This window comes from Bos javanicus, chromosome 11 (assembly GCF_032452875.1).
Source record: "Bos javanicus breed banteng chromosome 11, ARS-OSU_banteng_1.0, whole genome shotgun sequence".
In the NCBI taxonomy this organism is placed as follows: Eukaryota; Metazoa; Chordata; class Mammalia; order Artiodactyla; family Bovidae; genus Bos; species Bos javanicus.
Window position 1 is genome coordinate 2,136,810 of NC_083878.1, and position 68,840 is coordinate 2,205,649.

The window sequence follows — 68,840 nt, forward strand, 5'->3', positions numbered from 1 at the left end:
CATAGGGTTCTCCAGGCAAGAATACTAGAGTGGGGTGCCATTTCCTCCTCCAGGGTATCTTCCCCATTCTTAGATTATCCTAAATAATTGCCACTGCTCTAAATCTTACCAACTTCTGGGTATGCCATCCATTGGCAGATCACCATGATAAATATATATGAACAGTTCTAGTCTCACCAAATGACACTATGGAGAATTAAAGCCAGTGGCTTTTCCATTATCATCTACACGGACAAATATCTTAAACAAATCAACGTGTGACTTTGCTAGTGTCCCTCTCTCCCAGTCTTGAGAGGGACTATATCCTTAACCTGTGGAGTTTAACCCAACACTGGGTAGTTGGAATGAGAATTTATAAATAAAATTGCAATAAATTTTCATGGACAAATCCAACAAGCTACCCACAGAATGCAGAACAATACTAACCTATACTTGAATTTGAAAAATAATTACAGGAAGCAATATTGTATTTTTTTAAGAAAATATTTAATTGATAGTTTTCTAGAAGGAAAGATTTTTATCTAGTATGAAAATTTGTAGTCAGAGTACCAAGAAAACGTGGGCAATAGAAGTTGTTTTCCAAGTTAACAGATGATTCAGTTCAGTTCAGTCGCTCAGTCGTGTCAGACTCTTTGCTACCCCATGAATTGCAGCACGCCAGGCCTCCCTGTCCATCACCAACTCCCAGAGTTCACTCAGACTCATGTCCATCGAGTCAGTGATGCCATCCAGCCATCTCATCCTCTGTCATCCCCTTCTCCTCCTGCCCCCAATCCCTCCCAGCATCATAGTCTTTTCTAATGAGCCAACTCTTCGCATGAGGTGGCCAAAGTATTGGAGTTTCAGCTTTAGCATCATTCCTTCCAAAGAAATCCCAGGGCGGATCTTTAGAATGGACTGGTTGGATCTCCTTGCAGTCCAATGGACTCTCAAGAGTCTTCTCCAACACCACAGTTCAAAAGCATCACTTCTTCGGCACTCAGCTTTCTTCACAGTCCAACACTCTGGAAAAACCATAGCCTTGACTAGATGGAACTTTGTTGGCAAAGTAATGTATCTATTGGGTGCTCATTTCTGAGAGGAAGTATAAGAAATGAGCTGAAGCATCTGATAATCTGATTCAGGAGACAAGAAAATGGCAAGATAATAAACAACCAATGATTTAAATAGATTAAGACACTGATAAGAACTACTCCAAGTCGAGATATCTTTCACTTTCAAATATTATGGAGGACTTCCCTGGTAACACAGTGGATAGGAATCTGCCTGCCAGTACAGGGCACACAGGTTTGATCCCTGGTCCAAGAAGATTCCAGTTCAGTTGCTCAGCCGTGTCCAACTCTATGACCCCATGGACTGCAGCACGCCAGACCTCCCTGTCCATCACCAACTCCCAGAGTTTACTCAAACTCATGTCCATTGAGTCAGTGATGCCATCCAACCATCTCATCCTTTGTCATCCCCTTCTCCTTCTGCCTTCAATCTTTCCCAGCATCAAGGTCTTTTCAAATGACTCAGTTCTTCGCTCAGGTAGCCAAAGTATTGTAGTTTCAGCTTCAACATCAGTCCTTCCAATGAATATTCAGGACTGATTTCCTTTAGGATGGACTGGTGGATCTCCTTGCTATCCAAGGGACTCTCAAGAGTCTTCTGCAACACCACAGTTCAAAAGCATCAATTCTTCGGTGCTCAGCTTTCTTTATAGTCCAACTCAGCTTTGACTAGACAGACCTTTGTTGGCAAAGTAATGTCTCTGCTTTTTAATATGCTGCTAGGTTGGTCATAAATTTTCTTCCAAGGAATAAGCGTCTTTTAACTTCATGGCTGCAGTCACCATCTGCAGTGATTTTGGAGCCCCCAAAATAAAGTCTGACACTGTTTCCCCATCTATTTGCCGTGAAGTGATGGGACCAGATGCCATGATCTTAGTTTTCTGAATGTTGAGCTTTAAGCCAACTTTTTCACTCTCCTCTTTCACTTTCATCAAGAGGCTCTTTAGTTCTTCACTTTCTGCCATAAGGGTGGTGTCATCTGCATATCTGAGGTTATTGATATTTCTCCCTGCAATCTTGATTCCAGCTTGTGCTTCTTCCAGCCCAGCGTTTCTCATGATGTACTCTGCATGTAAGTTAAATAAGCAGGGTGACGATATACAGCCTTGACATACTCCTTTTCCTATTTGGAACCAGTCTGCTGTTCCATGTCCAGTTCTAACTGTTGCTTCCTGATCTGCATACAGATTTCTCAAGAGGCAGGTCAGGTGGTCTGGTATTCCCATCTCTTTCAGAACTTTCCACAGTTTATTGTGATCCACACAGTCAAAGGCTTTGGCATAGACAATAAAGCAGAAATAGATGTTTTTCTGGAACTCTTGATTTTTCAATTATTGAAACAGGAGATGGCAAGAGTGAACGTTGACATTTTAGGAATCAGTGAACTAAAATGGACTGGAATGGGTGAATTTAACTCAGATGACCATTATTTTCACTACTGTGGGCAAGAATCCCTTAGAAGAAATGGAGTAGTCCCCATAGTCAAGAAAAGAGTCCAAAATGCAGTACTTGGATGCATTCTCAAAAATGATAGAATGATATCTGTTCGTTTCCAAGGCAAACTATTCAATATCATGGTAATCCAAGTCTATGCCCCAACCAGTAATGCTGAAGAGGCTGAAGTTGAATGGTTCTATGAAGACCTACAAGACCTTCTAGAACTAACACCCAAAAAAGATGTCCATTTCATTATAGGGGACTGGAATGAGAAGATTCCACATGCCAACTAAGCCCGTGTGCCACAACTACTAAGCCCATGCTCTAGATTCAACAACTGTTGAGCCCAAGCGCTGTAACTACTGAAGCATGCATGCTCTAAGGTTTGAGAGCCACAACTAATGAGCCCCTGTGCTCCAACTACTAAAGCCTACACGCCCTAGAGCCCTCATAGCACAACTACTGAGCCTTCATGCTACTGCTCCTGAAGCCCATACCCCTAGACCCTGTGCTCCACAATAAGAAGCCACCACAGTGTGAAGCCCGTGCACCACAACTAGAGCGTAGCTCCCTCTATAGAACTAGAGAAAGCCTGTGTGCAGCAACGAAGATCCAGCACAATCAGAAATCAGTAATTAAAAATAATACTTATGGAAAAACAGATGCTTTTACAATTGCAATTGAGTAAGATCTGACTTCCCATCAGTATTCAAGAGATTTCTTCCCAGATGAGGGGACATTTGAATAGGGTTCTGACTGATCACCAGGCTTTAGATAGTGGAGAGGGTATGCCTGGCTGGTGGAACAGCTTAGGCAGAACAGCCCAGGCTGGAAAGTGTGGACGCATGTTTGAGGTATGGCAAGCAAGCTAGTTTGTCTGAAATGGAGGTTCTTATCAGGAACAGCAAGAGGTTAGGGCAGACTGAAGAGGGCATTGAATGTCAAACTGAGAGGTGAGCCTTTATCCTATAGGCAAAACAGAGGCTTTGGGGGCAGGACAGGGTGGCAGGATAGGTGCCCACTGATGAGAATGATTAACATGGCCAGAGATACATAAGAGAAAGGGACTATGTTAGGCAAAAACCAGCTACAAAGTTGCAGGCATCCAGGCATATAAAGTGACCTGAGTGAGGGTTAGAGAAGGACACTTGCGGGGGGAAAGGATATACATATGGGGCTTCCTTTGTGGCTCAGTTGGTGAAGAATCTGCCTGCAGTGCAGGAGACCTGGGTTCAATCCCTGGTTTGGGAACATCCCCTGAAGAAGGGAAAGGCTTACCCACTCCAGTATTCTGGCCTGGAGAATTCCATGGACTGTAGAGTCCATGGGGTCACAAAGAGTCAGACACGACTGAGCGACTTTCACTTCACTTGGCCCTTTGAAAGAAAACTTAACCTGTTACTAATGTAAAATATGTATGAGTTATCTGGAGTTGTTTCAGGGATTTTTGTGTGCTTTTGAAACACTATGTGACTGAAGCCTGTGCTATACTGATTACACTGATGAGGCTTTCCCCCAGTATAAATTCTCCCATGTATGGAGACTTCCCTGGTGGTCCAGTGGTTAAGACTTCACCTTCCAAAGCAGGGGGTGTGGGTTCAATTCCTGGTCAGGGATTTAAGATCCCACATGCCTCATGGCCAGAAAACCAAAACATAAAACAGAAACAATATTGTAACAAATTCAATAAAGACTTTAAAAATGGTTCATATCAAAAAAATTTTTTTAAATAATAAACTCTCTGATGTTGAATGTGTGACCCACTAACTAAAGCCTTTCCAAATCCATTATATTCACATAGTTTCTTACTGGTTTGAATTCTCTTGTGTTTGATAAGGGAGGAGGTATGATGAAAGCCCACCCCCTCTTAATAGAGCTTCGGTTTGGTGTGTCCTGTCTGATGTTGAGCAAAATGTGTCCTCTGACCAAAAATCTTCCCACATTCGTTGCACTCCTAGGATTGCTTTCTAATATATAATTCAGTATATCCTCTGAGGTTTAGTGGTGTGTGTTTTCCAGCTGAAAGCCTTCCTGCATTGGCTGAATTCGTAGGGTTTTTTTCCCAGCATGACTTTTCTGATGTTTAATAAGGGAGGCAGTGTGAGCAAAGGCTCTTCCACACTCATTACATTTGTAGGGTTTCTCTCCAGTATGGTGTCTATAATGCTGAGTGAGAGATGAACTCTGGCTGAAGGCTCTCCCACACCTATTACATTTGTAGGGTTTCTCTCCTGTATGAAATCTGTAGTGTACAATGAGAGAGGAACTCTGGCTGAAGGTTCTCCCACATTCTCTGCATTCATAGGGCTTTTCTCCAGTGTGAGTTCTCTGATGTTTAATAAGGGACGAAGTATGACCAAAGGCCCTTCCACATTCATTACATTTGTAGGGTTTCTCTCCTGTATGAAATCTATAATGTAGAACAAGAGAGGAACTCTGGCTGAAGGCTCTTCTGCATTCACTGCATTCATAGGGCTTCTCTCCAGTATGAGTTCTCTGATGTTTAATAAGGGATGAAATGTGACCAAAGGCTCTTCCACATTCACCACACTCATAGGGCTTTTCTCCAGTGTGACGTCTCTGATGGCGCTGAAGTTCTGACTGGAACTGGAACAACTTCCCACATTCATTGCATTTGCAAGATTTCTTCCCTGGTTGGGTTCTCTGAGAGTCACTTCTCCCTGAAATCTGTCTGAATTCTGTATCACAATTATAATATCCTTCTCCTGTGGGAACATGGTGTTGGTTAATAGGGACTGATCTTAAACCTGAACTGGTCCCAGATTCACTCCATTCATGACCTCTCTTAGGGGTGGGAGGAGATTTCTGAGTGAGTGACGTTTCTTTCAGATGTCTCTCCTGTTTTTTTGGATATATCTCTACCTGGTCATCCCAACCACAGGTTGCTTTCAGTTTGGAGGACCTGAATTCATCTCTAATGTGTTTCTCCACTGATGCTCTCTGAAATAATTCTTCTTTGGAAAGTCCCTGACTTAGCATAGGTTTCTTGGCTTGAGGCCTTCTCTCCCAGTCTGGAAAAAAAAAACAAAAAAGACAGGCTGGTATTACCTGTTCTATATGCCAAGAGGAAGTAAAGTCCTATGATAGACATAAGATAATTAACCTTTAAAATAATACCTAAAAGAGGTGTACAGTCTCTTCCAAGAATGGTGTGTGTCTGAAGAACATTTTGTAAGTGCCAAGAATAAGATAAGCAGGTAACTGGAGATTAGAAAAGCCTGAGAGAACAGTGTTGGGACTCCAGTACACAAGGTAAGGGCTTCCCTGGTGGCTCAGTGGTAAAGAATCAGCCTGCAGTAAAGGAGATGCAGATTCAATCCCTGGATAAGGAAGGTCCTCTGGGAAGGAAATGGCAACCCACTCCAGTATTCTTGCCTGGGAAAGTCCATGGACAGAGAGGGGGCCTTGAGGGCTATAGTCCATGGAGTTGCAGTTGGACACAACTTAGCTACTGAACAACAGTAACACAAGGTAAATCCAAAGACTGTAAAGATGAGAGGAGGGTAGGAAGATGCCCTCCACAAAATCTTCCCTCAACACCTCAGTCCACACCACACATTATCATGTACTATATACATAGTATAATATACATACTGTATACCTTTAACATCTATTACTGCATGTAACTGTGATGGCAGAATAATTATCCCCCAAGATGTCCAAGTCCATCTGAACATATTTATGTATTCAAATCCCAGGAACATATAAACATGTTACTTTACATGGCAGAAGAGACTCTGAAGATGTGATTAAGGGCACAGACCCTGAGGCTGGGAGATTATCATGAGTCATTCAGGTGGGCCCAGTCTAATCACATGAGTTCTCAAAATCAGAGACAGTTCCTGGCTGAGTCAGATGTGGTGTGAGAAAGATTCGACCCATCACTTCTGGCTCTGAAGGTGGAGGAAGGGACCCACGGGCCAAGAAATGTAGCAATCTTTAGAAGCTGGGAATGCTCCTCAGCTTATAGCCAGCAAGAAAACGAGAAACTCAGTCTGACCATTGTAAGGAATTGGTTCTGCCAACAACACAGATGAACAGGAAACAGACTGTCCCCTAGACACTCCAGAAAGGAACTGAGCCATGCTGATACCTTGATTTTAACAGTGTGAGACCCATACTTGATTCTGAGTTTTGAACTATGAGATAATAAACTTGTGTTGATTAAAGCCACTAAGTTTATGACAATTTGTTTCAGCAACAGTAGAAAGCTAATACAATAATAGTGACCCTTCTGAAGAGAAAAATGACTGGCAATGCCTAAGCAGGGCTCCCACAGGCCAGATTTTGAGCCAGTAGGTCTTGTGGGGATCCTGAGGATCTGAGTGTTTCACAAGCTCCCCTAGAGATTCTGAAACACACCATATTTGTAGAACACTGTAAACAGACAGATACTGATGGTGAGACTAGATCCAGAGGCCAGACCCTTGCCCTCATTCTGGAAGGAAATATGATCAAGAGAGTACCAATACAGAGATCAGCATCTTCCCTGTCTGTCCTCTTCTGGAGTACTGAGGCCCAGCCTGCGCTCTCAGGATTTGAGCCCTGCTTTGGGGAGCTTCAGCTCTGGCCTGAGGCTGATTCTGTTTCAAAGATGGACACAGACACAGACTGTCACCTCCTGCAGTATGCTTGAGCGGCGCATGGCAGGCAGGGGAGCTTTGTGTCTGGAATTCTGTCCCAAGGGGTGGAGCCTACCACCCCGACGTCTCAAGTCACCTAGGAATTCAAAGAGATGCCATCAAGAGCTGGTAAGAAGTGGTCTTTGTTCTTAGAACCACCTCTGTTGTAGTTCAACTTAATCAAGCCTGAAGTGTCCTCACCTTGATCTTCCTGATGTCATCCGTCAGGATGTCCTTGCTGGTAGCCCTTTAATTTCTGGGCTACTTAACTGTTCTGTTTGATCTGCTGATAACTCTTTATTATCCCTGCTGGTATAGGACTTAACAGCTGTTGGTCCTTAGACTCCATCTAACACTGACCATGTGACATCTAGTGATGACACATAGTCCCAAGGACCCTGAAGGGTAGGCAGAGATGGGCAGATGTTTATTTCTTATCTACATTACTCACAAGAAACAAAGGAAAGATAAACACTAGAGAAGAAAATGAACATCTTTTCATACCAGAAAACATTATGGAAGCCTACAAGTATTCAAAATACTGGAGTGGAGGGCTCTTGGCAAGCAACTTCACCTTTTCAAAGAAAAGGGCTCCTAGCAAGTGACCGCAACTTCTCAAAGAAGAGGCCCCTGACCAAGGGTTTAAAGGAACTTTCCAGTCACAGTTGGCCCTTATGATGTATACTGTTGTTTTAGCCTGACTCTCACCTGAGTGGACACCTGTTGAGATTTCTCTCTCTAAAATACAGGGCTCTTCCCCTTCCTCCAACTGGCAGATCATATATGGTTTGGACACTGGAAACCCTGGTGGTAGAGAAGGAAAAGGATCATGGTATGGGTATGTAAGAGGCCAAGGCTTGTGGACAGCCTGCAACTAAGCATGGTGAAGTCATAAAGCGTCTTACTCTGATCTCGCATACACCGGGACTTTCCTACAAGGAGAAAAAATACTGAATCTCCTGGCCCCCAAGAGAAAATAAATGTCTAATTCTGGAATTTCAGGGCAAAAGTCAGCCAACAGGCCCAGACACCCCTAGCTTTTAAACACCAAGGAACTAAAGATGGCCTGATGGGCAGGCTCTGGGCTTTGGAGGAGCTGAGCTCACCCAGGGAGGCCAGGTTCTTGAAATTCTCCAGCATCACCTCCCGGTACAGGTCCTTCTGAGTAGGGTCCAACTGCCCCCACTCCCACCAGGTGAATTCCACAGCCACATCCTCAAACGTCATCAGGTCCTGAAACACAGAAGACAATCTTGCACCCTCGGAGAGCACACTCATGGCCCTGGGAGAAGGGGAGACGGGTGTCTGAATAGAACCTTAGGGTGTACAAGAAGGGATTCCAAAAGTTCCTGGCTATCGCAATGCCAGGTTTTACCATCTGAAAAACATTTTAAGCTGCTCCAGGGACAGTGTCATCCTTACTACTCAGTATCCCACGCAATGCCCACAGATCTCAACATCAAACTGCTTAGGAATATAATCAGGGCCTCAGGAGAATCAAACCTTTAGAGACACTCCACTTATGTGGGAGAAATAAATACAATCCATTTCCTCAATTTTCAGAATGTCTCACAATTTAGTGACATTTAAATAGAATCAATTAAAAATAACAAACTGATTAAAATAAAAATAACAAACTAAAAAACAAAATAATAAAAAACAAAATAAAATAAAAATAACAAACTCTGCATTCTGAGTGTATCATAGTGTCAATAGTCTTCTAATTAAGTATTTTTGAAAGCTGTGGCCTAGGATTTCGATTATAATTCTTACTAAGGCCAAATACAATCATTTGGGGCTTAGAATAACTTATCCCATAACAGCTGCCAGCACACAGTTCAGTGAAAGTATGTCAAATGGACTGACAGTGAATTAGTAAGTCTTTTGTGAGTCTGATTAATATAAATCATCTCCCCAAAAAGCCTAATCATTTTTCAGTTCCTAAATGTGCAAAGTTGAGAGTGAGAACCCCAGATCTCAGTTCTTCACAAGGTACAACCATTCTGTGGGTCCCAGCCAGAACTATCCTGTCAGCCTCTATAATGACAATACTTTCAATTGACTTACATTGTACAATAAGCCATAAACTATGAACTAAAAAGCAAGTAAGTGAAGGTAGTATAAACTCCTTTTACTTTCTCCTCAAAATGTTTAAAAGTCAAATCCCATTTAGATACTGATTCCACAGAATAAGCCAAACTAACAATTTCATATTAAAGGCAGTCCAAAATAATCAAATGTGGAAAACTCACTACCTTAGTGAGCCAAATGATAGATTGTACTATTTGTGCAAAATATTCATTGGCCCTCCCTATAGAATTGATTTTCCTACCCCACTGACTCAGGTGTAGTCAAGTCATTCACTTTCACATTTGGAATGTGAAGCAAGTGACATGAGCTACTTATGAGCAAAAGCTTTCACAGTCAGCTTCTACAATTGCTGCTTTAAGAATGGCAAATGATCCCAGAGTGAAGATGTGGGGCAAAACCATAGCTTGCATGTAACGTGGACAAGAAATAAACTGTTGTTGGTGTAAGCGCCTCAGGATTTGCTGTTATCACAGTATAACTAGCCTCAACTGACTCATTAAAAAAGCTGGTCTCCAGGTGGAGTTCTGCCATAATACAAAAGCCTAAAATACGTGATAGTGGCTTCAGGGCCAGGCAGTAAGAAAACACTGGCAAGACGGCAACCCATGTAATTTAGTGGTGAACTGTGTGGTAAAACTTGATGCAATAACTTGAAAGAGGAACAATGCAAGCATGAGCTGGTGATGTGATGAGACAAGGAGGGAAATATAACATCAGTGGTAGGAGCTGGTTGTCACTGGCTACATTTGACAAAAGTATGACACACACATACAAAAATTAGTCTAAGAGTTTGCTGATTTGCAAAATAAAAATGTAAGGCAAAGAGAAAATGTCCAGAGGGACTTCCCTGGCTGTCCAGTGGTTAAGACTCTGGGCTTCCAATTCAGGGGAAGTGGGTTCAATCCCTGGTTGGGGAACTAAGATCCCACATGCCACATGGCATAGCAAAAAAAAAAAAATTTTTTTTTAATATTTTAAAAGAAGAAGAAAGTGTCCCAGAAATTCCAGGACTTGCAAGGTTGGAGATTTAATGAATTCTCATTTCCAACTGGTCAAAGACAAAATAGATATAGCTTTTGCATGACAAAAGATGATTAAAACCCAGCCTAATGGCAAGGACTAAGTCATGAGTGTGATTGTCAGACCTTTTGTTTCAGTTCAGTTATGGCTCCCAGTAAATCCTCTCAGTGGGACCAAATTGCTCAGAGTGACTAAAAGTAAGGTTTTGCCAAGCAAACCCCCAAAGCTCCACAATTCAGTCTAAAGAGAGGGGCATATTTCAATAACAACTGTGGGAAAAGCTATTGATACATGGAGCTAATGGAAGCAAATGCACAAAAAGCTGGTCAGGGTTTTGAGAGTCACACTGAAGGTGCAAGACTTGAAACAATCCTTGGGCCATCAAACTACTCAGGATAAAAAAGCTGCTTAGCCCTCAAAAAAAGTTTAATATCATCTTCATATGCAACCAAGGGAGATACTGCAAAAGGAAGGAACTTCTGGAGGGCAGAGCCAAGAGCCAAGGAGAACACTGGACTGGGAGCTACACCCAGACAACAGAACCAGGACACATAAAAGATCCTCCCCCCGCCAATCCCAAGGCCAGGGTCCTCAGTGTGTCACCACACTAATCCAGGAAGATAACACGTGCACAGGGGCCCAGTCTCACTGAGCAGAGGGCCCTGGGGCAAGGAGACCAGCAAAAGCCTTGATGGGCTCTGCCTCCTGCAGAGCAGGAATTGGGTCCAGTTCCCTTTGGCAAACAAGGGAAAAGGGGCAAAACAGAGAAAAGGAGGCAAAACAGGCATTTGAGAAAAACTTAAAGAGAACCCCAACTTACCTGAGGTCTGGCTTTCAGGAATAAACTGGCTGTTCCCTTTTCTCCTAGGCCTCTCTCTGGAGGAAGAGCAGGGTCCTGAGAAGGGAGAACTAGGAAGGTAAAAGGAGCCATAAGGAAGGCTAACCCTCATGAGATTTACAGCTCCCAGACTCCCCAAGTCAGTGTGTCACCCGCATGGTTTCCGGGGATAAGGCTGGACCTAAGGGAGCTGAGGGACAAGCTACAGGCTGCCTGTGCACACTGCTGCATGAGGCCCCCCCCGTGTCCATAGGCCACAGCAAGCTGTAGGTAGCTGGGGGGTGACCACAGTCTGGCCACTCCTTTGTAGTCACTGGACCTCCAATATGCAGGTCCTATATTAGGCCTTTTGAAAATATAAACATGGAGAAGTACTTCAAGGAACTTTAAATGTCACCTGAGGGTATAAGACAGGTTAACAAGACAAAATAAGGCCTAGGACAAGACCACATAAAGATATGGGACTTTGCGGAAGTCACACCTCTCCCCTTCTCCTTGGGAAGTAGTGCAGAGGCCAGGTCTTCCTGAGACGCTTTCTTGAGTGTTCTAAAGCATCATTAGGTCTCTAAAGCGTATTTTAAGAGCCCCTTTATTATAAGGTCAGGGCTTCCCAGGTGGTTCAGTGCTAAAGAATCCGCCTGCCAATGCAGGAGACTCGGGTTCAACCCCTGGGTCCAGAGAAGGAAATGGCAACGCACTACAATATTCTTGCCTGGGAAATCCCAAGGACAGACTCTGCCCCGCCAGTGGGACTCCCTGCCCTCATCCTATGGTCTTCCTTCTCCTCCTAGACCCAGACTGACTCCCCAGGAGGGTTCCGGCCCGCGGCACCCTCGAAAGCCAAACCTGAAACTCTGGAGTCCATAGCTGGGGCTAGTCCTTTCACTAGGTCCAAATCTTTGTCATTCGCGGCGGCCCTGCGATCCTCCCGGGGATCAGGGAGCGGGGAGCGAACCGGATGACACCGGGCATCCCCACTTCGTGCAGCCACGCCCAGCCGACCCGCAGGACCCACAGCAGGGCTGTCAAACCCAGACTGGCGTCCCAGCTGAGCGCAGTGCGGCTGCGGCTGTGACTGCGGGAGGCGATGCTCTTTCTCCTCTCGCACTCCCAGACGCCTCAGAAGCCCGGCCGCCGCCCTCCTTCTGGAGACCGAACTCTGGGACCCAGCTCCCACGGAGACCACTAGGAAATGGCCACAGCCACACCTGAGATCTCGGTGCCCCGCGCTCCTCCAGAATTGCTTCTGGAGAGCTCACAGGGAACCGATCGGCCCTGCAACTCTGCGCCCAGTACCAGGCCTCCTCAGCCCCTCGCAGGCGGGCAGACGGAGGGACACTTCGCACTCTGTCACTGGCTCAGGGCGCAACCCCCATGGCTGGCCTGCGCACCAGGTGTAGCTGAACCCACAAAGATCCAAGCAACACCCGGGTTCCAGCCCCGCCTCCCGAGACCCGTCCTGAGCCTGCGCGAGAGGAAGGCCACCTCGCCGGGGTCCCCAGAACAAGCGTCAGGGGCGGGTCTGTGGGGGGAGGTCGAACGAGCCGCGCCTGCGCACTGGCAGCTTGGGAACCTTCGGTCCTCTGCTCTGGCAATTGCAGGCTGGGCAAGTGCGCACCAGCTACCTGGACAGAGGTTTCACTCTGCACCGACCCCCCAGCCCCACCCCTCCGCCACGGGCTGGGAACTGGAAGCAATCCCCGTATTGGAAGTGCCTTTAGTAACTGGGCCCAAGAGCCGGGTTTGGGGCAGTTCAACAGAAGCCATTGGAGTTAAACAAACAACAACAAAAAAATCTTGGCCTAAACCCCGAGCCTGCCAAATAAGAATTTCTAGGAGGCTCTCCAGAAATGTGAATTTCTTATAAAGTGTCCAGGAGATCCTGACAGGCTGTTCCCTACCTCTCCGTCTTTCTCCCACTGCTCCCCGCCCGCCTCCCCGCAAGTTTACGTTCAGCGAAGGGTGAACTCAAAGAGAACTTTGGACACCTTCCTCCTCTAGAAGCGGGATCATTTCGGACCTAAAAGAAATAGAAAAATGATCTGGATATTAAAACGATGGTTCTCCCGAGGCACTTTTCGACCAGAGAGGAGACTTTTGAGGACTGAGAGGTTGGTGAAGGAGTTTTTAGGCTTAGAAAAGAAGATAAAGACCTCAAGGGCCCTTGCTGAACCACCTGACTTCCAGGAAGACAAAACTGAACTTTAAGTCCCACCCCGATACTCTGGGCAGATTGCATCATCCGGGGACCCTCCACCCCTGTTCATCCGCCTAAATCTTCCCGTATCGCTTCTGCAAAACCTCCCCTTAAATATGAAGCTTCCCTGATCCTGCACGCGCTCAGCCTGGTTGTTAGACCGACTGTCGCCCCTCCTTGCCTGAACCTGTCTCCGTTGAGGTCGTCTTCCTTTCTTCATTGCCTCTTCTCTAACTATACCTTACAGTTGAGACAAATAATTTATCAGGGCAAAAGGCCTTTTCTCCTTTCTTGCTCTTTTAATGTTTCACCCTTCTGCCAGCACTTCTGGTGACACAGATGGCCAAGATGGTTCAGCAAGTGCCCAGCAAGTAAGCCCTCCTTCTCTGGAGCCAGAGTGAGGAAAGAGGGGCAGGGCTGCCTGGGAACCATGGCTGGCACAGGAGTCTCTGTTCTCTTCTGTGCTCTGGAACCAAAAAAGGTGAGAGTATGAACACATGAAGAGTGTCATCTCATTGGTGGCTGACATAACCAGAAATTGAACTGCTTCAGATGTTACTGATTCTTTGCACTTTTATCCTCTAGCCTGTATCTTTGCTGGTCCTATACTCTCTGCCTAAGTTGCTTTTTTCTTAAAGAAAAGTAAAAAGGTAATTACTTTGGAAAACTCAGCAGTGGCCACAGGACTGGAAAAGGTCAGTTTTAATTCCAATCTCAAAGAAAGGCAATGCCAAAGAATGCTCAAACTACTGCACAATTGCACTCATCTCACACACTAGTAAAGTAATGCTCAAAATTCTCCAAGCCAGGCTTCAGCAATACATGAACCGTGAACTTGCAGATGTTCAAGCTGGTTTTAGAAAAGGCAGAGGAACCAGAGATCAAATCGCCAACATCCATTGGATCATCAAAAAAGCAAGAGTTCTGGAAAAACATCTATTTCTGCTTTATTGACTATGCCAAAGCCTTTGACTGTGTGGATCACAATAAACTGTGGAAAATTCTGAAAGAGATGGGAATACCAGACCACCTGACCCGCCTCTTGAGAAACCTATATGCAGGTCAGGAAGCAACAGTTAGAACTGGACATGGAACAGCAGACTGGTTCCAAATCGGAAAAGGAGTACATCCACGTAAAGGCTGTATATTGTCACCCTGCTTATTTAACTTACATGCAGAGTACATCATGAGAAACGCTGAGCTGGATGAAGCACAAGCTGGAATCAAGATTGCCAGGAGAAATATCAATAACCTCAGATATGCAGATGACACCACCCTTATGGCAGAAAGTGAAGAAGAACTAAAGAGCCTCTTGATGAAAGTGAAAGTGGAGAGTGAAAAAGTTGGCTTAAAGCTCAACATTCAGAAAACTAAGATTGTGGCATCCAGTCGCATCACTTCATGGCAAATAGATGGGGAAACAGTGGAAACAGTGGCTGACTTTATTTTTCTGGGCTCCAAAATCACTGGAGATGGTGATTGCAGCCATGAAATTAAAAGACACTTACTCCTTGGAAGGAAAGTTCCTAGATAGCATATTCAAAAGCAGAGATATTACTTTGTCAACAAAGGTCCATCTAGTCAAAGCTATGGTTTTTCCAGTGGTCATGTATGGATGTGAGATTTGGACTGTAAAGAAAGCTGAGCACCGAAGAATTGAGCTTTTGAACTGTGGTGTTGGAGAAGACTCTTGAGGGTCCCTTGGACTGCAAGGAGATCCAACCAGTCCATCCTAAAGGAGATCAGTCCTGGGTGTTCATTGGAAGGACTGATGTTGAAGCTGAAACTCCAATACTTTGGCCACCTGATGCAAAGAGCTGACTCATTTGAAAAGACCCTGATGCTGGGAAGGATTGAGGGCAGGAGGAGAAGGGAACGAGAGAGGATGAGATTGGATGAGGTTGGATGGCATCACCGACTTAATGGACATGGGTTTGGGTGGACTCTGGGAGTTGGTGATGGACAGGGAGGCCTGGCTTGCTGCGATTCATGGGATCGCAAAGAATCAGACATTAATGAGCAACTGAACTGAACTGAACTAATGTTAAGAAGGTAATTAGTCATCAAGTGTACCAGTTAGAGGAAGCCTTTTTCCAACTTTCCCAGCCATAATTTATTGCTTCTTCCATTCTACTCCCATAGTGTCTTGGACATGACATAATTGTAGCACACACTGCTCTGTGTTGTAATAATTTCACATTCTGATTTGTCCATTGGACCATGAGTTCCTTGGGGGCAGTAACTGTGTTTTATTTGTAACAATGCCTTGACTATTGTAGGCAATTTAGGGTTTTTTTAGTTTAAGTGTAGACTTGTTCCTGACTGTAGACTTTATCACATTTTTCTGGTATAATTTCAAGTCTTCCCTGGAGCTATAGATCAGTGAGTCTTAGCTTTAGCTGCACATTAGGATCACTTGCATTCAGAGAAATCTGTATGCAGGTCAAGAAGCAACAGTTAGAACTGGACATGGAACAACAGACTGATTCCAAATAGGAAAAGGAGTACATCAAGGCTGTATATTGTCACCCTGCTTATTTAACTTACATGCAGAGTACGTCATGAGAAACGCTGAGCTGGATGAAGCACAAGCTGGAATCAAGATTGCAGATATCCAGATATCCAGATGATACCTCAGATATCCAGATGATACCACCCTTATGGCAGAAAGCGAAGAACTAAAGAGCCTCTTGATGAAAGTGAAAGAGGAGAGCAAAAAAGTTGGCTTAAAAATTAACATTCAGAAAACTAAGATCATGGCATCTGGTCCCATCACTTCATGGCAAATAGATGGGGAAACAATGGAAACAGTGGAAGACTCTATTTTGGGGGGCTCCAAAATCACTGCAGATGGTGACTGCAGCCATGAAATTAAAAGACGCTTACTCCTTGGAAGAAAAGTTATGACCAACCTAGGCAGCATATTAAAAAACAGAGACATTACTTTACCAACAAAGGTCTGTCTAGTTAAAGCTATGGTTTTTCCAGTAATCATGTATGGATGTGACAGTTGGACTATAAAGAAAACTGAGCGCTGAAGAATTGATCCTTTTGAATTGCTGTGTTGGAAAAGACTCTTGAGAGTACCTTGGACAGCAAGGAAATCCAACCAGGCAATCTTAAAGGAAATCAGTCCTGAATATTCATTCAGGAAGGACTTCATGGGGTCGCAAAGAGTCAGACACGACTGAGCGACTGAACTGAACTGAACTGATGCTGAAACTGAAACTCCAATACTTTGGCCATCTCATGCAAAGAACTGACTTATTGGAAAAGACCCTGATGCTGGGAAAGATTGAAAGCAGGAGGAGAAGGGGACGAGAGAGGATGAGATGGTTGGATGGCATCACCGACTGGATGGACATGAGTCTGAGTAAACTCTGGGAGCTGATGATGGACAGGGAAGCCTGGTGTGCTGCAGTCCATGGGGTCGCAAAGAGTCGGACTTGACTGGGCAACTGAACTGAACTGAGGATCACTTGCACATCTTTTCAAACTCTCACTCTTCAGAGGGAGGCCCAGGCATCAATATGTTAAAGCTCTTCAGGTGATTCTGGCATGCAGCTACGGTTAAGAATCCCTACGATGTCTCCAACGAGGGTCCTTCCAGTAGTACCATGGAAGGCTGGCTCCTGTATGCTCAAAATGTAGGGAGTCCGCACTGCTGCCCAATTAAATACACGTATATCCTGGGTTCTTCTCTCTTAAGCAGAAAAATGTGCACTGCGCAGCCCCATCCTCAGACCCAAACTCTGCGTCTCTCCTGCCCAAACTTTATAACCGACAGTTAACAAACAACCTGAAGTAGAAACAAGGCCCTTCGGAGGGTCAGAAGACTAGAAATCCTTCTCAGTAGGGACGAGTCCCAAGGCTGAGAGAGACATATTTCCTTAGGACGGCCCTCCCATCCGAGGACCAGAGGGACGTGACATCACACATAAGCAGTACTTCCAGGGGGAACACAAGCCTCACAAGCATCCAAGACCGGTTGCTTTTTCATGATCAAGCTGCCGCACTAGCACGTAGGATTGGGTCCAGCGCCGCCAACTCGATTCAGAAGAGTACGCTCGCGCAGATCTTTATACGTCATATTAAAGCGCTCCCACCGCTGAGACTTCTGGGAAATGGAGTCGCCCAAGGCCAAGCTATGGTTGGGAGCGCGGGCGTCAGAACTCTCTGCGCAGGCGCACTGGTCTCCCGACCCGAAGAGGCGCCGTCTTCCTGGGTCCTGAGCAATCTGTGCCGGAGGTGAGAGCTGCGGGTGTGTGCTATTGAGCCGCCGAGAGAGTGCAGCGGCAGAGAGAACGGGATACTGAGAGCTTGGGAAAGGTGCAGTAGGAGTAGAAGAGGTGAAGCGGGCGGAGCCAGCCTGCAGAATGTGTGTGTGTTTGTTGTGCGTGCGGCGACGTCCCTGCTCGGACAAGTGCGGTCTAGGAAAGTTGTACCCGCATCCCAGTGTGTGCGTGTTTCGTGTGGGCACTGTTAGCAGTGGCCTTTCGGCGTGCCCCCACTATATGTCAGATCCCGGCTCTGCGGTTGGAAGTTTGGAGGCTTCCTTCGCCCCTCCGGTACCTTCTTCTCATAACAATTGCTTAATAAACGTGGGTGTAATTGACACTAAATGTAGGGTTCCGCCCACTCCAGTACCTCTCTTTTCCAAAAAGCGCCTCAGATTTTCTCGTTTAGCTCCCCTCCCTAGACCTCCGTACGAGTGATACGGGGCCTTCGTGGGGGAGGTAGGATGTGATGTGGGGGGAAAAAAAACATACGAAAGAAGTAGCGAAGTGATAGGCAGATTTGAGAAGTAAATGCTTTTTATAAGAGTGAAGGGTCGAGGAATAGTGGGAGACAAGGATGGGAAAAAGCACACTGGTCAGGGCATAGAGGGTCAGGACAAGACACGGTCAGCAGGATGGATTGTATGGGGCTGATTGGGGATTGACAGGAATAAAGCTAATTTTGGTGCTTTTATTCTAGAGGTCACATTCATAATTAGAGAGGGGAAGGGACTCTGTGTAGGGAGCCAGTCAGGAATGCTGGTAGTGATCATAGTCCTGAATCAAGCTGTCATGAGCCTGAATTGTGATGGTGTCAGTGGTAGGGAAAGATACAAATAACATTGCAAAAGAAGAGTCCGAAGGACCTGGTAACGAACTAGATTTGGGAGGTAAGAGAGCCAGGAGAGAGTTTGAATTTGAGGCACCTGGGAAAATAATAAAACATCTGCTGTAAGTGTAAGGGCTTCCTTGTGGCTCAGCAGTAAAGAATCTGCCTGCCAACACAGAAGACAGGTTCAATCCCTGGGTTGGGAAGATCCCCTGGAGGAAGAAATGGCAGCCCACTCCAGTATTCTTGCCTGCAGAATCCCATGGACAGAGGAGTCTGGCAGACTATAATCCATGGGGTCACAAAGAATCAGACACAACTTATTGACTAAACAATAAGGAGAACTGTAAGGGCAGGGAAAGGAATTGATGTGGGGAACTGCCTAGGGACAGAGGGTTTTAAGATGCTGACAGAATGCCTAACTCAAAATACTTAGTCATTTGGAAATGCAGGATGAGTTTGGAAGAGGGATTGGGACTAGATTCATGAAGCATTTCTGTAGAGGTGGGAAATGGAGCACCAGGTGTGGATGGACTTTCTGCGAGACAGCAAGAACACTGTACACAGTCTGAGCGCTGGGCAGCGTGAGAAACTTGCCGAAACAGTCAAAAAGTTTCAGAGAAATAAAGAGAAGAGGACTGTTGGAATCAGAGCTCATAAATGGCTTGGCAGTTTTCAAGCATAGTTTCAGGTGTGTGTGGGATGTGTCCGATACTCTGTGACGCCATGGACTGCAGCACACCAGGCTTTCCTGTTCTTCACTGTCTCCCGAAGTTCGCTCAAACTCATGTCCACTGAGTCAGTGATGTCATCCCACCATCTCACCCTCAGTCACCTCCCTTCTCCTCCTGCCCTCTATCTTTCTCAGCATCAGGGTTTTTTTCCAGTGAGACAGTTCTTCGAACCAGGTGGCTAAGGTATTGGAGGTTCAGCATCAGTCCTTCCAATGAATATTCAGGAGTGATTTCCTTTAGGATTGACGGATTTGATCTCCTTGCAGTCCAAAGGACTCTCAAGAGTCTTCTCCAGCATCACAATTTGAAAGCATCAATTCTTCAGTGCTCAGCCTTCTTTATGGTCCAACTGTCACACCCATACATGACTACTGGAAAAAGCATAGCTTTGACTATACAGACCTTTGTCGGCAAAGTGATATTTTGCTTTTTAAATATGCTGTCTCAGTTTGTCATCACTTTTCTTGCAAGGAGCAAGCATATTTTAATTTCATGGCTGCAGTCACCACCCAGAGTGATTTTGGAGCCCAAGAAAAGAAAATCTGTTATTACTTCTACTTTTTTCATCTTCTGTTTGCCATGTATCTTAATCAATGTGTAATACTCGAAACACACACATATAAAATTGCAATTTATCCTATCAATTAACATGCAAGTTGTTTGTAGTTTACCGTAGTGATCTTTTCCCCAATTCAGATTTGTGTTGCCACTGCAGTCATATATCAAGGTTTCCTGCCTACTTGGATGTGTTTGGGGATTTTCTAGTTTATCAGTCTGTTATTTACATGGCTATCTTTTTATGAAAATAAATCATTATAGCATAGAGATTTAAAAGTGCTAGCTGTTCCTGGGTTCAAATTCTGCCTCACCCTCTTACAAAGCCTAAATTTTCTAGTCTGTAGAACAGTACCTACCTTACTAATGTACGAACATAGAATTCAAGTGTTCTTGTAAAGAGTACTTAGCATAGTGCCTGGTAAGTAGCAAAAGTTCAGTACATGCTAGTTATTACTAATATATCATAAAATAAAATTGTAATATGATAACATTGCCATATTAATATGATAATATCAGTGGTATTCCATTGTGTGGGTGGACTGGACCATATACACAATGGCAGCAAATCCTGTATTTTAGAAGCTTAAGATGTTTCAAATGTTTGCTCTTCTGGGACTCCCCTGGTGGTCCCCTAGTTAAGAATCCACCTTGCAATGCAGGGGACACCAGTTCTCAACTCCTGCTTCAGGAAGATTTCACATGCCATGGGGCAGCTAAGCCTGTGCACAACTACTGAGCCCAAGCTCTAGAGCCCATACTCCACAATAAGAGTAGCCCCCACTTGCCACAGCTAGAGAAGGCTCGTGTACTGCAACCAAGAACCAGCATAGCCAAAAATAAGTAAGTAAAAAAAGTTTTTTTGATCTTCTGTAGATTAAATGAGATGACATATAGAGTGCTTAAGAGGTTGCCTCACATGGCACTCAGTAAAGGTTAGCATTAATGATAGTTAATAAAAAGCTTTGCGTATGTTTTTCCTTAGGAAAAACTCCAAAGAGGAAATTGCTGGGTCAAAAGTATGTGTTTTAAGGCCCCTGATAGAAATTACAAATTCTCCAGGCCAGAATACTGGAGTGGGTAGGCTTTCCCTTCTCCAGGGCATCTTCCCAATCTAGGGATCGAACCCAGGTCTCCCACATTGCAGGCAGATTCTTTACCAGCTGAGCCACCAGGGAAGCCCTTCTAGTGGGGTCAGAGCCTTATGGAAATCTAAGAATAAATACAGCTAGTCTATATGCAAACTGTGGTCCGGGCTGATGCTGGGGTGAAGTAGGGTTTCAGGGGCCAGGGATTCTTGGGGCTTTGCTTTCAATGCTTCACCACCAACATACCTGCCTGTGTTAGTCTATTACAGCCTGTTCTCTACCCCATGCCCCCCACATACTCATGGATTCTGCCTCCTGGTACCTTTGGCTCCTCTGACTCTCATGGCTACTTCTGTCCCTCATGATATACTTTCAGCTCATTGCCCACTGGTGGAACTAGGTTCCTTTTATTTTGTGAAAGCCTCTTAGGCTTTATGTGAATCTTTGTCATTAAACTTTACTTGAGTTAACTGAGTATATCTCAGTTTCTCACATAAAGAGTCTAATTAAGACATAGTCAAGTCAAGCATTTGAGGGATTCATGAGTGGGGCGTGGGGATTGTGTAGTCCTGAGAAGGAAGAGGAAAAGGTGTGTCTGAGGCTTGCCAAGTACTGTCCTGCAGTCAAGGCAGTGTATTCATTGATCCTTGTTATTCATTCACCCATCTAACTTGTGGTCCTGGCATTTCTTAGTTCACTATCCTGAGGATGGATGTCATCTTTTGAAACCAGACCACAAATCAGTCCACAGGTCAGCCTCTGCACTGCCCACCTGTGGCCTAATCAGCATGGCCCCAGGATTGAGACTCAGGGTCATGTGGAACAAGCTGTGGCTGCCCCAGGGTTGCTCCATTAGCACCAGGTGTTGCTGTGAGTGGGGTATTTTTCTTTTGAAGAGGCTGTGGGTGTTTCCTTGACAGGACTTGCCCATATAGCCATTCATAAAACTTCTTATACTTTTTGTCTGGTAATCATGATGAACAATCTGATCTGATCTCAGATGCTCAGTCATGTCTGACTCTTTGCAACCTCATGGACTATAGCCTGCCAGGCTCCTCTGTCCATGGGATTCTCCAGGAAAGAATACTAGAGTTGGGTGCCATTTCCTCCACTTTCAGGGGATCTTCCCTACCCAGGGGTCAAACCCACATCTCTTACATCTCCTGCACTGACAAGGGTCTTCTTTACCACTAGCATCACCTGGGAAGCCCCACGATGAACAATATTTAATGTGAATTTATAAAGACAATATGAGCCTTAATATAGTCTCAACTACCAGGAATAGAACTTTACCTCTAAGATCATGGTAAAAACAAGCACCACACTGTCTTCTGCATAGCCTTGCAGTCCAATTCTGGGATGGGGTGGGCTTGCTCTTGGCCTTGCTTTTCTTTGCTTTCCCTTTGTGTAGGGTGTTGAGGATGAGGGTGGGTATATAACTCACTGGTGTGTGGAGATTTCTTGCTTCATGGGTCACAAAACTACTAAACGAGACTGGTCTTTCTCACAGCCTGTTTCTCATCCCACCTCTCTACCTCATTAGGACTCGGCTCTTCTCTGCAAGGAGAGCACCCTGGAGGGAATGGCTGCTGTGTCTCCAACCAGATGCCAGGTGAGGTAGACTCTTGTGTTTCTGAAATACTGTTAGGCTCCAGAATGTAACCACTTTTCTTTCCATCTTGGGGCTTCTTTGCTCAAACCCAACCAGGTGGAGAAAGGACTCCATAAGGAGTGTCTCTTTCCCATTTGACTTGTGTTGGTATCTTTCAGTGATGTCTTCTTGGCTTGAATATGTGCCTGCTAGCCTGTCACCAGGGACACAGCCTCCATTGCCTTCACTCTGATTTTGCCTTAAAACTGATGGTAGGGGTCTGATGAGAAGGTCTGGGGAGAAGCAGGCAGTTTCTAGTTCTGATTTCCCTTTAGTACATCCACAAATGGACTGAAAGTAGGCCCCCATATTCCAGGGAGTGTTGGGTTAGGCAGAGAATGTGACACATCCTATAAAGCACCCCAGTGAGGTCGAAAGAGTCCTGGAGAGAGAGTTTTTGTGAGGGTAGGGACACACAGCTTACCCTCTTTATGCCCCAGGGCAGAGAGTTTTTACTTCTGAGCTCTGCTTAGAACCTCTGCAGACACTCTGGAGACTCATCTGGGTTTTAGACTTGGGGATAAAGATGGAACTTACAGAATCAAAGAACATCGGAGTGAATTGAGAGAAAGCCTAGAGATGATCTAATCAACACCACTATTTTAAGGATTTGTCCACACAATCACATACATAAGGGTTTCCCAGATTGCTCAGTGGTAAAGAATCCACCTGCCAATGCTAGATGCTGGAGATTTGGGTTCGATCCTTGGGTCAGGAAGATTCCCTGGAGGAGGAAATGGCCACTCACTCCAGTATTCTTCCCTGGAAAATTCCATGGACAGAAGAACATGGCAGGCTACATTCCATGGGGTCACAAAGAGTTGGACATGACTGAGCATGCATGTACGCATACTCACATACAGACAATTGGTGCAATTGGACTAAGTTTATAGATTAGATAATAATGTCACTCCTCTCCTGATTTTTACAATTATACTGTCACTATACAAGAGAATATCCTTGTCTTTACAAAATATACACTGAAACATTAATGAGTAAAAAGGCATCATGTTTACAAGTTACTTTGGAGAAAAGATAGGCAAATGTGTATATTCTGAGACAAAGATAAAACCAATGTGGAAAATGTTAACATTTGGGGATGCTGGATGAAGGGTCTTTGTTCTATTCTTCCAAGTTTTCTGTAAGTCTGATAAAAGAGCCCCTGATACTCCAAGGCTCAGCTAGAAAGGTAGTGTGGGGTTATGACCAAAAAGTCATGCCTCAGGGCTTTTTTGCACTTTCCCCAAATGCTTCAAAACTGTTCTTTGTCAGAACCATTTTCTTTCCACTCCCGCAGCATCCTCCAAACTGTTGTCATATATGACAGTTTTGTCTGGTCCATGTAAGAGAAGGATTATGAATAAGGGAGAACATGATTGTGTTTCCAGGACCCAGTGACATTCGAGGATGTGGCCGTAGTTTTCACAGATGAAGAGTGGAGGCGTCTGGTCCCTACTCAGAGGGACCTCTACAAGGAGGTGATGCTGGAGAACTACAAGAGCATCGTCTCATTGGGTAAGGAGAACTTTCCACCAGGAGTAGACCCTGTATTGAGTTGATGTGGAGTTAAGAGGCTAATATATTGACACCTCTTCTTCTCCCACCTGAGTTGGAACCCCTGAGAGACAAGATGAAAGAGCAAAGGGATGTGACTTAGCGGTTACAATAACAGTGGCTTTCTTAATCCTGAACCCCAGCCTGGGAGGGGTCCTTGAGCTGTAAGCAGACTGGACAACCACAGGCCCCCTCACTGAGCAGCCTAGCCCTGCACCACAGAGGGCTCGCCACAACTAGAGAAAAGCCCGCACAGCAATGCAGACCCAGCACAGCCACAAATAAATTTAAAAAAAATTTTAATGGTGAGGCAAAGCTGTGCTAATTAAAATAACAGTTTAAATTTATTATTATGTGAAAATCAAATTTACAATTCAGCATTATTTCATTATCCAATTTTTTTAAACCATCTGAGCCACCAGGGAAGGCCTCCAGTTTTAACTTTTTTGTTCGTTTGTTTTTAATTGGGAGCCTTCTGCCTAAAATGATCTTTTACTTATAAAAGGGTCTGGCATATATTACATACAATAAGTCATGATGGATTTAGAAATTATCAACTAGTAGATATCAAAATAAATCAAATAGAAATGATTTTAGATAGGGTAGCCTTATTTTCCAAATAATGCTCTCCAATAGTTTTTTTTTTCCCCCCAAAAATTGAGATATAATTGTCATTATCCAGTTTTTAACAAAGTATATCTATAGGTATTTTTCTGTATTAAAGTGAATAGAAAGAAAGAAATGAATACAAAATACGAAAGGTGATTTTTCTTATTGTCTGTGTCTCTAGTTTTCCTACAATGAACACAATCCACTTGTTTAAATAAAATCATACTTAATATGTGTATGTTAGTTGTACAGTTGTGTCCAAAAATAATTGTACTAAAGCATAAACAATAAGCAAAAATGGGCACCTACATTACACATTCTTATTCAAGGTAATCTTTTTTCATTCTCATCTTCCCTGAGGTAAGGACTCTTCCTGCCATCCTACCAGTGCTAGAGCTAGGAGCATCCCATTGACTTCATGGGTGAAGAATAAACACATTAATTCAAATAGAGTCTATCCACTCTGACTAGATGCCACTTGTTCCCTTTTAGAACCTTAGTCCTGACCTCCATTCAGAGGTTCCTGCACTTCTGCATACCTGGTGTGCACGTCCTGCCTTTTGCATTTTCTCTCTGAAATACTTAAGAGGCTGGAATTCACTTTGGAATTGTTGTGTATTTTCATCACATATGACCACCTGGCTTGTTTCTTTCTCCATGAGCAGGACTTCCAGTACCCGGACCTGATGTGATTTTTCAGTTGAAGAGAGGGGACGAGCCTTGGCTAGTGGAGTTTCATGGATTTGAGGGGAAAGAAGGTGCAGAGAATGTCTCTCTAGGTAATTGAGTATGAACTGGGCAGGAGAGTTCTGTTTTGCCTTGTGGTTGGTATTTGGGTGCATGTGGGAGGGAGTACTGAGTATCATATTTTTCTTCAAATTCAAGTCTTCTCCTATATTGTTTATTCTCTGTCACCCACAAGTTTTCTTTTTTCCCCCTCTACACCTTAAAGTATTGTTCACCTTCGTTCACCAAATGTTTCCTTTATAGACCTGTCATGTTGTCCATTCAAACCCCTCCACTTAGCTGACACTCCTACTTAATCTGGCTATTTCCCAATGGAAATTCTCCTCTTTTTTGAGATTTTTCACTACCAGTTCTATTCCCTGTTTCAGTCCCAGGTCTTGGTTTCACCCTAGAGTGCAATACTATTTGTGGGAGGAAGCAAAGTGACTGTCATTACTTTTCAGATTTATCACAGTATCCCTCCTTTCTGTGCTAACATTTCCTAACCCAGGAAAGAAACAGGCATCTGTATTTTCTATCCATTCCAGATTGGGAGACTAAGCCTGAGATTCAAGGTGCTTCAGAAGAAGAAAAATCAGAAGGATCATTGAAGGAAAATCTTGGAAGAAAAGGTCCTCCATCTCCTAAAGTTGAAGTTTATGTACTGGATGGCAGGTTGGGAACAGAGAAGGAAAGCCCTACAGTTGAGGCCTGCAAGAAACCCCCTTCTCTGGAGGAAAGCTTGCGGCACAGGGCAACGCCTCCCAAGAAATTTCTCACTAAAGAGAGAGACCAGGAATGCAGTAACTGTGGGAAGACCTTTTTTGACCACTCCTCCCTCATCCGTCATCAGAGAACTCACACTGGTGAGAAGCCCTATGACTGTCCCGAATGTGGGAAAGCCTTCAGCCACAGGAGCAGTCTCAGCAGACACCTGATGTCACACACAGGAGAGAGCCCCTATGAGTGCAACGCCTGTGGGAAAGCTTTTTTCGACCGTTCGTCTCTGACTGTACATCAGCGAATTCATACTGGAGAGAAACCCTTCAAATGCAGCGAGTGTGGAAAAGCCTTCTTTGACCGCTCGTCCCTTACCCGCCACCAGAGAATCCATACTGGAGAAAGTCCTTATGAATGTAACCAGTGCGGGAAAGCCTTTAGCCAGAAAAGTATTCTTACGCGACACCAGCTAATCCACACAGGCCGGAAGCCATATGAATGTAATGAGTGTGGGAAAGCCTTCTATGGGGTCTCGTCACTGAACAGACATCAGAAAGCGCATGCTGGAGAACCTCGCTACCAGTGCAGCGAGTGTGGGAAGGCTTTCTTTGACCGCTCCTCCCTGACTCAGCACCAGAAGATTCACACTGGAGACAAGCCATACGAATGCAGCGAATGTGGGAAAGCCTTCAGCCAGAGGTGCCGGCTCACACGACACCAGAGAGTTCACACAGGAGAGAAGCCGTTTGAATGCAGCGTGTGTGGCAAAGTCTTCAGTTCTAAATCATCAGTTATTCAGCATCAACGGCGTTACGCCAAACAGGGAATAGACTGAGTTGGGTGAAAGCTTTAGTCCAAGGATCTCCACGAAAACTCAAGATAGGTCTTCCCCCTCTTAAATCCATCACCTGGTCATCACACCTATGCTGGCTACCCCTCTCCTTTTTCTGCCTCTCTGCACCCACAGTGTTTGAAGAAACACTGTCCACCCACTGTGTTACAGAGCTGATGTGGGATGCCAGAAATTAGGATGTGACTTTAAAGAGTCAGCATTCTGAAGACATTTGTCAGACACTAGGGACAAAGGTTAGGAGGCAGTCCTCAGACAAACCTCTTGTCCGAAGCCCCAGGCATCACTGCACTTTATATAACTGGAGGCCACAGCTGGACAGGAAAAGCACCCTTTATGTCAGGGCAGCACTGTTGTTTCCAGAAGTTCTTTTTTTATAGCCGTTAGTCCCTCTCTCTTGGAGGACTTTGTGCACTGACCTTGTCCTGTTGTGTCCCAGCATCTAGATCTCTTAATACCACTACTAGTAGCCAGCACTTATTGAGCGCTTATTATGGATTAAGCACTCAGCTGAGAGTTTTGCAAGAAGGAAATTATTTGGTCCTTTCAACAACCCTCTGAAGTAGGTACTGTTATTCCCCACAATTTACAGATGAGCAAACTGAAGTTTACAGAGATTAAATAACTTGTCCAACATAATGGCTAGTACAAGGAAAGTCAGGTCTTGAATACAGGTCTTCCTTCAAAATCTCTTTACCATAAGGCTATAAGGTTTGCTTTATAATTTATGTATGTGTATTATCTCCTCAACTAGATTGTAAGCAGAGACATGACTTATATGTCTTTGTATCTCACACAGTGCCTTGCAAATAATAGGTGCTCAATAAATATTTATCTGAATTAATAACTTTTTGACTACCAAGTTCTATTTAAAACACCTCTTAGAGTCACAGCCTTTCTCTGAATTTCAGTCTCACCTGTACTTTTGTCATCTTGGGCTTCTATTACTGTAGTAGTCGCTCCCTGATCTGAATTATTTCCTCCTCTTTATTGAGGAGAGGGATATCCAGCTATGGCCCAGTAACAGGCAAACCCCAAATAAACAAAGATTCATTTCTCACATAAAATCGGATGTGAGTCAGTCCTCCTCACCCTCATCATTTAGAATATGTTGCCTCCAACGTCATCATGGGGGGTATTCTGGGATAATTTTAATGGCCATAACTTATATCTCATAAATTAGAACCCAGCATCAAAAGGCTAGAAAGTCAACAGGCACCTCATTGGTTAATATCAACAGCTCCTCTCACAAGTTACATTTTTCCATATCACTGTTAGGTCAGCCTTTCCAAGTGATCCCCTTCCTGCCCACCATTGCCTTATTCAAGACCTAAAATAGCTCCCTGTTTAATGAAGGTGTCTCTGAATATTTAAAGTCTGCCCTGACATGACCCTGCATTACTCAACTTGAAGCCCTGACTCCCCAGATCCTTCTGTTCCCTGTTGTTTAGTCACTAAGTCATGTCTGACTTTTTTGACCCCATGTACTGTAGCCCACCAGGCTCCTCTATCCATGGGATTTCCTAGGCAAGAATACTGCACTGGGTTGCCATTTCCTTCTCCAGGGGATCTTCCCAACCCAGATATAGAACCCATGTCTCTCGCACTGCAGGGGGAGTCTTTACCACTGAGCCACCAGGTAAGCTCTATTTCCTGGGCCCTGCCCTATATTTTTATTTTCTTGAAGGTGAGGCACCAGGCAACTTTGACTCCAGGCATCTGAATTCCCTTTCTGTTTACTTAAGATGAAGCCCAGAAGACCTGATTCTGAAAGACTGTCTGGAATGTAGCTACCCTGCATGAACCCTAATGGACCAAGATCCATTTCTCCCTGGGAGTTGAAATCTAGTTCAAGAAACTGGATTGCCAAACAGACCCTTTCCTAATCTACTCAACCCTACTGGTCTACCTGTCTTAAAGCAGTTGAGCAGCAGGGAAGACTTTTCACATGCGGACTTTCAAAGCAACTTGAGTTAAAACCAGAGTGCAGAATCTGTTGGAGTGGATAATATGTGCTATTATTTAATAATGTCAAGTAGAAAATAAAAGGAACTACTGCCAAACTTTTGGCTGATGACTGTCTCTGAGAGTTCTGAATCTTTATTGGCTTGTTAAAAGTAAGCTGAAGGTCCAGTATTTCCCTAAGATGCTCTGCCATTGTCAGCAAGATTAGACAAGAATGAATTCAGAATTCTAATCGACATTTGGGTAAAGTGATAATTGAAACAGAGTGGGAACATAAATTCAGCAGTTCTCCTTTTGTTACCTTTTAAAACTTAGAGATGTGCAGAGCATTTTTAAAAGGTGAAGTACCTTTCCATCTCCTGCCAACAATTCTGAGGAAAGGGCCATTTAACTCTTAACTGATACCTCCCAGTAGGACATGGAGTAGTGGAGGCTTCCCATTTTGAGGTTTTAGCTTCACCGGATGGCCACTAATAAGATCAAATGTTGGAATCAGAAATTGGCATTCTTAGCATATAATAAGGCAAAAGACCTGGTAGCGTTTGTAGGGTTTTAGCCTAAGATTTTAAAAGTGGTTTTGAAGAAATGAAATAATTTATCTGGTGCTTAAATAAACCCTAACTTTTAAGAGAGAACTGAAAACTTACCATGCAGATTACCAGAAGCACTCCAGGAATCAACTCGTCAAAGAAAAGGATGAACTCTGAGATGAAGTGAGTATGGTACAGCAAACCTGTGCAGCAAAGCCTGGGGCAGATAACTAGTGGGACTACTAATCCCAGAAATTTATCTGGGATGCCAGGTTGGCCAGCTTCGGAGCTCTGCAGCACTCACTCCCTCACTCATCCCCAGGCCTGTGCTACTAAGAATACATTAACCCCCACAATAACCAGAGGTGAGGAGGAGTTGGGGAGCAAGGTTACCGCGTGTCAGTCACTAGGTAACATGGTGATAAAGCCAGAATTCTGATTCCTCAAGAAGTCGAAGAGAAAAACGGCTGTGGATGTTAAATTCCTAAGTGGTCTCTGCTACTGAGACGGGACTTCTATGGTAAAAAAGCAGAAAGTAGTTGAAGTGGCCCATGTTGAGCTGAGGTGATCCTTTCCAGTTTTTCCCTCTTCCATGGTGATTCACTGGTTCCCTGTTTACCTCTCTTAATATCAACTTTCACGTCAAAGTTAATGGCCTTTGATGGCACTGGAGCTTCTTAACGAAGACAGGAATGCTTTACTGGAAGGATGTGCTAAACACAACGACAGACTAGAAGGCAACAGTGACCCTCAAATTTAAATTTAGGAAATCTAATAAATTTAGGAGAACTCAAGGTCAAGCCACCCTTAAGACAATGGGGACTCACTGGGGACCAATGGGTTTTTATACCAAGGGATTCCAACTCCACTCTGCTGTTTTGTGAGACCAAGATCTAATTTTTGAGATTCTACTTTTCCTTATACCAAGGTGCTGCCTGGTTACTTGAGGTAATCTCTGTCTCCACCCCACCCCCACCCCGAGCCGCAATGGTGTGGAGGCGCTGTAGAGGGGAAGCGACGGAGTGAACAGCCGTTGGGACGCGGGCGCCTACCCTCCGAGGGAGCACAGTGGCCAGAGAGAAATCCTGGTGGGTGGGTGGCGCCCTCTGCCAGTTACAGTTGCGGAGAGTGAATGTCCCTCTCGAGGCGGCTTTTGGTTCGGCAGAACACGTCCTCTGGGGTCAGAGCCCAGAGTAGACACTGAGGAAGCGGCGGCCCCTGTGGCGTCCGGGAAGGAGCTCTCCGAGGGACTGAGCACCTCTAGAGACCCAGCACAGCCGCGAGGCTCCACGGATGCACAGCCCCCAGCGCAGAATGTAGCCTGGCCAGCCGCCCGCGGGGTCCTCAGGAAAGCAGCATCCGGTGATGCCCGTCGCGCCTTGCGGAGGATTCTGGGAATTGTAGTTCAGCAACGAGTTCGGGCCGGCGCGACTCAGCCCCGCAGGCTCCTAGATGCCTTTGTCGCCCGCCGAGCCTACTCAGTGTTGTTCACGAGGTCGAGCCTGGGGTCCAGGAGGGCTGAGTGCGTGTTCTCTTGAGTCTGAGTGCCCGGAAGGAGGGCCGGGGAGGGCCCCCGGGTGAAGGGCGCCCAGCTGCCCAGCGAGGGTCGCGCGAGCGTTCCCGGGCCTCTAGGTGGACTGGCGCGGTGGACCCCAGGCCCCTCGCGGGTTCGCCGCTCCCTTTTCCTGCAGTCGTCACCAGCGCTAGCGTGGAGAGAGTCACCATGGAGCCAAAGGGCAGAGGTGAGGATTTCAGAGGGATGCCGCCTGCTGGAGAGAAAAAAGGAGAAAGGCTGCCCTCTGGCTGGGGCAGGCTCAGGAAGAACACACAATTCTACTAGTTGATCTCACTTTGGGGTTTAAGGGGAGCCCCCGACCTGCATTGCCCTGCTGGTCTTTCGGGTGCCCTGCCATCTCTAAGTTGATGTATGCCTTCTTTGCCCACGAAATCGACAGATCTGAACATTTGGCTTTTTGATAATGACATTTGTTCTCACAGGAGCCCTGTAAGGCTGTTGTAGAGGAAAGAGAATATCCAAATGGACCCATTTGGCAGATGGGGAAAGTGAGGATTTGAGAAGTCACAGGATTTGTTTAGTGCCCTGGATTTTTTTCCCACATGGCCCATTGCTTTTCTGAGAAAGCCAGTATTCAAAAAGAATTTAAATTCTTTCATCTAGTTAAATTCTTTCATCCTGTGAACCTGGAATAGCACAGGAATGACTCATTAAGTGAGGCAGGGATTGACATAAGCGGGACTTCGCGTTTCTTTTGACTGTCACTCAGCAGATAAGAGATATAAATGAATATGTCTTTAAGTGTCCAGGATCTTACAGCAGTGTTCTGTTGGAATTTAAAGGCAGGGTATCGGTAGGAGATTCCTGAGGCAGCCATGGTCATGGCTGTCTTGCTTCAGAGATATTGTGGAATTGTCCGTTGGTTCCCTGTGTTGATTCTTCCTAGGTAACAAGTAGTTGTATCTGGCAGTTTCTGGGAGTTTACTGCAAACAAGAGTAGTCACCCTGGTTCCTGTTTCTATTTATAGGGTCACTTTCTGAGAATTCAGACCTTCCTCAGGCTGGAAACCCAAAAGAAAATGGCCTGACCACTGTGCTGCTGACCTGTGCATCCCAGGTGGGTTTAAATTTCTTATTTTTTTCTGTTCTCGGGACATGAATATGATTTCCTGCATTGTTATGGATTTGCTCAGCCCTGATTCCTAGCCCACTGGCTTCATCGTGTTAAACTGATGAGTGATGAACCTGATAGTAATTACTCCTGTCTTATGCAGAACTTTCCCTCCTGGCACAACTTCTCTGTCTGCTTAGTGCTAGATGTGCACAAGCTCTTCTGTCTGTAATTGGCCTGCTAGTGAGATGCAAAGGAATAAAAGCCAGTTGCCTCTGCCTCCTGAAATTTACTGAGGAAACAAGGTTTAGATAAGGAAGATAGTTAAACAGGGGCTTCCCTGGTGGCCCAATGGTTAAGAATCCACCTTGCGATACAAGGGACACTAGTTGAATCTGTGGTCAGGGAAGATCCCACGTGCCTTGAGGCAACTAAGCCCTTGCACGGCAACTAATGAGCCCATGTGCCACAACTACCGAAGCCTGCACACCCTGGAGCCTGTGCTCTGCAGCAAGAGAAATGACCGCAATGAGAAGCCCTCGCACTGCAGCTAGAGAGTACCCCTTGCTTAACACGATTAGAGAAAGCCTGCATGCAGCAACGAAAACCTAGCACAACCAAAAAAACAAATAAATATTTTTTTAAAAATAATTAAACAGCAAGAAGAAATATATATTTTTCTAAATGCAGAAAATTTTTAAATACGGAAATTACTAGTACAATGAAGCATTAAGTAAGTAAGTAAGTGAAGTCACTCAGTCGTGTCCAACTCTTTGCGAACCCATGGACAGTAGCCTGCACCAGGCTCCTCCGTCCATGGGATTTTCTAGGCAAGAGTACTGGAGTGGGTTGCCATTTCCTTCTCCAGGGAATCTTCCCAACCCAGGGATTGAACCCAGGTCTCCCGCATTGTAGACAGACGCTTTACCATCTGAGCCACCAGGGAACTCCACAACAAAGCATTATGCTCCAGTTAAAAAAAAAATTTAATCAATTACAAAAAATTTCACTTCTGACCACAGACTATACAGTTGCCTTGTAAGAGTGGTGGCCACCAAATGAACATCATTTCCTTTCATTATTTGTGTATAAGGGTTTAATTCTTGACTGTAAGATAGTAAGATTTTTAAATAAAGAAACTTTTCAAAATCAAAAAAAGAATAGAAAGAAATTACTAGTACAGACAAGTCATCATAGGCCTTGAAGAGGTTTTCCATCCTCTAGAGTATTTAGGGGGGGAAGTGCTGGCATAAAAGCTGCATTTTGAAAGACAAGAGCAAGTACATAGTTGGAAAATAGGATATAGGAATATTCCAAGAGAGAGAACAGCTTTGGATAAAAGTCTCCAAGTGATGATGAGAGAGTCAGAGATTTTCAGAAGGTGTGTCACTGTGGAGTGAGCTGGATGGAGTGTGTTGAGAGAAGCATATGCCTGTTGTAGCCAGACCACAGGAAAGTCTACACAGGATCTTTTTTTAACTTTTTATTTATTTTTTGAAATTTATGCTTAGCTGTGCTGGGTCTTTTTGCTGCGCTCAGGCCTTCTCTGGTTGCCACAGAGGGGGCTACTGTTTGTTGTGGTGCACGGGCTTCTCACTGTGGCGGCTGCCCTTGTTGCAGAGCACGGGCTCTAGGTGTGTGGGCTTCAGTAGTTATGGCAGAGGGGCTCGGTAGTGGTGGTCCACGGGCTTAGTTGCTCCGTGGTGTGTGGACTTTTCCTGAATCAGGTATTGAATCCATGTCCCCTGCATCGGCAGGCAGATTCTTAACCACTGGGAAGGGTTAACCACTCTTCCTAACCACCAGGGAAGTCGCACACAGGATCTTATTCCAAAGATAGATAAGGCCCCATGAAAGTTTTTAGAGTCCCAACAGGACAAAACATGCCATGACTGATTAAAGAGAGAAGCTGAGTCAAGGTGCCCTGTAGGATCTGGTCCAGGACCCTGGTAGAACAGCCCATCATCCTCATACCCGCCTCACAGCATCCAGGTGCTGACAATTTATGCAAACCTCTGGGAGGAAACACCAGTACTGATTCTGACCTGAATGGCTAGATGTCTTTCAGAGGAGGAGAAGTAGGTGACAGAGGATGAGATGGTTGGGTGGCATCACCAACTCAATGGGCATGAGTTTGAGCAAACTCCAGGAGACTGTGAAGCACAGGGAAGCCTGGTGTGCTGCAGCCCATGGGATTGCAAAAAGTCGGACACAATTGAGAAACTGAACAACAACAGCTTTCAGAGGAAAGAGGGGAAATCTACTGTCTACTGGGCAGTGTGTGATTGGTTTACTCACCCTCCAGGCCCCACACAGGCACACTGAGCAGCAGTTCCCTCCATGAATGAGTTTGATTGCTGAGGTTTTCTCAGAACTAAAGCCTGAAAGGAAGTGCTAGATAGTCTGTTCCTGCTACCTTGCTTGTAAAGAAAAGACAGTGTACAAATTATATCGCCTGTGCTGAACACTCCTGAGGCATATGACCTTAAGGGACCCTAACTTAAAATGGGAAGTGATTTCATAGTTCAGGTATAGAAAAATAGTTAACTTATTTTGAGCAGAGAATATTCAAGTAGGTAGTTCTTTTAACTTTATTTCATTATGTGAATTACTTTACTGATTGCTTTTGGAGGATATAAATACATATGTGTGTATGTGTAGTCATAATTGGGGCTTAAAATGCTGTTTTATAAATAAATCTATATGTGTAGCAAACATCTTAATTTTTTTTAATATATACACACTGAACAAACTTTTTAGCCAGTCCAATGCATTTATATTCAAGGGGCTGTGGCAAAAGTGGTGTTTCAAAGAAAGCCATAAGTGGTCCATTTGCTAGCATCCCAAGGACTGATCTGTTTCAATATGTCTCCTTTAACTTGAAGTTGTATAGAAAAAAGTTTTAATAGAATTGAAAAAATTATGAGACATTTATCATTCATGAACAGATTCAGCTATAGATTCAAAGGAACATTACCCACCCTGCTCACTCTCCCTACATTTGAGTGAACAATCTAAACCTTTTGCCTGTCGTCTAGGTCAAGGGAAGGTAAAGTAAACACTTCTGCAGTGGTTTCAGCATTTGGTAAACTTCCGTTCCCCTCTGTCCCCATGCACACTTTCATAGAATACCCCGTTTAAACTTGTTTCTATTCATTCTTGTTCGAACGTTCCTCCTTTCAACTCATTGACATATATTTACAGTGTTCCTGCTCTGTGCCAGAGACTAGGGCTGCTTCATTGAGCCAAATTAAACCTGGTCTCCGCTCCTGTGGAGATTAGCGTCTAATGGGACAGACAGACGTTCACCACAGAGTCCTCTCACCATGTGCCTAACCCAGGAAAAGGGAAAACCCATGGTGCTACAACCTAGAGAGTCAGGGAAGGCTTCCCTGAGCTGAGAGCCAAAGTGTGAGTAGGATCAAAATAGCTGAAAGGGGGACTTCCCTGGTGATCCAGTGGTTAAGACTCCCTGCTTCCAATGCAAGGGGTACAGGCTCGATCCCTGGTATGGAAACTAAGATCCCCCATGCCACATGGCATAGCCAAAAAAATTTTTTAATAAATACACTTTTTTTAAAATAACACCTGAAAGGATGGGGCAAAGGGGGAACTTTCAGGAACAGGAAGCAATGTGTATAAAGGGGCAGAAGTAGTTGTTGTCCACATTTCAGGCAGCCACCAGCTGGAGCACAGAGAATACAGGAGCAATGGAGTGAGATGGGATAGAGAGTAGATGGTGGGGGTGGGTGGCAGAGTAGTCAGACTGATTGGGGAAAAATGGCGAAAACACTTTAGGAACTCATAATAATTGGGGCTTAAAATGCTGTTATATAAATAAATCTATATACTGTGATATGTGTAGCAAGCATCCTAATTTTTTAAAAAAATATATTGGACTGATTATATTGTCAAAGGAAAACTAGAGGGAAAAGTAATTCCTATTTATTGAATTTCTTGTATTTTTAAACCCTACCATAAAGAAAGTGCTTAATTTATAATTACATTTCCTCTACTCTCCCATGTCTAAATAGTAAGGATTTCTATAGTTCTATCATTTAACTTGTCGATACGTAAACTTGGGAAGTTGGTATCCTCTGATTTTACCCTGAAGATGTTCCTTCCCAGCTGCAGGTTTATTCGATTCTGGTGCATGGAGGTCAGGAGCGAGTCTGTGGTTGTAAATACATTAGTGTTGGAATGGTAGAGGTCATTTTGCCTAACCTTCCTATTCTCCCTGTCTTCCTTCTCCTATGCCATCTTCTTGAGTCCTGCCCAGAGGCTTCTGGTAGGAGGTCCCTTGGTGAGCACTGATGTGGTTGGTTTTCAGGGATCGATGATGAGGGACATGGCCGAGGCTGTCACCCAGTGGGAACAGCTGAACCCTCCGCAGGGAGGTGAGCCTAAGAAGCCTAGGAATCTGGTCTTGCTCGGTAAGCAGCACTCCCACCCCACCCCCACCCTGTGAAATTACCCAGTGTGGTACCTTGGCTTCCTCAGTTCCTAGGAGCTCTGAGGTTCTTAGATGAAATGATTCCTAATCCTGGTGTAAGGCAGGTACCTTCTACTCTTTGTTTCTAAACACAGGCTTAACACTTCTAGAATCAGAAATGAACACCTTTTAAAAATTGTATTTGCCAAGGCAATAGCCATCCTTCTTCCCTATTTCCTGACTGAGGATGCTGAGACAAAGCTCTAGGAGAAACACCTCTTAAGAAATGGGTGTGGAGAAGGAATGGGAACCCACTCCAGTATTCTTGCCTGGGAAATCCCATTGACATAGGAGCCTAGTGGGCTACAGTCTATGGGGTTGCAAAGAGTTGGACACTTGGCAACTAAACAACAGCAAACACTATCAAGCAGATTGTGATTTGGGAAGTATGTCTTCATGAAAATGGTACATAAAATGGAGAGTGAAGTGACCTAGCAATATGGAATGTAAAGTTTTATAAGAAATGTGTATAGAATAATAGTTGCAAATATTCAAATAATAAATCTGTGGCTAAAGGGAGGAAAAAAAAGGAAATGGGTGCTTATTCTTTTAATAGGGAGAGGTTCTGAACTCAAGTAGACCCCATATCAATCTTCCTAACTTCTTCAGAGAAATCCTGTCTTATCCTGTTCTCTCTGACAAGCAACTCGCTAACACTGAACATATACAGTGAGACTCCTTTTTCTTTCCCTGTAAACAGGGCTTCCAATTTCCAAGCCTGATGTAATCTCTCAGTTGGAGAGTGGGGAGGTGCTGGAAAGAAAAGTCTCAAAAGCAGCTAATCCAGGTGAGTGACTGTCAGAAACCATGAACAGGAAACCCAGATGGGAAGAGCATCTTAGAAATGCTTGACTTTAAAGTGCCGTTCTCCTGGGCCTCATTGTATCTCTGTGGATGATGATCTGTTGTAAAGTCATAGGTTTATTTTTTGGTGAACAAATACTTTCCATCCTTTCAAATTAGTTCTCTTCTCCAAATAAGGTGAAGTGAAATCAGCTCTTAAATATTTATTAGTAATTTGGGTTCAAGGCTCTAAACCAGGCTTTTTAATATATGCTATTTTGTTAATATCTCTTCAGGATAAGTTGACTTTTTGTCTCAGACCAGTGACCGTAAATTGGTCTCTGACTCTGCCCTTGCCTTACTGTCTATCTAAACGGGGGCAGCATAGCACAGTGGTTAAGAGTGCAGACTTTGGAACCACTTTTCCTGGGTTCAAAGCCAATTTGAACTACTCATCAGCTCTAACCGCTAACAGGTGAATTATCCATTTGTTTGTTTAGTCAGTTGGTTGTATCGAGCTCTTTTGCCACCCATGGACTATAGCCTACCAGGCTTCTCTGTCCATGGGGGATTTCTGGACAAGAATACTGGAGTGGGTTGCCATTTCCTTCTCCAGGGGATCTTTCAACCCAGGGGCTGAACCCATGTCTCCTGCATTGGCAGGTAGATTCTTTGCCATCTGAGCCATCTTGGAATTATCCATTCTGTGACTCAAATTTCCCAACAGTAAAATGGGGAATATGTAATGCAGATAACAATAGCTCTTAACTCATAGGGTAGTTATGAGGATCAAATGAAATAGTCTAAGAGAAATGCTTAGAACAGTACCTGGCTATATGCTAAGCAAATGATAACTAAGGATTAAGTCCTGCTAACTCTTTGAAAGATTTGAGCCTGTCACTTCTGTCAAACTGGATGCTGTAATAGACCACCAGCTAATTATACTTTCTTTAATTTTTAATTATATTTTCTTATCCTTGTCTACTTAGGCAGCATATTACTGCCAGATTCCCCACTGTGAGCTACTTAACTCTTCCAGTTCCGTATTCCTCTTCCTGCCCTCAAGACCTTTGCTAATCTACCTGCCTAGTCATTGTACCTTCTCTCTTCAGCTTGAACCCTTAACACCAGACAGGCAAGTCTCTGACTACCCTGCACTAACCATGTGTTCTCTATGAATGTTTGGAGCTTCAGTTCTTCCACTCCCCTTAGCCGAAAGTCCATTTGCCTTTAACCTGTTTCTACCTACTTGTCCTTAAAAATCCCAGCACTTCCCTGATTATATGTCATTGAGAACATTGTATTGTATTGATTTATGTCATGTAAAGTCTTGGTTGGAATGGATACTGATGACCATTTAAGCCTGGAATATTTAAACATTGCTAGCAGTGCAGCTTTCCCCATCCCCTCCCCCAAACTCTTACTAAGAAGTCTAGAATTTGAGGCCCAGTCTGGACTAATCTGAGTCTGTGAGGGGTTTGAACTTCTACTCCCCACACACTGCTCATTTTTTGAAAAAACTTGGTTCTGGCTTACTCTTTCCAGTGTTTTCAGTGTGGAATGATCAGAGCTGCTAAGTTGCCTTTCAATTACTAATTTAATTTGTAGATCTGGACTACCTTGAATGCTAGCTTCTAGGATTTTGTGTCACACTCTGAGACAGTGGAACCAACAAAGAGTTTTGTGTGAAGTGGTATGGTTTTAGAAGTTGAGTCTGCTAGCAGTGATTGGGACGTACTAGAACAAGAAAAGATTGGTGGTGAGGTCAGCTGACAATGGACTTTCTCAGAACATGATGCTCTGATAAGGCTGTGACAGTGGGCAGTCCCTGGCAGACCATCCCTCTCTGATCCCAGCCCAGTCTCCACCAGACCATGTTTGTTATCTGCTGTTTTCCCCCTCACCTCTGTTTCGTCTTGTTCTATTACTCTTTCTCATTTCCTCCCCTGCTAGACACAGTAGTGTCTCCCTTTATGCCTCTGCACCCCTTTGCCCAGTCATCTTTCTTTTCTCATACTCTCTCAAGGTTGCAAGGCTATTTGTGAGAACTTCCAAGCTCCTCTGTTCCCCGTAAGCATTTTTTGTTTGTTTCATTATTTTCCTTTCACAGCAATTATTTTTCTCCCAGTGTAAGAAATGATAACATTGTAGTTTTGTTTATTTCAGACTGGGGTACAGGACCACAGAGCAAGGCGGTAACCCCAGAGCAGGACATTCCTGAAGAAGAATCAACCCCTGGGGTGTTAGTAGAGAGATTTCCAAAGGAAAGTTCCAGTGAATGTGAAGATTCTTTAAAGAATCAGCAGGAAAACCATGAGAAACATTTAATGCAAGAGGTTGGCCCTCAGACGAAACCTTCTGGGGAGAGAAGCTACCAGTGTGATGAATTTGGAAGAACTTTTAGTCAGAGGTCATTACTTGCCCAACAGCAAGGAGAGAGGCGACATAGTCGTGATTCATTTAGAAAGAGCTTGAAGCCAAATTCAGACCTAATGAGACATGAGAAGATCTGTGCAGGAAAGAAACCTTGGGAGTGTAACGAGTGTGAGAAGGCCTTTAGTTATTACTCAGCTTTTGTCTTGCATCAGCGAATTCACACGGGAGAAAAACCCTATGAATGTAATGAATGCGGTAAAGCCTTCAGTCAGAGCATACACCTGACTCTGCACCAGAGGATTCACACAGGAGAGAAACCTTACAGGTGTCACGAATGTGGGAAAGCCTTCAGTCACCGCTCAGCCCTTATTAGGCATCATATAATTCATACTGGAGAGAAACCTTATGAATGCAATGAATGCGGGAAGGCCTTCAATCAGAGTTCATACCTCACTCAACATCAACGAATTCATACTGGAGAGAAACCTTACGAGTGTAATGAATGTGGGAAGGCCTTCAGCCAAAGCACATTCCTTACCCAGCATCAGGTCATCCACACTGGAGAGAAACCCTATAAGTGTAATGAGTGTGGAAAAGCTTTCAGTGATCGCTCAGGCCTCATTCAGCACCAGAGAACTCATACCGGGGAGAGGCCTTATGAGTGTAATGAATGTGGGAAGGCCTTTGGCTACTGCTCAGCCCTGACTCAACACCAGAGAACTCACACTGGGGAGAAACCCTACAAGTGCAACGATTGTGCCAAAGCCTTCAGTGACCGTTCAGCCCTTATCCGTCATCAGAGAACACACACTGGAGAGAAACCTTACAAGTGTAAGGACTGTGGAAAAGCCTTCAGCCAGAGCTCATCTCTTACAAAGCATCAGAAAACTCACACTGGAGAAAAACCCTATAAGTGTAAGGAATGTGGAAAGGCTTTCAGCCAGAGTTCATCCCTTTCTCAACATCAGAAAACTCATTCTGGAGGGAAAATCAGGGAATATGGAAAAGCCTTTAGTGAGCATTCAGCCTTCAACCAGCAAAAGAGAATTGATACAGGATAAAAGCAATGTAAATGCAATACATTCAGAACATCCTTACTGAACAATTACTATAATGCTGTGAGGGCTACAAAGGAATTAAGAATATGTTACAAAAGAGATTTATTTGAGAAGTCATTGGTGATATGCGACATAGCTTACTCAGAATGTGAGAAAAGGGTTTTGCATTTTTTTTAAATATCCTGTCAGAGGACACTGTGAATTTCCCTAGGGAGAGAGGAAAATTGTTTCCAACACCCTGATGTGTATGTAAGCTACCAAATCCTTGCACAAGAAACAGGGTGTGCCATGATGGAAAGAGGACATCTTGACTGGGCTAGATGGTCTCATAATGCTAAGGGGATGATATTTTAAAGGGATAAATGGTCCCTTTAGGCAAATTGAAGGGGTAGAAATCAGAGGTTGGCAATTTGCATTGTCTGTCCAGAGTTGAGAGTGGTGGTGGAAGAGATGTTGTCCTTGGTCTTAAATACAAGAATTAAGTGTGTGCTCAGTTGCTAAGTCGTGTCTAACTCTTTGCAACCCCATGGACTGTAGCCCGCCAGGCTCCTCTGCCCGTGGGATTTCCCAGGCAAGAAGACTGGAGTGGGTTGCCATTTCCTTCTCCAGGGAATCTTCCCAACCCAGGGATCAAGCCTGCATCTCCTGCATTGGGAGGCAGATTCTTTACCACCAGCCACCTGGGAAGCCCTATCTAATATATAGTCAGTTTTATTTCATCCACAGTTATCCCAAAATGTCATTTACAGCTCCACCATATGTTTTCAATCAGTGATAACACATTGCATTTTCTTTGCCCTACCTCTGTAGGCTGCTTCAGTCCAGAATGATCTTTCAACTTCTTTTTGTCTTTCATGACATTAACATTTTGAGGAGTCAAAGCCAGTCATTTTGTGGAATGTCCCACAATCTGTATTTTCTGATTATTTTCTCATGATTAGAACCAGATGAAGCATTTTTAGCAAGAAAGCTACCTGTTGTGTAATCCTCAAATCATATCAAGAAACTCAAAATGCCAGTTTGTCCTGCTGTTCCTAATGCCAAGTTTGATTACTTTGTTCACATGTTTGTCCAGATTCTCTCATTATAATTAGTCATCTCTCCTTTCCAACTTAATAAGTCATCTGAATGTATTACTTCCCAACAGAAGTTCCCCTCATGTTTTTGGACTCCGTTGAAGACGCTTGCCCGAATCAGTTATTACATCGTGCATTAGTGCTAAGTCCCTTCAGTCATGTCGGACTCTTAGTGACCCCATGGACTGTAGCCTGCCAGGCTCCTCTGTCCATGGGATTCTCCAGGCAAGAACACTCGAGTGGGTTGCCGTGCCCTCTTCTAGGGGATCTTGCCAACCCAGGGATTGAACCTGCGTCTCTTATGTCTTCTGCACTGGCAGGCGGGTTCTTTACCACTGGTGCCCCCTGGGAAGCCCAACTATCTTGTATGCATCAGTAATTTGTTCTTTTCCACTGACGGTATGGTGTTCCGTTGTATGAATATACGACAGTCCGTTCTACTGTTGACACATAGTCAAGTTGTTTCTAGTTTGGGGCTATTATAAACATAACTGCTATGAACATTCCTGTTAGGCCTGTGCTTTTCTGTTGAGCATATACCTAGGAGGAAAATTCCTGAGTCACGGCGCAGACATATATTTAGCTTTAGAAGATAATGTCAAATGGTTTCCAGACAACTTTTACCAGTTTAAAACACCTCTGTCATTAAAGCATGGGCGTTCCAGTTTGTCTACACTGTAATTTTAGTCTTTAAATTTTTTAACAATCTGGTTCATGTGCAGTGGTCTCTCATGGTGGTTTTAATTTTCATTTTTCTGATAACTAATGATACTGATCACTTTTTCAAATGCTAATTGAATATTTGGATATCTTTTTTTTAAGTGACTATCTTACCAAGTCCAAGCTACTATGGCTTGCCAAAATGACAGGCAGATAAATCGAGAGACGAGTTGTTGGGGCAAGGAGTAATGACTTGTTCAGAAAGCCAGCAGACCAAGAAGATGGTAGACTAATATCCCAAAGAACCATCTTCCCTGAGTTAGAATTCAGGCTTCTTTTATACTAATAGGTGAGTATGTAAAGTCCTGATTCTGGCCAGACTCCAGCACAGATTATTAATTTCTTCCTGCCTGCAGCCATTCACAGGTGGGTATGGTCAGGATGTTTACTGTGAGCTAAACAAAGGTATTTTCACTGAAAACTCATTACCCGGGAGGCAGGGTTCTCAGAGATTGTTGTTTAGTCACTCAGTCGAGTCCAACTTCTTTTTGACCCCACGGACTGTAGCCCTGCCAGGTTCCTCTGTCCATGGGATTCCCCAGGCAAGAATACTGGAGTAGGTTGCCATATTGTTCTCCAAGGTGTCTCCCCAACCCAGGGATCGAACCTGCATCTCCTGCATTGCCATGTGGATTCTTTACCACTGAGCCACCTGGGAAGCCCCTCTCAGAGATGGACCAGTATATATAATTTAATTTATAGGCAGTATCCCTTTAGTGACTGATTTAATAATAGAACACAAAGTTTCCTCCCTATTATAACTATTTAAGTCATTTGTTCATTAAAAATTCTGATTCATTTGTGGAAGTTCTTTATATGTATTCTTGATATAAGTTCTTTGTTAGTTATCTGTATTAGGAATATTATCTCCCATCATTTTGTTATAGTAAAATGTGGAAAGTGAGAATCCTTCTTGCTGGCTGCTCCGTCCTTAGTCTGACATGGAAGGGGTTCCAGGCTTACTTTTTTTCTTTCCTTGTACCAAATCAGAAACCAGCCTTTCTCCAAAGATCCTTGGTTTCTTTTAGTAAGACGTCCTTCTTCTTTTGGTTTTGATGTCTGGAGGTAGCTCTTATATTTTTATAAGCAGACCTATGATGTTTTAATCCAGCATTTCCATTTGTGTAGGGATTTTATTTCTAAAATGTTTACTTATCTATTTTTGGCTGTGTTGGGTCTTGGTTGCAGCACAAGGGATCTTTCTTGTGAAGGCTTCTCTCCAGTTGTGGCCTGTGGGCTCTGTAGTTCCCACATGTAGGCTTATTTGCCCCATGGCATGTGGGATCTTAGTTTCCTGGCCAGGGATCAAACCCATGTTCCCTGCTTTGGAAGGCAGATCCTTAACCACTGGACCACCGGGAAAGTCTCTGTGCAGGGAGTTTTAGAAAGAACAGCTGCCTTATCAAACCTTGATGTAATAGTTTGCATGAACACTCATTCTCCTTGTTTTGCTGCTCAAGTAGAACTGGACTTCTCCAAACTAGAAATGAAACTCATATACTATTGATGGGAAGGTGAAAATGCTGCCACCACTTTGGAAAAATGGCTTAGCAGATTCTTAGAAAGTTAAACATGTACCTACCCATTGACTGGGAAATCTGACTCCTGAATATTTACCCAAGAGAAATGAAAACACTTGTTCACAAAAACACTGACACAAGATTGTTCCTAGTAGTGCTATTTTTAGCACTCAAAACTGGAAACAGCCCAAATGTCACTATCAGTACAATAGAAAACTAAATTAAGGCTTATTCACACAATGGACTACTGTTCAACAATACAAAGAATGAGCTACAGATGTGTGCGGGCTTCCTAGGTGGCTCAGTGGTAAAGAATCCACCTGTAATTCAGGAGATCAACTGCAATGAAGAGACCTGGTTCAGTCCCTGGGTCAAGAAGATCCCCCAGAGTAGGAAGTGGAAACTCACTCCAGTATTCTTGCCTGGAAAATCCCATAGACAGAGGAACCTGGTGGGCTGCAGTCCATGGGGTCGCAAACCAGTCAGACAGCACTCAGCTACTAAACGAAAACCACTGTCCTTTCAAGAACTTCCCTGTAGTTCCCTTTGTCTTCACCAGGTGGCAGTGTTGTACCAACCAGTCTGGAGCTGGGACAGGTCAGCTCACTGGAGACACCTGTAGTCTCCGGAGCCCCTAAGAACAGGTTTTGTTATCATCATCGTCCACTTTGGGGCAGATGATATTACTCATCCCTATTTAACTTACCAGCCTCAGCGGAAAATGCCTTTCATCTTTTTCCAGCTTGCGGAGGAGTCTGGAAAATGATTTACCTTCACAGAGCCATGCCCCCGAGATTTTCAATTTATTAATGAGCCCCAGACTCATTACACTGGTAATTACCAACCTTTGTTGAGTGCTTGCCACGCAACAGGGACTGTGGAAGTGCTGAATATACATGAAGTCATTTCTGCTTTCAGAGGGAGGGACTATTCATAGACCAAACTTTCAGGTTACAAAACAGATGAAAAGGAGTCCTTGTGATGTCCCAATGTTGGGAAGAGGGGAGCTGGGCACGGCCCCAGCAGTTGGGCTCCAAGCACTTGGTCAAGTCCTGGGCCTCTCCAAAGCAACAAGAGAAAGGTTTTAGTTGGCGTTCCTATCACGGGACTTGCCTTTTCATCCCTTCTAAACGCTGGGGTGGCCTCCCCACTTCAATGCTTGTCAAGGTTTGTGCTTCCTGTGGGCTTGCCAACAGGATTTTCAGTCTGTCTGCTTCAAAGAGGAATAAAGTGGTGTGTCTCTTTAGAAGCCTTGTCTATGGAGAAACAGCAGCGAGAAAATTGATTCTCCCTTGTGATCACAGAGCACACCTCTACCCTGCTCCCTTCCCTCCACGCCCTGTATAGTCAGGGAACAGAGTTGCAGAAATATTCCTCCACATACCTGAGCTTCCGGCTCTCGGCACAGTGGCAGGTACACCACGGGCACTCAGCGAAGGTTGGTGGACTGAAAGGGCTTTTGAATTCTTGGCAAAACACACCTGAAATTATTTTTAGCTCTCTAATTCTAGCTTGCCTCATTATGTGGGATGTCCTGTTCTCTGTTGGACTAATTGGGTTTGAAAGATGCACTTTTCTCCTGGGACAACTTCAAGTCACATTCGGGACTTACAGTTTTAGATTTTAGAAGCACAGCTTTGTCCAGGGTTTCTGTTAATGACTCTAAATTCTAGCTCTTTGTTTTAGCTTTTTACACACACACACACACACACACACACACCCCAGAGGTTGTAAATGGTCCTTTTCCCGTTCAGTACACACATTTGTTCAGCCGGGGCGGGCTGCATCTTTCTGCTCCTGTGGCCTCCAGGCCAACAGTGGCTCATGACTCATCACCCAGGCTCCCATGGAGTCAGGTCTGTAAAGCTGTTGCCATAGAAATTGACCATAGGCCCCGGAAGAGAGGACAGAAGACAACCTGCAGTGGGGAGATGGCTCTGACCCCGGCGCTTCAGTGGGGAAGAATGAGGCCCCCGTGCCTTGAGCTGAGGCTCCTTCTGACTGTGCATAGAAGGGAGGCCCAAGATCCCTTGCCTGGAAACCGGCTCCTGCATGGTTCTGCCCCCAGCAAAGCCTTCCCATGGAAACCCAGCCCAGCATCCCCATGAGCCTGCCCTGAGTCCTCCCGGTGGTGTAGACTCATGTCTCAGGAACATGAGTCAAGTGGAGGGAGGAGCAGAAACAACCGCTCTCAGAGGAGAGGTCTGGCCATGGACACTCGGGCCCTGGTCTCGCTGGGCGATGCAATCCGACGCTTGGTGGTTGTTTTTAGTCACTCGGTCGTGTCCGATTCTGTGACCCCGTGGACGGTAGCCCTCTAGTCTCCTCTGTCCATGGGATTCTCCAGGCAAGAGTACTGGAGTGGGTCACCATTTCCTTCTCCAGGGGATCTTCCTGACCCAGGGATTGAACCCGTATCTCCTTCCTTGGCAGGTGGATACTTTAGTACTGAGCCACCAGGGAAGCCCGAGTCTGAGGCTTAGCCACCGAGAACTTCAGGAGGGCACTAGTTCTGGGACACAGTCTGTTCATCGGCAGAGAAACAGAGGCACGAAGCCCTGGCAGGTTGGGGGCAGGGCAACTTCAGTGAGGCCATCTGGGGATGCAAGAGCACAGCAGATGTCACTGGAGATAGTAGTCCCCTGGGAGAGATCTGACCAGCCTAGGAAGAGGGGGGAGACTGCTTGGTCCACTGGGGGCTGTATTCAGTAAGGAGCCTCTAGGTTATGCTTCAGTAACAGATTAACTCCAGATCTCAGTGCTTAATCCGACAAGGATGCGTTTTTCAGGCTGGTGGCTGAGGTTGGGGGTATGTGATCTGGGGCAGGAGTTGGGGGGTGTTGTGTTTGTCAGCTGTGGTATCCAAACTGATGGAGGGGCCACCTGCGTGTCACACCTCCTTCTCAACAGCATGTGGCCGCGGGGCCCCACCCAGCGAGAGAGTCTTGGGACCAGCCCTCCTGTGCTGTGGCCAGGAAGTGACTCCCTCTGCTTCTGCTCACAGCCCGTCCACCATGGCCCACCAATCACACGGCCTCAGCCCAGCTACAGGGGAGGCTGGGAAATGCAGTCTTCCCAGAGGCCTCTGGGAGAGGAGGCTGAATGGGGCTGGTGAACACAGAAGTTGTCTTTGCCGCAGCATCTGACCAGCGCTGGGGACAGAATGTTATTAGGGGCGTGAGCAGCCCTGAAGTTTCACAAGGAGGGAAGGGCTGTGATCAGACGGGGTCCCCGCTGGGCCTGGCCAGGGTCTGGGTGGTCCTCCTCCGCCTTCGGCCCTGGGATGAGCAGAGGGCATGCAGGTGCTGCTGAATCACAAGGATGTTCACTGGCCAGAGAAGCAGGAGAGGGATTCCCGCTGTTCCCCCTTCTCTGGGCAATCATGCTGATGCGCATGGACTGTCGCCCACCAGGCTCTTCTGTCCACGTGATTCTCCAGGCAAGAATACCGGAATGGGTAGCCATTTCCTACTCTAGGGGATCTTCCCAACCCAGGGATCGAGCCCAAGTCTCTTGCATCTCCTGCATTGGCAGATTCTTTACCAATTGCACCACCAGGGAAGCCCCTCTCTGACCTGAAGCAAAGGCCGTGTCTCCCTGAAAAGTGTCCAGGTGCTTCTGGTTGCCCGACATCTACCCAAGAGGAGCCCCATTGGGCCCGAGGCTTCTCATGAGGACTTGGGTGTGGTGGAACCTGGGTTCTTGAGCTGACCCTGGAGGGCTCTCCACAGGCTCCAGAGTCAGGGCCTCCTTCTCCCTGCTGCCCTGGGTCAGCTTTCCTGCCCTGGATGCCTGCTACCTGCCTGCTGAGACTTGCGTTCAGCGGCCAGAGCCTTGATGCCTGCACTCACCTGGGTGCCCCCTGTGTATCTAACTCTTACTGTGCTTAGCCTGATGCTGCTGTGTTTCTTCTGTTTTTGTTTTTTTGTTTTTTGTTTTTTTGACTGCACCCTGCTGCCTGCAGGGGATCTTAGTTCCCTGACCAGGGACTGAACCTGTGGCCTCGGCAATGAAAGTGCAGAGTCCCAGCCACAGGGCCGCCCGAGCATTCTGTACCGCCATCTCTTGATGCCGAACTTCTGCCCTTCGCTGGTTGACCACCGCATTGTCTCACTGACTCTGACTCCATACGTCCTGCCTGGCTCCCAGTTTAGCCTAGATCCTTGGTTCCAGAGCATTCTCTTAGCTCTTCCTCTCGTTGCACCCACACCCCCACTTTCTCCCACCTCCTTTGAAGGGCCAGTCTGCTCTAGGGCACAGCATCCCCATCACCGAGGTGCGCTCCTGACCTGGTGCCCCTGCAGCAGTCCCAGGGTGCAGTCACTTATCCCACGGGTCACGGGGCTTCCGCATTCAGCCGGCTGCCCCTCTTTCGATGCCCTGATGTCCTCTGTCTCTTGGGCTTTCACCCCTCCTCCCTCTGGCCTAGGAAGACCCAGGCTCTGTCCCCTTCAGCCCTGAAAATGAGTGTCCTTGCCTCTTGTCCCAGGCCTGCCTCCTCTTTGGGAATGATGCTGTCTGGGCCACGACTCACCCTCCGGGCCATCAGCAGACATCAGCCGTCAGTCACTTTGTAAGGCTGAAGGGCCAACCTCAGCAATCAAGCAAGACCAAACCTCCCTTCTGCATTTGAGATCCTTAGGTTAACGAGGCTGAAGTGGGAGGCCAGGACCAGAGTCAGCCTCTCTGATGTAAAGTGTCCATCAAGTGTCACCTGCTGTGCACACAGAGGGAGCCGGAATTCCAGCCCAAACGAAACCTTGACGTTAGTACCCTCAGGTTACAAGCGGGGGTTTTCAATACCAGGGTCTGAGGCAGGAGGAAGACATAAGGGGACACAGAGGGGGAGGGTCCTGAGGGCAGAGAGCCCGGGACAGATCCCCTGGAGAGAGCCGAGCTGGCTGCTGGGAATATAATGATGGACATTTCAATTTGAAGTCTGGTTTTTTTCCCTTCCTCTGCTGCAGTCACCTTCCTTTACCCCCTAGCTATTTGTCAGAGATCCTTACATAATTGTTTAAGTGGTGAGTCAGGAATGAAGAAAAAGGACCCACATCCCAGATGCCAGGTGGTGGCCAGCTGCAAGGTGAACAGGGAACCCGAGATAGGCTTCCTTTGCTCCAAGACCTCCACCGCAGAAGTGACCTTGAGAGGAAGTGGAGGTGGGTGATGCAGGGTGGGCATTGAGCTATCTGAGTTGGACACAAGTGGAGAGGAGGAGTTGGGGACCCTCCTTCTCAGAGGTCCAGGCCTGGGGGTGCAGCTGGCAAGATGGGCCCCAAGGCAGGCCCTGCAACTCCCCTGTGCCTTGAATGTTTTGCCTGGAGCTGTTGTACTGGCCACACATGCTGTACCACGTCTGAATACCAGCACAGTCAAATATGGACAGAGGAGCCTGGTGGCTACAGTCCAAAGTGTCGCAAAGAGTCAGACACAACAAGTGACTAAGAACATCAAACATGAGTGAAAGGGGAAAAGGGAGACATGAATGACATGGCTTGAGCTTGACGAACACAGGGTTCTTTTTGATACAATTTAGGGATGATTGTTTCCCCACTCCAGTACTCTTGCCTGGAAAATCCCATGGACGGAGGAGCCTGGTGGGCTGCAGTCCATACGGTCGCTGAGAGTCGGACATGACTGAGCGACTTCACTTTCACTTTTCACTTTCATGCATTGGAGAAGGAAATGGCGACCCACTCCAGTGTTCTTGCCTGGAGAATCCCAGGGACGGGGGAGCCTGGTGGGCTGCCGTCTATGGGGTTGCACAGAGTCGGACACAACTGAAGTGACTTGGCAGCAGCAGGCTGTGTGTTTTCTTTGTGCATGCTACTCAGTCACTCAGTCACTCAGTCGTGTCCAGGTCTTTGCGACCTTAGGGACTGAAGCCCACCAGGCTCCTCTGTCCATGGGATTTTTCAGGCAAGCATGCTGGAGTGAGTTGCCATTTCTTCTTCCAGGGGATCTTCACAACCCAGGGATCAAACCCACATCTCCTGTGTCTCCTGCATTGGCAGGCAGATTCTTTATCATTTGAGTCACTTGGGAAGCCCATATTTTCTTCAGTGCTGCCTCGTTTGGCCTTAAAATACTTTCACTACTCAGGAATTAGGAGAATGCAACATAAATGTATTGGGCAACTAGACATAACACATTTTTCTGCAGGTTAAAGGAAAATGCACTTTATGCACTGTGCTCTGAAAACAAGGCATCTGTGGTCACACACTCTTGGAGAACCCAGGGTGGTAGTGAAAGCTGGATCTAAGCAGCGTCCACACCCCACATCTTCCCAGAGTCACAGGACCCTGCCTTTATTCCAGGCACAGAGCACCCAGCCCAAATAGCACTTCCCAGCCTCCCTGTGTGGCCTTCTAATTAAGCTCTGGTCAATGAAATGTAAATTCAGGGTCTGGGAGTGACTTGGGGTGGGTGTTTAAGAGTGGTGGGGTAGAGGGTGCTTTAAAGGAAGTTGCCTTAGCCAGGAGGGATATCAGCCCCTTCCAGCGGTCTGCCAGCCTGAGATGTCAATGTGATGACCACACCTCCACCTCTCATTTTGTTCCATGAGGCAGTCATGAGGTTAGAAACTGCCGGAGTAAACCAAAGGGAGGAGGGGCCTGGGTACTGCTACTTCATGCAACTTCTAGCCTAGCTCTGGATGACCAACGTCCAGTCTCACTTTACATAAGAATCCATTTTTGTTTTGGCTTACCCATTGTCATTTTGGATTTTCTGATGTAGTCAGTTGAATGTAATCATAACAGAAATGGCTTGCATAGAAGACTTCCTTCTGTAAGAGTCAGAGTGCATATTAGCCAATTCAAGACAAATGAGAAGCTTCACAATGAAGAAATCTATCTTACACAGAATTCTAGAGATGTCCCTTGAAGATTCCTGTCCCTTGGTTAATTTTTTTAAGGACTCATTTATTTATTTATTTCTGGTTGTGCTGGTCTTCTTTGCTTTCTGTGGACTTTCTCTAGTTGCAGCTAGCAGGGCCGACTCTCCGCTGCAGTGCGTAGGTTTCTCACTGCGGTGGCCTCTCTGGTTGCATGCACAGGCTTCTCACTGTAATGGCTTCCCTTGTTGCAGAGCACGGGCTTCAGCAGCTGCAGCACGCAGGCTCAGTGGTTGTGACCCCAGAGCTCCCATGAGCACAGATCTCATATGAAACTCATCTGAGATCTTCCTGGACCAGGGGTCAGATATGTGTGCCCTGCACTGGCAGGCAGATTCCTCACCACTGAGCCACCAGGGAAGTCCTGTCCCTTGGTTAGTCAATTGAATTCTATTCTAGGCACTGCTGTGATAGGACTTTGCCGATGTAATTAAGGCCACTAATCATCTGGCTTGAAGATAGAAAGCCAGTCCCGGAACATTCAGGTGTGAGTTCCTAATCACAGACTGGGAAGCAGAAGAGCTGAGCAGTGAGAGGAGGTGGAAGAGGCAGGAGAAATATGATAGATGAGGAAGTCAGCGTGGGAAGGATCCCACCATCTCAGCTGGCTGAGGGATGTAGGGTCCCACCTGTGGGGAGCAAAGAGCAGCCAATACAATCTGCCCAAGACTGACAGCTGGCTGGGAGTCGGGGGCCCCAGATTGAGGCCCCGCTGCCCTCTCCTCTCCATTTAGAAGCTGATGCTCCCCTGTAATGTGTGGTGAAAAGGCACCGCTCCACTGTCTTTCCAAGGGACTGCTCCTTTTTTTTTTTTTTTCATTACATTAAAATTTAACACTGCTACATCAAAACAACACCATAGAAAAATCAAAAGGCTAATGATAAACTGGGAAAACATTTGTAAAATACATAATAGGATGTTGAAATATTTCACCTTCAGCAACCAAGGCAATATGTGCCAATCACCCAGACTCTAAATGTTTATTAAGGGAGGGACTGCTCCTTTGTCGACTGTTTGGGATGTCACTGCTCCATCACCCTCTGCATCCAGAGGTGGTCCTCCTGTCTGCTCCATGCGTGAAGGCGCTGAGCCCCACCCTGTGCATCCGGAGCCTCTGCTCCACTGGCTCTTGTATTAGGACATCACTGCCACTCTCGTGGCTTAAGGAGGTGTGAAGTGAAAATCTCTCGTGCCATATCAATGAACAAAAAAATGTCACAGCTATCAGCAATTTCTGGCCTCCAAATGTGAATGAGGGCTCCCAAAACTGGGATCCAAAGGATGCTGCCACTCCCCACCCCCCACGCTCCCACTCCCCATACCCTCCCGCATGGTGATTGCTGAGGAGCCGGGGGAATACACGAAGCAAGGTAAAAAAAAAAAAATAAAGAAAAAAAAAAGAAGAAGCAAGGTAAACAAGGAAACAGAGTTGGCCCCAGATAGCTGAGGTGCATGTGAAAGGAATGAATTAACTGAGCTCAGAGGCTGGTATCTTCCCATACATAGAATGCTAAATTCCTTAACTTGATACCTGATCTTTGATGTTCAGACTACCTGCTACCCTTATTGCAAACTTGTCTATAGCCTATCTTCCCCTCCTGCTTCCTGGGAGCAGCTTTCTCAGAACTACTCTCCTGGGCTCGGAGTCCTAAACATTCCCACCAAATAAAATGACTCTCTGCTTTCAGGCTGTGACTATATTTTTTGGTCGACAGTTCCTGCTCCACTGTCCAGTGTGTTTTAAAGACAGCTGCGATGTCCTTTGTGTTTCGAGGGCGCTGCCCACCATTCTCTGGAACACGTAGGCACAGCTCCGCGGGCCACTTCCCTGGCTAGTTCTGCTAGCGTCTGCATCTGGAGTCACAGCTCCACAGTCCTTTGCTTCTGAAGGAGCTGCTCCTGTGCTCTCTCATCCCCGTTGTGCTGGTCTACTCTCCTCTGCATTTGAGAAAGGCCTCGTCACCCACCTCTGTGTTCAGAGGAGGCGCTGGCCCACTGTCTTCTGCATTTAGAAAACACAGGCTTCCATCGTCCCTGCCCCACTGTCATCTCGATTTAAAAGTCCTTCTACGTTGAAGGACCAGCTGGAGCAAGGTAGGGACCCCCCTGCTTTGATCACTGACTCGTCTGCTTTCTTGCCTGCATAGCAGCGCACCCCAAAGAGCTCACTGTGGCCTCACTGGCCCCCAAAAGCCCCCTAAGGAACCCCAGAGGCCGCTGGACCTTGGCAGGGAAGTCTCCCCATCTCCAAACATTCTGGGGACAGGTGTTACTCCCCCAAATCCCAGCTGGCCCACAAGTAACTGAAGGCTTCCCAAAAGGTGGTTCTGTGGGGACCAGTCTCCTCCCTGCCCCCTCCCCATGCCCTGAGAATGGCTGCTCACCTGTACTCCCCACACCTACACTGATGTGGTCCCTGAAGCCTGGCTCAGTGGTTACAGTGGGGAGAAGGGGGGGATGGCCACAGGCAGGGATAGAGTCCTGACACCCCCTCCCCGTGTCCCCACAAGAAATCTCCTGAGTTCGTGAGGATAAGGGCTGCACTCCTGTGAGGGGGGCTGGGGCCACCCATGGCAATGGCTCTCAGGTCATTCTCAGCCCATCAGAACCCCGGGGAGTGCAGGAACCCACATCCACCTGAGCGCCACCCCTGGAGACTTGCAACCCAGGCCTCTGCAGGTGATTCAGCTTAGGGCATCTGCAGCCTGTCGAAGGCTGCAGACTACCCCCAGCCTCGTCTCTGCTCTTCTTGCCGGCTGAGCCCAAGGCTCCTGTGCAGATGACAGCTCCCTTTTCAGCCCTGAAAAGCCCAGTTCACACTGAAGTTTCAGGACTTGCACCTTACAAGGGAGAGAAGGTCTCCCGTGGGAATGATTGCTTTTGCCATCATCCCCATTCCTCAAAAGTTGGCATTTGGGGCTTCTCTGGTGGCTCAGTGGTAAAAACTCTGCCTGCCCATTCAGGAGACACGGGTTTGATCCCTAGTCTGGAAGGATCCCACATGCCACGGAGCAGCTAAGCCCATGTGCCACAACTACTGAGCCTGGGCTCTAGAGTCTGGGGGCCACAACTCCTGAAGCCCGGTGCCCCTAGAGCCCCCGCTCTGCAACAAGAGACGCCACAACAGTGAGAAGCCCCTGCACCACAACGGAGAACAGTCCGCGCTCTCCACAACTAGAGAAAGGCCTGCACAGGAACAGAGACCCGGCACAGCCAGAGATAAATAAATAAACACAATTGTTCTTAAAAAGAGAAGCTGGCATCCCTTCAGGTGAGGGCACATGACTCAGAAGCCCCACAGTTTTACGTGGCTTCCTTATGTTGTAGGGGCACGCGTGTGCTAAGTCACTCAGTCGTGTCCGACTCTTTACGACCCCATGGACTATAGCCTGCCAGGCTCCTCTGTCCATGGGATTCTCCAGGCAAGAATACTGGAGTGGTTGCCATGCCCTCCTCCAGGGGATCTTCCCAACCCAGGAATCAGACCCGTGTCTCTTATGCCTTCTTCACTGGCAGGAGGGTTCTCTGCCGCTAGCACCACCTGGGAACTGCTATGTAATTCGTATTCCTAGGTGAATATGTCCACAGTTCGTTTTGTGGTACTTGTGTTAATTAGCATCACTGCATACCTTGGTGAGCCCTCCCTTTGGATTTGAACTTTTCTAATGAAATGGCCTTCAATACTTTGGCCACCTGATGCAAAGAGCCAACTCATTGGAAAAAACCCTGATGCTGGGAAAGATTGAGGGCAGGAGGAGAAGGGGGTGACAGAGCATGAGATGGTTGGATGGTATCACTGATTCAATGGACATGAACTTGGGCAAACTCTGGGAGATAGTGAGGGACAGAGAAACTTGGCGTGCTGCAGTCCATGGGTCACAGAGTCGGACACGACTTGGCAACTGAACAACAGTGAAGTGAGGGCGAGGGCAGTTCTACCTGTAAATCACCCAGAGAAGAAAGACCTTCCTTTCTTCTCAGATGAGCAGAGAGGCTCAGAAGAGCAACTTGCCGCTTCCTGCAGACAGCACCCTGTCTCCTGAGGGTGGTCGCTGCAGACTTACCTCCGCGGGGCTGGCTGTGGGAGTACAGGAGTGCCTGTGACCTCTCAGGGCTCAGGGGGCTGCTATGTCCTCTCCCAGGGTCTGGGGGGCCCCGACTCGTTCAGCCCATCGTCAGCCTGGGGAAATAGGAGCTGCATGGAAATGGGGAAATGCTGCTGGTGTGGAGCCCTGAGAGGCCTGCAGTGCCCACCCTCGTCCTCGGCGGCCGTGAGCAGCCTCCGTGGCCTGGTCTGAAGTGGGGCAGAGAAGGCAGGAGAGAGGCCTGGGGACACGAGGGCCTGGGGACAGGCAGGGCAGGTCTCTTGGCTGCTTCCAGCGTGGAAGACCAGAAGTCAAGGGGGCCTTTTCCTTGACACTCCTGTCCTTTTGAGGCCTGTGGGGTGGTTCTGTCCTGGGCACAGGTGGCCACTCCTGGCATGGTGCTCTGGTCCTGCCTCATCTAGTCGTGGCCATCACCAGAGGAACTTAAAGTTCCAGAGTCCAGTTGAGCAGCACGGGACAGTGGCCCTAGGCCTCTGCAGGGGAGACCTTTGGCCTCTCAGGTCGGCTCCCTTGTGGTCAGCTGGCCCTTCGTGGTCTTTTTTGTTTCCACAAACAGTTATGAATCTAGGAATCTGTAAAATGGCTATTTCAGTTCTCCTGCTCCATTTCATGCTGAACACTTGAACCGCCTCCTGGTCCGGTCCAGTGGATGGAGATTCTCTTGAATCTTCCTTCTGTCATCAGGACCACTTTCCTCCCCAGTTTCACGTAGTTGGCATCAAGCAGGAGACAGGTTCTGATTCAAAGAAGGCAACATGTCACGTGAAACTTCCCTGTAGACTTTATTGTGTTTTTTTTTTTAATCTTTTTTATAAAACATTTATTTGGCTGCACTGGGTATGGGTTGCAGCATGCCAGATCTTTAGTTGTGAACTCTTAGTTGCAGCACGTGGGTTCCCTGACCAGGGATCAAAACTGTGCCCCCTGCATTGGGAGCGTGGAGCCTTAACCACTGGACCCACCAGGAAAGACTCCCTGTAAACTTAGGTATTGTGTGTTCCCCACTCTCCATGACGTCACTCATCTCCTGGTCATGGTTGGGTGGGCTTATCTTTTGGGCCTAACCCCCCACTTCCAGCCCTCCACTCCTAAGCCTGTGTCCTTGCAGAGCTGTATCGTGGGGACAGAGGGTGGAGCCACTTCTTCCTGGATACAATATAAGATCTAGTCCTTTAAGATTTTTGGCCTGGAACTGCTGGGCACCTGGGTGGAATGTGTCCAAGAGGAGACCAAGGGTGCAGACAGAGCTCCTGGGGGTCTGCTCCGTGCTGCTGTCGTGAGCACCCAATGGGAAGAAATGGATATGCACAGCACCTCTAGGGGCTCTCTCTTCGGGCTGGACCACAGTGGCCTGGGGGAGACTGTTTCCGGTTGGCACTGTCAGTGTCTTGCTGCTTGAGTTCAGGATGTGGCTTGTGGTTCTTTGATCTCTGGCACCAGCAGATCTGGGAAAACAGGTACCCTTGGGCTGGCAGGACAGCGTTCTTTGCCCTCAGACCCACAGTCTGATCCCTGGCCAGTGTGCAACAGGGGAGGTCTCTGACCAGAGACTATCCGAGACAGAGCAGGGAGCACTCAGGGGTTTCCTGTTTCGGCCCCCAGCCCTCCTGAGGCCCAGCTCCACTTCCCATGCGTGGGCTCCTCAAATGCCCTGTATCCCTATAATAAATGCTCACTTTTAAAATCTCTAAGTGGATCTCTGATTCTTGCCATCAAAAGAGGGTTGACTAAGGCAAAGGTGATCTGTCCCCTGGGATGATTTACAACCCATGGACTCAGAGGTAAAGAACTCCTGCCATGCAGGAGATGCGGGTTCCATCCCTGGGTCGGGAAGATCCCCTGGAGGAGGAAATGGCAACCCACTCCAGTGTTACTGCCTGGGAAATCCCATGGACAGAGGAGCCTGGCGGGCTACAGTCCATGGGGTTGCAAAGAGTTGGACACGACTGAACACAGGACAGCAGCAGCCCAGGGCAGAAGACAGACTCCAGAGGCCAGAAGCAGGAGGAGCCCGCTCTGTCTGATGCTTCCCTTCGTTTCCAGGGCAGGCAACATGAGCAGCCAGAGGGCCCCCTGCTGTCCTTGGGCCCTGCTGCTTTGTGAATCAAGGCAAAGGTCCCTCATACCACCCCCTCAGGTCTCCACCTCCACACTCCCCTCCCAACCTCAAGGCCTGTGAGATTTAGGAACTACCAACTTCTGACGATGTGTGAGGTCAAGTGTAGGAAAGTGGCCCCGGAAATATTCCCAAGGTAACGACAGTCAGTCGATCCCAGACCAACCAAGGAATTTCCATGGATGGTAGTGGGTCCCAGGGATAGCAGGAGGAAGGGACATGCAGGTATGCCCAGAAAGGTGTGACTACAAGGGGGGAGCAGGACAGAACCTCCTTTGGACCCCCTTCCTGATTCTAGAAGCCCTCCAGCCCCTGCCTGCCAGCTCCACACCCTTAGAGGCTGCTGCAGGGGTAACCCTGCGGCCCAGAGGCCCAGCCCCCACACAGCCTGCTTGGTCTGCTCCTCCTAGGAATTCAATTATAGCAGCAATTTCCTCTCCTCCTCCACCGGCAACCAGGGCTGCCCCGCTGAGCCTCACCTGCTCTCCCAGGTGGGGCTGGGGGAGGGAGGAGACTCAGGCCACCAGCCGGTCTGACGAAAGATTGTTTAGATTGCTTCATCAGGATCTGGCTCAGGAGGGAGACTCGTGTCTTTGACCACTGCCTTGGCACAGTCCCTGCTTCCGAGCCTCACTTGGCCTACCTATCAAATAGGCAGATTCAGTATCTTTATCAACCCTCCTCGCCCTAAAGGAGGCTTGGTATGTTTTGCTTTTTCTTGGGGAAACTCTTTTTTTTAAATTTTTATTTATTTATTTGGCTGCAGTGGGTCTTAGGTGAGGGCTGCGGGATCTAATTCCCCAATCAGGGATCAAACCCTGGGCCCCCTGCATTGGGAACACGGAGTCTTAAGCCACTAGATCAAGGAGGAAGTCCCGACTGGGGAGACTCTTATCTTGAAAGTGCAGTGCTTTTGTTAGAGTCACATGAAAATTAGCTTAATAATAATTGTTAAGAGAGGGGTGGGTGGGGAGACAGGACCTGGGGGTCTGGGCTGCTTTTTTCCCAAAGCCCAAAGGGTTTCTAATCCTTCCCAGGTAGTTAGGACCTCAGCTTCCCTGCTGCTGGTGCACTCAAGTCAAAGCACACAGAAAATCCTAAATGGCAGTTACTGAAATTGCACAGGTGGATTATACCAAGCCGGGAAGGGGCTATTTCCATCCTACTGGCGGCAGGACTCAAGTTAGAAAGTGATGGCCAGCGAAGTCATTCCTTCTAGCAGCTCACATTGGAGGAGAGTGAGGGGAGCAGGAGGCTCTGGGGAGACCAGCCCTTCCTGATGGCAGCCTTGGTGTTCCCAGCTAGGTGCAAAGCTCAGGGAAGTCAGATGGGAAGGGTGAGGGTGGGCACAGCCTGTATTTAGCTTTCGACACAATTACAGGTTGAGCGGTCAGGGGCCTCCCTCCACAGCTGCAACTGGGCTCCAGGGGTCAGTGCTGGCCCTGGACACCCTTCCTTCTAGGGCACCCCCGTCCATTCCCCGAGTAGCCCTGATCCTCGTCTCTGAGTCACCCTTTGATGAGGTTCTGTTTCCTGTCTGCACCCTGTTATTAACTAGACTATTCTTTCCACAACTTCATCCTCTTAACCCCCAGCTCTGCGGGGGTAGCAGTGGGATTTGTCGGGGCTCTGCTGCAGGCCCAGCCGTGGCTTAAGCTTAAGGCACTTCAGGGGACTTGCCTGGTGGTCCAGTGGCTAAGACTCTGGGCCTGATCAGGGAACTGGGTCCCACATGCTGCAGCAAAGATGGAAGGCCCTGCATGCTGCAACTAAGACCTGGTGTGGCCGAGTAAATAAATAAATAAATATTAAAAAAATATTAAACAAAAATTTGAGTCACTTCTCTACTGCAGACCCCCATGAGCAGCCCAAACCCCTATTCCCCTCACACACACCACAAACCAAGCCTGAGCTGGGGGGTCCCACGGACAGGTGCATCCTTTCCTTCCAGGGCTCCGTGGTGGCTGCTATGGCCACTCACAAACTTCTCATACTTCTTTGAACGTGAGAAACGCTTGTAATTGTTGCACACACATTAGTAAGTGCAGATGAGCAGAAGAGAATGAGAAATTGCCCGAGGTTCCACTTGGAGACGATCATGGTTTTATGCCTTCACTCCAGGTACCCCGCTATTTGTCATCAGCTACTCACACTTGTTAAGACGCTGAGTACCTTTCAAAAGAGCCATTTCCACATCATTTTCTTTATTGACAGCCCAGTGTGTGAGATGCTCATTTTGCCAGTTTCTCCACCACCCCATGATGGTGCCATCAGGGCTGTTTCCGGGATTGTGAATAATGCTGCCAGGAACATCCATCCATTTAGCAAATATTTCCTCCAACATGCTCAGCTATGGGCACCCTCTGCGTACTGGGCTCACAGCCACTCACAAAACAGAAGCCTGTGCAGACACATCTCTGGGCATATTCTTGACAGTTCTTTCAGCCGATGACTGGATGGGGCATTGCTGGGCTAAAGGGCATACCTTTGCCAGGACTCACCCTCCCAAAGGACTGTACCCATCTGAGTGACTCGTCAGAGAGCCTCGGTGGACAAAGCCTGGTGGTCTCTCTGCTCCAGACTGACCTGGCCTGGGCGCAGGCATGGCTGGAGCCAACAGAACAGGCCCCAAGGGGAGCTGAGAGAGGAACCTGGTTCCTGGGCCCAGGTGGCTGGTCTTGCCACCCCTTGCAGTCCTTCACCTGGTGGCTGTTTTCCCAGGCTCCAAATTTGGCTTCTGAGTCTGGGCACTGAATATAATCGTTGAAATTGGGCAATCCTCCATAATTCAGACGTGTGCGCCCCCACTCAGCTCGGAGGCTAAGCCCTTCCAAGAGCGTCTGGCGAGGGCAGAGGGCACCCAGCCTCCCACCCGAGGCCGCTGCGGGGCGGGTCCGGAGCAGGCCCTGCCCCCCCCCCCCCCCCACCCCCAGCCCAGGCCTCCACCCCTGGCCCGGCCGCGCTGGGGCGGATGCCCAGGTAGCCCAAACCTGTCGGGCAGGTTTGGAGAGCGGAGAGCGGCGGGACGGAGAAGGGTGAAGGATGCGCGGCCTGCCCCGTGCGCCGCTCGCACTCTCGGCTCCCTGAACCCGGTCCGTCCACCCGCAGCCTACTGGCCGACCCCATGGTGCGCTCGCCCGACCTCCTGGCGGCCCTCCTGGGCCTGGGCCTGGGGGCAGTCCTGACCCTCCCGGGGGCGGGCGCGGCGGGCTGCAGGGCCCTCGGCCCGGCGGAGCGCCTGGTTTTCGCCCCGGCGGCCAAGGCCGGCTGGCTGGCCCCTCGCGTCCGCGCCCCGGGACCCCTGGACTCACTGTACGGCACCGTGCGCGGCTTCCTCTCCGTGGTGCAGCTCAACCCCTTCCCCGCGGGTGAGTGCGCCCCACCCCCGGACAAGCCTGGACGAGTTTGGGTCCCCAGCCTCACCTTAACCGCCTGTCCACCGCGGGGCGCGCCCACCCTCATCAGCCACTTGGAGGGCAGGGTCCCAGCTCTCCCCACCCCCGTCTTCCTCCCCAGAAACTCCCAGAGCATCACCTTCCTGAGTGACCTTGGGGAAGCCCCTGTTCCTCTCTGAGCCTCCGTTTCTCGGCCCTAGAGTAGAGAAGATACATTCAAAGTTCTCAAAGAGCCGGCTGAGGTCTTCCCTAGGACTGGTGTTGCGAGGGGCTTGCAAGGACCAGGAGGGACGGCCAGACCACCGCCCCTCACTCCCCCCAACACCTCCCCACCCCGCCCCCAGCCTGTCCCTAACTCTTAGCTCGGAGGGTTGCTAGACCAGGCCCCTTCTCTGCTTTTAACCAGCTTTCCTACCCCGGGGGCCCAGAGGGAGGGTTGGGCCAGGCCTGCCCTCAGAAATACCCTCCTGTATCCCTGCTGAGGCCAGGGTAGGTGGGCACTGGTCTGTGGTGACACTGCCTTCTCTGAGGGTGCCGGGTGGTGGGAGGACCCCCTCTGGAGAGGGATTAGCCTGGCAGTGGGGGTGGACACAGAGGCAGGGCCGCTGCCCCCAGACTCAGCTTGACTCTTTCCCTAGAGCTGATAAAGACCCTGCTGAATGAGCCGGCCTCTGTGAAGGTGGATGAGGTGAGCGTGGAGGCTGTTTGGAGGAGGGTGTTCAGGTGTGAGCATCTGGGGCAGGAGGAGACAGGCCTTCTCAGCTGAGCCCACTTGGCTGGGTGACCCCCAGGGTGGGGTTCAGGCATCGCTTCCTCTCTTCTGTGAGCAGTCCACAGACCTGATTTCAGACCACAGTTCTGCCCTTAAGTGGTTGTGGGGTTGGCGTGTGTGCGTGCTAAGTTGCTTCAGTTGTGTCCAACTCTGCGACCCTATGGACTGTAGTCTACCACGCTCTTCCGTCCATGGCATTCTCCAGTGGGTTGCCACGCCCTCTTCCAGGGGATCTTCCCGACCCAGGGATCGAACCTGTGTCTCTTATGACTCCTGCATTGGAAGGTGAGTTCTTTATCACTAGCGCCACCTGGGACAGGGAGCCCCAACTCCCTGGACTTCCTTTCCCTTATTTGTAAGATGGTAAATAACAATATGGGGCTTCCCTGGTGGCTCAGTGGTAAAGAACCTGCCTGCCGATGCAGGAGAGGCAGGTTCGATTCTTGGATCCGGAGGATCCCCTGGAGAAGGAAACTGCAAATCCACACCAGTATTCTTCCCTGGTAAATCCCATGGACAGAGAAGCCTGGCGGCTACCTTCCATGGGGGTCACAGAAGAGTCAGACATGACTTAGCGACAAATAACAGTAAGGACACTGTGCCCCTCACAAGGAAATAGGAGATGTGGGCAAGGTGCCCCCTGCCCCCCTACCCGCTTCTGATGTCAGGCGGCAGAGGGCTGGGGAGGGAGGGTCGGCACAGCCCCTCATGCCTCGCCGCTGGCCCAGGTGGTGCGGTACCAGGCCGGCTACGTGGTGTGCGCTGTGATCGCCGGCCTCTACCTGCTGGCGATGCCCACCGCGGGGCTCTGCTTCTGCTGTTTGCGCTGCCGCCGGCGCTGCGGTGGTCGAGTGAAGATGGAGCACAAGGCGATGGCCTGCGAGCGCGCTGTCCTCGTGACGTTCCTGCTGCTGACCACCCTCGTGCTGCTGTGAGGGGCGCCCAGGTCAGGCGGGAGGCGTGGGCCGAGGCCCGAGGGGCCATAGGCATCCAGCCAGCAGCCCCCTCCTCCTTCCCCATCCCCGCAGGATCGGTGTGGTCACTGCCTTTGTCACCAACCAGCACATGCACGAGCAGATGGGCCCCAGTGCCGAGGCTGTGCCGGAGACCCTCCTCAGCCTCCGGGGCCTGGTCTCCGAGGTGCCCCTGGTGAGCACCAAGTAGCCCCTCACCCCAACACGCCCCCAGGTGGGCGGGACAGAGCAGGGTGGGGCCTGCAAATTCCTGCTTAGCCCACTCATTAGAAAAGGGTGCCTCTTCTAGCGTGCACCTGACTGCCCCCTGCTGGGGAGTCGCGTTCATAACCGCACTCTTGCTAGTCTCAGGATGGACGCCCAGGTGCAGGGATGGTGGGAGGAAGGGCCGGGGAAGGCATGGGAGCCGGGCTGTTCCGTGACGGGGAAGAGCAACCTCCTGCCCTGTGTTTGCCTAGGAGCTGCAGGCCGTGGCAGAGCAGTTTTCCCTTCCTCAGGAGCAAGTCTTGAAGGAACTTAATGGTGAGGGTTTGGGCTGGGTTCTGCCCTGGGGGCCCTCTCATCCCCTCATCCATGCCCTTGAGGAGGTGGGGATCAGGCCCATCCTGGCGGCATGGCACTCACTCCACTGCAGAGCACCCCGACCCAAGAGGAGGCGGAGGGAGGGTGGGGAGGCCCGGCCGCCCTGCAGACTGTCCTGTGCTCTCCAGGCGTCGGCAGCAGCATCGGGAAGGCGATCCACTCCCAGCTCAAGAGCACCATGTATGAGGTGCTGGCCTCAGTACTCAGCCTGGGCCAGGGTGAGTGTCTCCGGGGGGCCCGGCCCCACCCTCGCCCAGCCCTACATTTCTTCTGCCACCTCAGGGGCCCCACTCCTGCCTTTCTGCACTCTCTGTCCACTCCTGGCTTCATGTGCCCTGGGGCCACTTCCATCATAACTACAGAGATCAAGGACCAGCAGGCCCCTTGGGCTGGGGGAGGGAAAGGTGCTCCGAGGCCCCAAGGCCTCTGAGGATGCTGGCAGCAGCAGAGACCCCTCAGTCTGGATGTGGGTCTCTCAGCCCTGCAGGTCTCCGTGGACCGCCTCCGAGGCCTGAACGCCACCTCTGTGGAGCTGCAGGAGGGGCAGGAGGCCCTGGCACCGGCTCTCCATGGGCACCGGCAGCGCCTCCTGTCACTACTGCAGGAGCCCCCCTGCCAGGGCTGTGCAGGGGCCCTGGACAAAAGCCACACCCTGGAGCTGGGAGCAGACTTCAGCCAGGTGCTGGCCCAAGACTGAGTCCTCTTGGGGCGAAGGGGGCTGCTCTGCCTAAGGCTCCAGGGCAACCTGTGCTCCAGGTGTCTTCTGAAGCGAACACCCAATCCCTTTCCCCAGCTGCCCCTCCTCTGTCCACACACCTGGGGTTAATGACCATCATCCTGTACCATGCTTGTGCCAGTGAGCCTCACGTGACTTAACTGCTTTTTTTTGTTTATTTTTTTATTTTTGGCTGTGCTGGGTCTTCGTCGCTGCTCTGGCCTTTCTCTAGTTGCGGTGCCCAGGCTTCTCACTGCCGTGGCTCCTCTTGTTGTGGAGTGTGCACGGGCTTAGTTGCCCCACAGCATGTGGGATCTTCCCAGATCAGGGATCGAACCCACGTCCCCTGCATTGGCAGGTGGATTCCTAACCACTGGACCACCAGGGAAGTCCCGGTTTAGCTTCTTGAGTTCTCACTATCACCCAGGGCTGTCGGGGCTGTGGTGGTCCCCATCGTGTACATAAGGACACTGAGTATTCAGAGGCCTCTGCCCCCATCCTTCCCCAGAGACCCCTCCCAGGCTTCTTCATGGTCTTTGTCATAACAACCCCCTCTCAAAAAACCGTTTCAGGTGCCCTCTGTGGACCACATCCTACATCGGCTGAAAGGCGTCCCAGAGGCCAACTTCTACAGCATGGTCTTGGAGGTGAGTGTCCCTGGTCTCCCTGACTTCTCTCCCACCTGCCTGGGAACTCAAAAGTGAGGGACCTCAGTTCTTCCCTTTTGGGGTGGGAGCCCAGTGGAACCTCAGGCTTGGGTCCAGTCAGGGCCTGACCTACCACGTGACACTCTGGACTGGAGGCTCACAATGCTGGTCCTTGCACGCACAGTCTGGTGGGGGAGGTAGGCCTGGAGTTCAGAAGGAAGGGCTAGGATCCTCATGAGATATGGGCTGGGGATAGCTAGGGAGCAAGCTCACACCCTGAGCCCCAGAAAACAGGCAGGTTCTCCTGGGTGGAGACAGGCAGTGGGGGCAGGGTGCAGGGTGAGTCAGCATCTGTGACCCAGGGCCTGGAAAATGCCAGGGCTGGGAACTGGTGAGTCAGTTGTGCTGGGTGACTATAGCAAACTATTCCAGGAGGAAGGAAGTGGAACCGGAGGCTGGAAGAATAGCCCAGAGCTGGACTTTAGGGAAACAGAGGGTGCTGTGCAGAATGGCTGGGATAGATGAGACACTGGCTGGGAGTCTACTGCAATAGTCCGGGCAGGAGGGTCGAGACAGAAAGGAGCCGCGTTTGGGGGAGTTGAGTCAGCTTGGGCTGAGGGAGGGGAAAAGGACCAAGACAGCAGAAGGACGCGCATTTCCCTGATTTCCTGGGCTGGGAGCACCATGAGGGATGCTCTCCCTCCAGACCTGGTGAAGCAAGGGTCCCCCAAGCTGGGCCCCCCGGGTGGAAAGCAGGAGGCACAGCCTCGTTTGGTTCCGGCAGGAGAACACCACCTTCAACGCCCTCCCGATCCTGGCTGCCTTGCAGACGGCCGACATGATCAGAGGTGAGGGCCTGCCCAGGGGCCAATTGGGCTATCCAGAATGCCCCCTACCCTACCCCTACCAAAGAAGCTTGTTGAGAAAGGGGCAAGGCAGTGGGGTGGGGGAGGCTGAAGGCTGCCCTCTTGGGTGGGCAGGCCCGCTAGACCATCTCTATGCATCCCAGATGTTCCTCCTGTCTATCTCCTCCTTCCTGGGCCCTGGGGGGTCTCCCCCATCTCTTAAGCCCCTGCTGCTTTGGGCAGAGCTGAAGAAGGTCGTGGCTGAGCAGCCCAGAGGGCTAAACACAATGGGAGAAGCGTTCCCAGTCTGGGAGGCAGCTTCTCGCTGGAGCCAGGCGCTGGAGGAGGTCGAAGAGCGCAGCCGCCCCTTCCTGGAGGAAGTGCAGAGCTATGAGAGATACAGGTGTCTGGAAACCTGTGGAGGGGGGGTGGGCGGTTCAGCCTGTCAGCCACCCGGGGCCCAGTTTCCAGCCCTAGTCAGCCCTCCTTGTACTAAGTGCCTGCCTCCATTTAAGCCAAGACCCCTTACTCATTGGGCCTCCATGCCCCCAACTTAGCTGTGCGCCCTGGGGATCTGAGCCTGAGGACCCTATAGGAAATCCCACTTCTAAAGCCCCAGCCTCGGGGCTAGGCGCCTCCCCCAGCCAGTAGGTCCTCAGTCAGCCCCCGCTTGTTTCCCTGATGCCCACCTCCTCCTTGGCAGGTGGATTGCAGGTTGCGTGCTGTGCTCTGTGGTCCTGCTTGTGGTGGTCTGTAACCTGCTGGGCCTCAACCTGGGCATCTGGGGGCTATCTGCCAGAGAGGACCCCAGCCACTCGGAAGCCAAGGGTGAATCTGGAGCCCGCTTCCTCATGGTGTAAGAAGGCCTGGGGGAGAGGGGAAGGGTCTCTGCCTACCGGACTGGCACTTTCTTCTCATGCTCCTCGTGTGACTACAGGAGCCGGTCCTGGGGATCAAGAGACTGAGCTCTGCTCTGGCTCTGGGCCAACTTGCTGCATGGCCCTGGGTGAATTATAACCCAGCTGGGCCTCAGTGTCCTTCTTTGTATAAAAGGGTTGGCCTAGAGCAGGAATGGCAAAGAAGAAGCGTGTCCCCTTCCCCGTTGGTGGCAACTATGGTAATTGATGGGTGCCTTTCTCTCTGAGCCCAGATGAATAATGGTGGCTCAGCTGTAAAGAGCCCGCCTGCCAATGCAGGAGATGAGGGTTCGATCCCTGGGTTGGGAAGATGCCCTGGAGAAGGAAATGGCAACTTCACTAACTATAATAATCAATGGGCACTTTTCTCTCTGAGCCTCAGAATCCTTCTTAACCCAGTGTCCAGCCATTAGCAGGTGGCACCAGAGGCAGGCTCTATTTGCCCTCTCTGAACTAGATCATCTCGAAGGCCAGGGCTGCCACATTCTGCTGTGCAGGCTGGGCACTGCATAAAGGGGCCTGGCCCTTTATGGGTGAGTGAGATCCAGCCCACGTTTCACTTCCCAAGCTTCATGAAGAAGCTCTGGATGGTCGTACGGGTCCTACCTACGCCATAGGTGGCTGCCCCTGCTGGCAAGTCATGGCTGGCCATGCCAGGTAGTCGTGTTGAGGCTGAGCCCTGGAGCTGGCCACCTGCACGTAAAGACCGGCAGCGCTGGCTCTTTTTCTAAAAAATTAATTTATTTATTTTAATTGGAGGATAATTACAGTATTGTGATGGTTTTTGCCATACACCAACATGAATCAGCCATAGGTATACATGTGTCCCCCTCATCCTGAAGCCCTGGCTGCCCTCTCCTCTAGGCTGCCAGCCAGGGCATGGAGTGGGGATGGGGTGGGATGAGGTGGGGCATTCGTCAGTTCTGAGTCCTTCCTCCTGCCCTGGAGGCCACGTCCTGTGAAGTCCTCTCCCCAGAGGGCTCTGCCCTGGGGCCGGCTCACTGACCAAGGTGGCCCTGGGATGCAGAATGGGGATGGAGAGCATGGTCCAGGGCATCCTCCTTGCTCAGGCCATCTCAACCGTGTCCCCCCACCTTCCTCAGCGGTGTGGGCTTCAGCTTCCTCTTCGCTGTGCCCCTCATCATCCTCATCTTCTCCACCTTCCTGGTGGGCGGCAACGTGCAGACGCTGGTGTGCCAGAGCTGGGAGAGTGGAGAGCTGTACGAGGTGGGCTTACCTAGCCCTGGGCCCAGAGGGACATGGAAAGAAATAAGGGTAGAGCTGGAGGTTCAGAAGGAAGTTTGGAGCCAGAGGGGGCCAGAGGGCAAAAGGGACAGGAAAAATGATGGAGACGGCTAAGAAGAGAGACAGAAATTCACCAATAAATAAGGAGTAAGAGAAAAGAGCCAGTGAGTCCCTGGGCCCCAGGCAGGGACCTCGAGGGATGGCACCCAGACATGAGCCCCTCTGTTTCCTAACACTAAGTCTGGGAACTGGGGATCCTGGTTCCCTATTGCACTAAGCAAGTGAGCTGAGATGCTGGCCCAGGTCCTCTGCCGAAGAGCAGGCTGGCCACCCACCTAGAGATTCCTGGAGAGAGTCCCTGCCAGGATTTAGGGCCCTAGAGTGACTGGAGATAGAGGCAGGTGTGGGCTGAAGTCATAGGGATGTGGTCTGTGCTGTGCCAGGGCAGCAGGGGACCAGGCCCTGGGAAGCTGTGCCGTATTCCCTACTCCCTGCTCCAAGCCCATTCCTTCCTGCCCCATCCCCAGTTTGTAGACACTCCAGGGAACTTGCCACCGTCCATGAACTTGTCCCAACTCCTTGGCCTGAAGAAGAACCTCAGCATCCTCCTGGCCTACGAGTGAGTGGGCAGCCTGGGCTGGGGGATGGGGTGTGAGGAGGCACTAAGGTGGGTGTCCCGTTGGGATGACACACCTGCCCTCCTTGCTCTCACCTCCCATGTCCATCCCCAGGCAGTGCAAGCAAGGGGCCGTGCTCTGGACTGTCCTGCAGCTCAATGACTCCTATGACCTGGAGAAGCACCTGGATATCAGCCAGGTGAGAGAACCTTCTGGAACACAATGGGGACCCCCGTCCTGCAGGTCGCCCCTCTTTTGGTCTTGCCTTTATGGAGGAAACTTCTCCTTCGACCTGAGAAGTCTGCAAGAGCGATGGAGGTGCCTCTGGGGCAGAAGAGCCAGGTGCAAGCTCAGGGCATGGCCCAGGGCTAGAGCCCAGGGAAGGTTCCAGAGTGTGTGGGTGGGTGCATGAGTGCCTGGAGGCTGTGATCAGCTCAGAGTGCTGTGCTCCCAGGAAAACTGAACACACCTGAGGTTGAGACTGGACAGGGTGGTGACCGTGAGGGAGAGGACTCAAGTGTGTGTCCTGACCCAGGACAGGCATTGGTTGGGATGCTCCAGTTGGGAGTGGGGAGGTTGGGGAGGGGTGTGACAGTGAAAATGATGGTGATGAAGTTGGGTACCACTAGAGTAGGGCTCCCCACAGCCCCCTCCTGAGCTCACACAGCCTGTAGGTGATGTCAGGATTTGAACCCCCACCAGCCTGTTCCCTTGCCAGAACTTGGTGGGTAGAACTGGAGAAACTTATTCACACTGGCAAGAGACAGTTCTAGAACAGAGAGAAGGAAAGTCTACTTCCCGAGAGGAGACGTGCTTTGTGAATGTGGCTCTCAATGGTGCACAGAGGCTGTAGAAATACCCGTCCAGTCCTCCCTCCACTCCTCCTGAGACGCTAACTCCTGATTCTGCCCCCTCTCCTTTCTGAAAAATATTTATTTAAGTATCTACTTGCATTTTCTGCCGCTTTTATTTTTTTCATGGCATTTTCGTTG

General features: G+C 48.3%; 4 protein-coding genes across 13 annotated transcripts in view; 3 read left to right on the top strand and 1 right to left on the bottom strand.

Moving 5' to 3' along the window:
- Window positions 1–430: 430 nt before the first annotated feature.
- Window positions 431–16,321, bottom strand: ZNF514 (zinc finger protein 514). Of its 4 annotated transcripts, XM_061431474.1 has the most exons (5): window positions 11,928–16,321; window positions 11,064–11,152; window positions 8,239–8,365; window positions 7,841–7,936; window positions 431–5,521 (listed from the first exon to the last, which is right to left on the bottom strand). In XM_061431474.1, the coding sequence occupies exons 1-5, from the start codon at window positions 11,944–11,946 to the stop codon at window positions 4,488–4,490; spliced, it is 1,365 nt and encodes a 454-aa protein (XP_061287458.1). In that variant the 5' UTR covers window positions 11,947–16,321; the 3' UTR covers window positions 431–4,487. The 4 variants fall into 4 exon arrangements, with proteins under 4 accessions (XP_061287458.1, XP_061287457.1, XP_061287459.1 ...); XM_061431473.1 differs by having other exon boundaries at window positions 11,064–16,321; XM_061431475.1 differs by lacking the exon at window positions 7,841–7,936 and having other exon boundaries at window positions 11,064–16,321.
- Window positions 16,322–17,453: 1,132 nt separating this feature from the next.
- Window positions 17,454–27,718, top strand: ZNF2 (zinc finger protein 2). 2 transcript variants are annotated; one of them, XM_061431478.1, is made up of 5 exons: window positions 17,454–17,526; window positions 22,305–22,373; window positions 23,801–23,927; window positions 25,241–25,354; window positions 25,850–27,718. In XM_061431478.1, the coding sequence occupies exons 2-5, from the start codon at window positions 22,344–22,346 to the stop codon at window positions 26,854–26,856; spliced, it is 1,278 nt and encodes a 425-aa protein (XP_061287462.1). In that variant the 5' UTR covers window positions 17,454–17,526; window positions 22,305–22,343; the 3' UTR covers window positions 26,857–27,718. The 2 variants fall into 2 exon arrangements, with proteins under 2 accessions (XP_061287462.1, XP_061287461.1); XM_061431477.1 differs by lacking the exon at window positions 17,454–17,526 and adding an exon at window positions 17,536–17,607 and having other exon boundaries at window positions 25,238–25,354.
- Window positions 27,719–29,755: 2,037 nt separating this feature from the next.
- ZNF892 (zinc finger protein 892) lies at window positions 29,756–43,305 on the top strand. 2 transcript variants are annotated; one of them, XM_061431470.1, is made up of 5 exons: window positions 29,759–31,108; window positions 31,911–31,999; window positions 36,324–36,426; window positions 37,186–37,272; window positions 39,435–43,305. In XM_061431470.1, the coding sequence occupies exons 1-5, from the start codon at window positions 31,090–31,092 to the stop codon at window positions 40,703–40,705; spliced, it is 1,569 nt and encodes a 522-aa protein (XP_061287454.1). In that variant the 5' UTR covers window positions 29,759–31,089; the 3' UTR covers window positions 40,706–43,305. The 2 variants fall into 2 exon arrangements, with proteins under 2 accessions (XP_061287455.1, XP_061287454.1); XM_061431471.1 differs by lacking the exon at window positions 37,186–37,272 and having other exon boundaries at window positions 29,756–31,108.
- A 16,821-nt stretch (window positions 43,306–60,126) lies between these two features.
- PROM2 (prominin 2) overlaps window positions 60,127–68,840 on the top strand; it is a 16,332-nt gene continuing 7,618 nt past the window's right edge. For 4 of the 5 annotated variants that reach the window (XM_061431480.1, XM_061431482.1, XM_061431479.1 and 1 more), the window contains exons 1-14: window positions 60,127–60,507; window positions 61,173–61,222; window positions 62,035–62,237; window positions 62,335–62,455; window positions 62,739–62,802; window positions 62,991–63,080; window positions 63,342–63,541; window positions 64,150–64,224; window positions 65,009–65,072; window positions 65,313–65,472; window positions 65,773–65,925; window positions 67,090–67,213; window positions 67,759–67,850; window positions 67,963–68,047. In XM_061431480.1, the coding sequence (XP_061287464.1) occupies window positions 60,264–60,507; window positions 61,173–61,222; window positions 62,035–62,237; window positions 62,335–62,455; window positions 62,739–62,802; window positions 62,991–63,080; window positions 63,342–63,541; window positions 64,150–64,224; window positions 65,009–65,072; window positions 65,313–65,472; window positions 65,773–65,925; window positions 67,090–67,213; window positions 67,759–67,850; window positions 67,963–68,047 (1,725 nt within the window). In that variant the 5' untranslated portion in view covers window positions 60,127–60,263. Of the gene's footprint in view, window positions 60,508–61,172; window positions 61,223–62,034; window positions 62,238–62,334; window positions 62,456–62,738; window positions 62,803–62,990; window positions 63,081–63,341; window positions 63,542–64,149; window positions 64,225–65,008; window positions 65,073–65,312; window positions 65,473–65,772; window positions 65,926–67,089; window positions 67,214–67,758; window positions 67,851–67,962; window positions 68,048–68,840 lie in introns of those variants that run through there. The other variant, XM_061431483.1, reaches the window with a different exon arrangement.

What these genes read in the sequence shown, in the direction of transcription:
- ZNF2 (XM_061431477.1), top strand. Translation starts at nt 22,344, where the DNA reads ATGGCTGCTGTGTCTCCAACCAGATGCCAG. An exon ending in CAAGAGCATCGTCTCATTGG is followed by an intron (nt 23,928 to 25,237) that starts GTAAGGAGAACT and finishes TTTCTCCATGAG; the next exon opens with CAGGACTTCCAGTACCCGGA. An exon ending in TGCAGAGAATGTCTCTCTAG is followed by an intron (nt 25,355 to 25,849) that starts GTAATTGAGTAT and finishes TATCCATTCCAG; the next exon opens with ATTGGGAGACTAAGCCTGAG.
- ZNF892 (XM_061431470.1), top strand. An exon ending in TGCTGACCTGTGCATCCCAG is followed by an intron (nt 32,000 to 36,323) that starts GTGGGTTTAAAT and finishes GTTGGTTTTCAG; the next exon opens with GGATCGATGATGAGGGACAT. An exon ending in CTCAAAAGCAGCTAATCCAG is followed by an intron (nt 37,273 to 39,434) that starts GTGAGTGACTGT and finishes TGTTTATTTCAG; the next exon opens with ACTGGGGTACAGGACCACAG.
- ZNF514 (XM_061431473.1), bottom strand. Translation starts at nt 11,174, where the DNA reads ATGGCTCCTTTTACCTTCCTAGTTCTCCCTTCTCAGGACCCTGCTCTT. An exon ending in TCCTGAAAGCCAGACCTCAG is followed by an intron (nt 8,366 to 11,063) that starts GTAAGTTGGGGT and finishes TCTGTGTTTCAG; the next exon opens with GACCTGATGACGTTTGAGGA. An exon ending in CTCAACAGGTGTCCACTCAG is followed by an intron (nt 5,522 to 7,840) that starts GTGAGAGTCAGG and finishes TTTTTTTTCCAG; the next exon opens with ACTGGGAGAGAAGGCCTCAA.